A 72,089-nucleotide genomic window follows, 5' to 3' on the forward strand; every position below is an offset into this window, starting at 1 on the left:
AGTCATATGCCAAGGATGATGCAAAGTTAATTAAATTGTTCTTGCCTCTGTGTAGTAAAGGTGAATAGATATGCTAGAAAAGCAAGAGGTGTTCCTGAGTGAAATAACAAAAATTTATTGTTATACACCACTCTTCACTTAGGAAGATTAAAATGAATTAATACCAGGCTAAATCCGAAGCAAAAACTTATTTCCATGTACAGATTAGTTTATCATGCCTTATATACCTTTTAGATACTACAAGCTCTCAGATACAAACAAACAAACAAACAAAAAAAAAAAAGACAAAAACCCAAATACCTCAGAACAGAATAGAAAAAGGCTGGTCTAATCTTGCTATGAGCAGTTCTTATCTTTATAACAATCTGAAACAACATAGCAGATCTGCAGACTCTTAAAATGCTGTGTGTTTGACATCTGTTCTTCTCTTTCATTACCAAATCTTTTTAAGAATCTGGCCCATTTACTCTTTAACAAAAGCAAAGAAAAAAGGACTATAAATAAACTCTGTGACTTATTTCCCCTTTGTTGAGAGATGAAGATAGTTGACCTCCCAAGGATTCTATATAAATGCTGATTTTATCTAGCAGCAGGCCCTTGACCTTGGTGAGGTTGACAATTACACCGATCAAATGGGCAAAAACAGCTCACAGATGAAAAGGGATTTCGTCCGCCAGAGATCAATTTGTCATAAAAAATGAGACACCAAAGCCAAAATGAACTATGCTAAGGAAGTTCTGAATTCAAATGAAAAGGAGGTATAGAGCCAGAAATGAACAATTTGGATTAGTACAGTGAGGAACTCTCCTCTTCTGCTTGTCCAGTTATGTCTGAGAGTTCGTTATCCTGCTTCTTCAGCTTACCCTAGTTTTAATTATAAATAAAGTGATGTCATCAAGTGAAGATAATGTTAACAGTAATTGTATACACCCATGATTGATCTTATTTGGGAATCTAATCCATTTTTTTTTTTTACTTATATCGTTTGTTTATTTTACTTTGTGGAAACTCAGTGATTCTTTATATCTATATATCTATACTTACATTAACATTTTAAAGTATTCTTTTTCAGTATCTAGTTCCCAGTAAGCTATAGGATAATTATGCACTGTCTGTGCTGTTGATACCTAAGAAATATTTGTAAATTAAAAAATCACCTTGGAAACGTAGAGAAACAATTCTAGATATACTGTAGTGAAGCTTAGTTTCCATTGAATCCCATGTTTATGCAGTTTAAATGTTAGTTATGTTAGCCAGTGTCCACTTAAATTATTGTCTTCTACCAGCTAATACTGAATTTCTTTTAATTAAAGTGACTGAACGCTGATTATTAACAGAAGCAAAATTAATTTGCATTTTAACCCATCAAGATCATCAAGGCTTTGAGCAACCTGGTCTAGTAGAAGGTGTCTCTGTCCACGGTGGGAGGTGGTTGAATTAGATGATATTTAAGGTCCCTTCCAACCCAAACTGTTCTATGATTCTACAGTCCCTACATCTACCATAAAAGGGTAGGAGACAGTATTGTGGCATGACAAGCAGGGTAATTTCATCCTCTCTAAATCCACTCCTTGCTGACTATTGTATTTATCAAACATCTATACTCAGAGTTCAAAGAAGGAGTCATTACACAGTTTTACAAAAAAGCACAGTAAACAACACATACATAGTTGGAAAGCGATTAGGTTTGTGAGCACTGCGCTTATTGCTCCTTCTGCAGCCTTCTATCAAATGCAATTAGAGATTTAGTTATAGTATGCGCTTTTCTGACCAGATCTTCCAGCTTCAGGAAATTCATTTAACAGTACAGAAAGCTCTTTCGTACGCTACACACTGCAAACAGAAGTGGCAGCAAGCTGCCCACATCTGTGCATGGTTGTTGTGTTAAAATCAGAAAGGTTCAGTTCCAGACAAACTAGAAAATACTAATCCCCTCATATCTTATTGATATTTTAGTGGCCATAAAAACATCTGTCCTATTTTGTTAAATATCAGCATACACATTCTCTGGTGACACAGCTCACCCTGATTGTGTGTGTGAGAGAGAATTTGGTGACATAGGCGACAGCTTTTGATGAGTGACAGAGGAAAAATAAACTAAGGACTTTCATAAACAGACACAAACGTGGTTAAATATATGCTGAATTCAAAACACAGGTACTAAAATAAAGGGGAAGTGAAAATTATTGTAATTTCCCATATTTCATAAGGATCTTAAAGTCCAATCCAGTAAGAACACACTGGTTGAAAAATACTTTGAAATAGCAGGATAGGGATAAGAATACAATTCTTTTCTAAGCAGTATAATATTTTTCACCTAATTAACAATGGTATGTGGAATCACAGTGGAGTAAATATATACATGCACCCACTGGGCAAAGCTTCACTTGTGAAATCCTTGCTTTATCCAGATGTTTGCAGAGACAAGTTAACTGTCCTATATTGCTCCCACACACACTCTAAGAATTGAGTTGAAGCATGAGTCACTGATAGCAATTATAGCTGTTCTGACTTCAGTATCCTTCACTCATAAAGTCCATTGTGTCTGTGATTTGCAAACCTGTTTCTGTCTAACTTTTGGGGTGTATAAATCAGGCATAAGTGAGCTTTATGACTTAAATAAAGTCAAATTCCAGTTATATAAAGTCACAATCCAAAACAGTTCATAAATTTTGCTCAAATCACAGGCTTTCAATTTACAGTCTGAGTTTTTTCCATTCTTCATTCCCTAAACATCAGTAAATACATGACAGAGATCTTCAACCCTGAGAAACATTCTAGTACCCAAGATTCACTGGAGGTGTTGTAAAATGCATGCAAACAACAAAAATTATTGTCCATGCTCACATCAGATATCCCAAATGTTTCCACATAATATACTTCCACATTTCTTTCTTTTTCTTTTTTTTTTTTTTAAATCACGTCATTTTCAAAGTAAAATTTACATCAAAACTCAACACATTTACATCATTCCTTTTTGATCCAGCATTAAATGTCTGATATACATTAAGTAGAGTTTCAAGAAGAGCAGGTACTTTTCATTATCCATGGACAGTCTGAATCTATCACTAATTCATGAGTAATGAGCTCACCTGCTCATTACTGATCCAGAAGGCTACCTGATACAACTCCATCTAATATGGTAATATACATTGAAAATAGAACTGTACAGAAATCTTCCCAGATTTCTCTATGGGATTTTGCTTTTTGGTTTATAATAGTCTTATCTAATATGTAATGAGACTGATGTTCATCTGCCTTAGTAAAAGGCTGTTTGAAAGACTATAAACTTAATTTATTGAAAAGTTATTAGCACCACGATTAGTTTTTGCCATGCTTAGTGCTGCTATTTTTAATGCCACAAGTTCCATTTAAAACTAACAGAACAACATTTTCAGAAATTAGTATACATTTATCTAGTCTTTCTTCTCACAGTAAATCACACTGTAGGTCCCAGAATGCTGAGAGAGAGCACTTACATATGTGAGAGCGTTTATATGCGTGTGTGTCCTTGATTTTATTCAGTTCATTTACTTGGCAAAGGCTGCCAATTTCAAGACCTGGAAGTTGAAGTCTGCTTAAATAGAGAATGAATGCAGTGGGTACCACAGCGATTCAGGCACACCTCTCCAATCAGAGTCTCAGAGACTAACTAGAGGGATTGCTTTGTTAATTTAGATATTCCCTATTGACATTCCAGAGAATCTCTAAATATTCCTATTAGTCTGTTTAGCTTCTCCCAGTGGAAATGGTGAAAAAGTTTCACCAGCTGAAACTTTTATACTAGCTGTTACATAAGTGTTTTGGTGATAATTTAACTATAAGATATCTTCTTATTTGTCTGCCTTTCTTGACATTTTTATTCTTTCATACTACCCAAAATCCAACAGAAAAGCCTTTTTTTTAAAAAAAAATCATTTTCTGAACACTTCAAAGAAAGAAGTAATTTGCTTCACAAATAGATATATATTTTTTTTTAATTTTTTTTTTTTAATTCAGGGATGTATTTATTTCTGGAGTTTATTCAAAAAAAAAAAGGATGGAAATAATTTTATTTTTACAGGATGTTTTAATTTTAATTTAACTAATTTTACAGGATGGAACTAAGAACTAAGGCACAGACAGCCTAAGATCCAAACACCCAAAAAGTCTTGATGCTTAATTACTACAGTGGTATCACAGCTATTTGCTATGTTTCAGATACTGCACCCAGGTGAAATGCCCTCATCAATAACGTAGTTCCTGCATAGAAGGAACCACTAAAGTAGGAGACTGAAGTGGTGGTAATTTTGATAATGAACTGTGGTATGCTCTTCCCTAGTGCATTTCTGACTTCCATCACTTTCACATGATTTGATTGCCATAATTTGCAAGAACCTTCTCCCTTACTGCTACTGACATCTGGAATTTTGTTCTCTGCCCCAATCACTTCATCCATTTTACAAATTTCTTTGTGTAATCTCTCTGTTGCTTTTTCCCCACTCTGTTTCTCTTTTATTTTCTATCTTGTAGTTCTTATTTTATTTAATTCAGTACCTACACAGCAATTTCTACCTGTAAAAACATTATCACAAAGCACAGAGAAAGCAAATGTATTTTCAGCTTTTTCTCTGACTTCCACATGCATGTGTGCACAAAGCTGCATTCATTTACCTGTACTTGAAAACAAATCAACATCGGCAGAAAAACAAAACAACAAAACAAAACAAAACAAAAAAAAAAAAACACAAGAAAATAATAATAATAATAATAATAATAATAATAATAATAATAATAATAATAATAAAAACTAAGGAGGTTTCTGTACTCTGACCACAACTCTCACACATACGCTTTCTCACACTATTAAATACCTACATAAGTATCCACATGTACATATGGATTAAGCAGTCAAAATTAGAAAAAGAAAAAATAATCAACTGAAAACAAATAAGAAAACAATAATTTGATAATAAAAATAATATTAATTTTAAAACTTCTAGAATATTACCATCTACTAGAAAAAAAGGAAGGAAGAGAGAGAGAGAAATTAAACTAACTGTATGTCAAATTCTTCGTTTAAGTGCAAGTGCAATTTCAGTTTCATCTAAGTCAGCTAAGTCCAAAATATTTAATAGAATGTGAAAAAATTACCTGAAATTTATTCTTTTTCTTTGCAGCTAGTGTGAAATGAGTTGAAATGAGAAGTGAAGGCTGTTTTCAGTCACACACTGTTTAGAGTGTGAGCAGAGGGGTTGAACTGGATGATCTCTGGAGGTCCCTTCCAACCTCAACCATTTTGTGATTCTGTGATTCTGTAACTGCCTTATAGAGGCAGGGACTGTGCCTCAGGAGCACTAGACCCGTCATGCTAGGTATTGTACTCAGACCTTACTTGTTCCAAAATATATATCATCAAGCAACAACAGAAGTAGACATACAGACGAGTTCAAATACAATTCGAGGTTCATCAGCCTCAACAGTTTCAGTTTACATTTAGCCTAGTGACAATGACTATCAAATTTCTGGATACAGCTGTGAGGAGAGTTTGGAGTATTATCATACTGAAACGCAGCTTTGGGACTGTTATTTTGTGTCAGCCAGCCCATTTGTTATGACAGGTGATGCCATAGTTAGCAAGCCCATGCCTGTCAGAAAGTGACAAAATACCAGCTTCTGTCACACAATTTATATAGGTAGTGTTTGTCTGTGAAGCTGAGATAGAGAGCAGATCATGTGTAATGGTTTTCCAAACTGAAAAGGCCAACCAAAAGTTGTAAACTGAAAGGTCATTCCTGGTGGGACACAAAGACTGAGAGAAGGTCAGCCAGTTCTAATTAAAATATCTTCTTGTCTCCAAATTACCTGGGATTTTTGTGCTTCAATCAAATACTCAGAACTTGTTCCTACTTTGTGCAAAAGAAGAAGGACAAGGAATATTTATGTGGAAAATTGTATGACTGTGAACTGTTAGACTACCATGGATAAAAATCTATGAGATATGAACCTAGACATAGATCCAGGCATAAAAACTGATCATATAGCTAAGACAGAGGAGAAATTACATTCTAACCTGTAATAATAGCTTAGAAGATTTAACTAGATTTTCTGCAGTTTCTGCTTCTTTCCTTGAATATGTGGCACTAGCTACTGTCAGAGATAAGACAAGCTTGTGCAGCCAGTTCTTTTGTCATAGCTTATACAGAAATATAACAAATTAACAGATAGTCTTGAAAATCTTGGTCATCTTGCAAATGATAAGTCCCTAGACTTGCATTAATATATGATCGGCATCATTCCATGAAAGTCAATGGACCTTTTTTTTTTTCTGTTTGTTACAGTAATATCGCTCAATTAACTATAGAAATCATTAATCAAAAAGCAACACTGAACTCCGTGATGCTGGGCAGGATACAAATCGGACAAGAATTTGGATTTCTGGCCTCTTTCTCCTGCCTTCATTTGCTGCTGGTAGGAAATCTGTTGTTTCCTTTTGCCTCAAAGTTTTACTCAAGTATGTTAATATTAATTGCACTACAAAACAAAATTACATTCTGGTATATGACTATGAGCATGAGGACAAATTAAGAAATAATTAAGTGTTTAGAAGCTAAGCTATAAGTGACTGATGTATTTCTGGTAACACTCTAAACCTCCTCAACCCTTTTTCTTTCCCCCTCCCAATTTCTCAACAGTGAATTGAGAAGAAGAAAAAAAAAAAAAGAAAAAAAAGTATCCTCTACAGAGATGAATCAAACATCAGTATTAATACTGTTTTAAAGTGTTTTAAGTAAGTGTTTTAAGCTAAATAAACATGGTGGATTTGTTTGTTTGTTTTAATTTGGGATCTTTCACACAGTGAGGACATAGATAAGGAAATTAATTCCTCCTTCCCGTTGCTAGTAAGTAATGTTCTGGAAAATGAACACCGCAAGTTCTAGAAACAGTGAGTAAGTTCAATTTGAAAAGAACATGAAAAACAAACAAACAAAAAAACAAACAACATACTTAAACTCATGAAAGAAAACTTGTTTTCATCAGTCAAGAAGACAGCATTTCCCAGCTCCTTAAATAATAGAGTAGTAGAATAAGCTAAAGTTTTGAAATGCCCAAATATTTATAACTTTAGATTGTCTAACCATTATATTACACCAGATATCTGAAACAGCAGGGTAACACCTTCAGCCTATTCCATTCTATTTTTCTCTACAGATCTCCCACCTATAGGTGAGGAAAAGTCCTCATGCTTCCTTTAAAGCCTTCAGAGTAAATAGGTCAGTTGCTCATAATCAGATCATGCATGTGTCTGAGCCCTGACTCAGAACTAACTCTTGAGGCAGCACATTGTCGCTAGGCTGAAAGTGACTCAATCAAGCTGGTGCTGCTAAAAGAGCACTTGAAAAAAAAAATCACCAGGAAATTGCTATTGGATTGGGGTTTACATAAAGCAGTCTTGTAACTACAACAGTAGTTTTTAAGTGGTGTATAGTTGAAAGCCCCCAAGGTCAAGCCACAAATATCTGATAAAATATTGAGTTTTTAAATCCAATCTTCAGCTGGCAGAAAAAAAAAAAAAAAAAAAAAAAAAAGTATTTACAGTATGGCCATGAGACAGCCACTGGTCCTGATGAAGTGAGAAATAGCCACCAATCAAGATGTCACTTTCTCTGTGTCAGTTGTCTGCTCAGACCTCACTTGCTAGAAATCAAAGGAAGAGAGAAGTCATTTTATTGGTACCTCTATTCAAGAAATAATACAAGCCAGTCTCATCCAATATTTGTAGTGTTATTCTCAATCCATGACACCTCCAGACTGACATAATTTATAGTGTTAATAGTACAGCACTTACTATTGCTATTAATCTGCCCATAACGATGTCATGACATAATCAATACACACAGAAATTACACCAGTTACTCAGTCTTGTGATGTGAACTCTAAACAAGTTAAATATAGCTGCCTTTAGATTTTGATTCATACCCTTTTCATTTATTATTAGGTTTTGAGACAGTTTAAAACATTTTAAAAGTAATAGGACTCTGTTCTATAAAGTTCTCTGTGATTATATAGATGGACAGGAGAACATGCTCTAGAGAGTTGGTACCAATTTGTATCAACTGCAACAATGAAATGATGCAGAGATACATTACCTACCATATATTGCTGAAGCACTAATAATTATTCAAGCAGATTTACTGAGGTTTAAAGACCATGTAATAATAGTACCTGTATATTTTATATGCATCTGTTGTTACACCTCATTAAATGGGCTGGTAGATGATCCACTGCTATTTAATTAATATACAATGAATGTGGTATTAAATCTAACATGTAAATTAAAACTCAGCTTGAGTCACTTAAATTTGAAGTGAGCAGGAAAACTTCCTTGGACCTGTAGGGCTTTCTTTTACTTGGCTCCTTTCTGCTGTTCAACTGATGTTCAGCAGATTCTAGAGAGACAAAGGAGGAAAATTTTATGAAAGTAATTTCAGTACAGCAAATTAAAACCAGCCTTACCCCTGGCATTAAGTGCTGGGCACAAATTTGGCCAAATCCCAAACATCCAAATATTTCAGAGTGATCACGCTCATCATTCAAGCTCATCTCTAATTCAGAAAGTACCAACAAGATAAACATATAATCAAATGTGACAGAACTTTGGAAATAAAATATCCAAATGCATCTGTCTTAGTCATTATCATTTATTTTCCCAAGTGACTCAAACTTTAACCACAAGTATATAAATAAGATAAGATTAAAAACAAAAAACAGTCAGAGGGGCTTAGAACTGTTCAAAGGGCAAAGAACTGTTCAGCACTGAATGTTGAACCCATTATTCTTCATAACAATATATATTCTTTAATTATAACAAAATCAGAAGTAGTAATATTAAGGGATGCTATCACAAGTAAATCATTGTAAACAATGTAAGCAAAGTGACATGAATCATAAGGTCCACTCATCGTGGTTAAACATACTGAAAACTAGGGAATTAAATAAGAGAATGAATTACATTTCTTTTTAACCTTAGTTGGATCTATGTAAGTGTTGAACACACCCCAAAACACCTCTATACTAAATATCCTAAACTACATTCATAGGGATTAATTTGTGGAAAGATTGTGCATGAGCTGAGTGCTTTTACAGCATTTTAAAGAAGATTTCATAAGGTTACACAATAAAGTCCTTTAGCCTGTACTGTTTATCCATTTATCTCTGGTATTTTTTTCTGTGGAAAGGCAGATCTGCCATACACAGCCCCATAAAAAGCTATCGATGACAGTGATAATACAAGGTACTAGTTTTGATCCTTTCTTAGTAGTATTAACAATCCAGATTAATTTACTAGAATTCAGCAGTGGATCCTATCATTTCTACTTACTATTCCTAAGTAATAAGAATTTTTCAGTCAGAAAAACAACACCACAACTTTATTCAGCTTTAATAATTGTTAGTGAATGTAATAATATATATTAACAATAACTGAGGTATCAGAATACAAGTCTTCTATAAAGAGTGTAATTTGGATCCAAATACCCATGCCCTGAGTAGAGTGTATGTTGACAAGGCAAAAACTATTACATATATCTGGGGCAGTTCTGTGATACAAGCTGCAAAAGTCATAGCACTGTTAATCAGAAGTCTTGTGTCCTTGCACACTGAAATGTGATTACATCCTAGAAAGATAGTCATGGAAAGGGGAATCAGGAGGTGGGTTTTTTTGTTTGTTTGTTTGTTTGTTTGTTCATTTTGTATTGTTTTAATTTTGTAGTAGATATCAGCTTTTCTAAAACCATAAGTTGCTAAGCAAACCTTACACGTGTTTAGAAGGAAACAGCTGCTTTCCAGAGTTAAAATCTAACCATTAAATTCTATTCACTAGAGCTAAATATTACAATTCTAAAATCCATTACATGGAAGGAAAGGCTTGGAGCTGCAACAGGGAAGGTTCAGACTGGATATCAGGAAAAGGCTCTTCAGTGAGAGGGTGGCTGGGTACTGGAACAAGATCCACAGGGAAGTGGTCACGGCATCAAGCCTGCCAGAGTTCAAGAAGCATTTGGGCGATGCTCTCAGTCACATGGTCTGATTTTTTGTGTGGTCCTTTGGGGACCCAGGAGTTGGACTCAACAATCTTTGTAGGTTCCTCCAACTCAAATATTCTATGACTCTATGACATCTGAACTCGTTTCTCAAGCAAAAACAGTCTTTCAAAAATGTTTGTCTAAACTGCTTAATAGAAGCATCCACTTTTACAATGCAGCTTTTTCTTTCTTCTACTTCATTTTGGCTCTGACCTTAGTCGTCTTCATTACCTAAATAACTTGCAATTGTATCACAATTTGTTAGAAAATCATTTCCTTGAAACAAAACCACCCACAATTCTCTGTTTATGGAGCGTGGTAGCTGATGGTCTGTCTGCAACCCTGAATCTCAACGTCAAAAGAGACAGACAGTAGCTTTTTGGTGGAATCAATATCTTAAAACAACTAATGGCAATATTTTCTAGACAAAATAAAGTTTTTTCTAATATTTGAAAGACAATGATTATCATTATTTTACACAAGATGAAGTTGAGCCACAGAGGGCTTTATGATGAAAGTCACACAGCAAGTAAGACATAAAATGGGATCAAGATCCATATGCACTGTAAACATTGGATTGCGCTGCTTAACCCATTAGACAATTTTCAACTTTCCAATAAGCCCATATGAAACAATTCCAGTAAGCATCTTAATTAAAGTGCTTGGCACCAGAAACACTATCCACCAATAGAAGCAGCATCTGTCCTGTGTCATCACTGGTGGCTGCAGGCAGAGCTGAGAATTCTCTGCCTAGGTTCAGCATGGCCAGACATGAACCATACCCAGCTGGACACCATGCTAGATGCAGCAATGGATCAAACACTTATGCCTCTGCACATCAGTGGTAAAACAGGCTCCAATTGTCCCCTGTAGGAGATCCATCTGTCATTTCTGCATCAGTAATATTCAGCAAACTATTGTTTCTCTACTGACATTCTAGTTTACATTTGCTTCTGACAGTAACAGGGTATCATGTCATTAAACATATTACCACCACAGATCTAAAATACTGATAAAACTCTTTAGCTCATTCTATTGCTGATGTCAGCTTGCAAAATTTTCTTTGTTCACCTGTCCTTCAGACCATTTGCATCATTGTATTTCTGTCTTTGCTGCCACTCAACCATTCCACGTCTTCCTTTGTCACATGCTGTAATACCCTCATGTGCTTCGTCATTCCTCTACAACATATCTGCTTCATATGGAAATGATTCAAAATAAAAGTAGGAACTACTCGATAAAAAGTAAAATAAATAAAAAACTAAATAAATCTGTCAGCCATTCCCTTCCTAGAGGTATTTTCTAAGGTCTAACTCCAACACTGTATTAAGAGACACCAAACTTGAGAGATGACAACTGTCTGCAATTTCTTTGAAGTTTAGTCAGATTTGCTGTCAGAAGACAATGTTTACTAATTTGTTGAATTAAGTCAACTTTGCACATACGTTATCTCAAATTTAGTATGATTCAAGAAAGCTTGCTTTTACTTATAGAATCCTTTCTACTTCTTTCTAGTTGCTTAATCCAGTTATCTTCCTGAATAACAGAAATGGGAGATTCTCAATGTACTCCTGTACGCTTCAAAAGAAAGAGAGGAGGTAAAAATTAATTAATTAATCCGTTCAATTGTACATGAAGACTAGTTAACCCAACTGTAACAATTTTCCACCTTCTAGAATACTATGTTTTACCCAATCAATCCATTACTGAAATTGACTAAAATATAATAATAATTCTTAAGGCATCATGGAATATAAAAGTGTAACAGGCAGCAGTTCAAGAATAAGGAGACGGTAGTAATATGTTTCAAAAGTTCTTTTCGGAGCTGTTACCATTAGCCAACTTACAGTCAAAGTCATCACTCATCAGTTGATCTGTGGCTGCTGTCAGGATCCAAAGGATCAGCAGTATCAAATGTTTAGACATCTCAACACATAAATCAAAAATGGAATACATAAATCAGAACTTTAAGTACTTGCCTGCCTGGTGAGTTCAGTCCTTATATAAATAAGTAAACTAATTAATTAATTAATTAAAGAAAAAAAAAAGTAAAATCTCGAGGGGCAAAAACAGCGTAAGAAAGAATCATTATACAATCATAGCAGTATTGTGCGAGCCACCCTCAGTCTCTCTCTAAACCACATTTATGTCCCCTTTTCCAGTCCCTGTTCCCTGTATATGTGTGTATCCTTGCACACAGAACTGCTAATTTCCCAGTGCCCACAAGTATTAGCAGTCTCTGAAGGGCCACTAGGCTGGTTGATCATTGTTGAAGGACAGCATGTTTCATCCATACTCCTGACTTTCCTCACATGTCCCAAGTGTGTTTCTGCTGCACACAGGCAAAGGGAATCCCCATTTGCTGTTATACATTATTGTTTTTTCAGATGAGAGTGTCAAGAATTTGGAAAAAAGTCCTACAACCAATATTCCCAAATCATATAATGATATCTCCTTAGTTATTGCTATTTGTAATACTATTGAAAACTCATTAAAGTCCAGTTCTTCTATTAATATTTTCATTTCAGTGTGGCTAGATATTTCTAAAGTAATGAAATAGCATAGCCTATTGGTTTTGAATGATTAATTCTTCTGTCCTGAAGCATAAAAAAAAAACTGTTTTCCCAGAAAAAAAAAAAAAAAGATTATTTCCATTCCTCTTCTCCCTGTCAAACTGTTCTTCCTTCTCCCTCCCCCCTCCCTCTCCACACAAACTTCCCAATACTTATGCCAGCTACTATTAATTATTTTGCAATGTGCAGATCAAAATCACAATTGTCTCTTGACTTTCATTTTGTGTTAAAACAGAAAATGAAAAATATAGTGCACAAAAGTTAAAACAAGTGATTGAGATGCAGCTTGTAAAGTTGATGACAGATTATTTTTCAGAATGTAAATGAATTATTTAAATGTAAGTATCTAATTGTTTCATTGCCTTTCACTATCAGCAGTCATTAACTGCCTCTCAGAGTTAGAACAGAGCAGTCAAATCAGATTATGAGCATTTTTGGTATCTTTAATACTAACCTTCCACAGTATAAATGATACCCACTAGAAGAGTAGAAATCCAAATCTACATAATACCTCAAAGTAAACCATGTAAGTATCTTCCCAGGAGCTCCAGTTAGATTTACTTTTTTGTCTTTCAACACATTCACCTTATTATTTCTGTTCTTCTCTTTTACAAAATATTTCTTTTAACTATTTTAGCGATTTTTTTTCCTCCTTCTCCCATACTCAGACCTTCAACTCAGGGTTTCAAATCTTTGGCCTTGTGTAGTATAGAACTTATTAGTAAAAACATATAGACATTTTTTCTCTGTTTGAACACGCCTGTGCTGTCCCTAAATTAGAATAGCATTCTTAAAGGATAAGAGAGACTTAAGGACTTGAAACATCCGAAATTAAGAAAAGCCCTGCAGATTCTGCTTATTTCCTACCATAACAAGTTCACCTTTTGTCAACTTTATATATGAAATAAATGCAACTTTGAAGGCAGTCAGCAGTTTTAGCAGTATTTTACTTTTTTGTTGTTGTTGAGCCTAGTATATCTATTAGATTACCAAGATCTTGGGCCAGAAAATTAACTCACATGTTTATGCAATTGGGAAAAAATAATAAAAGGTTAACCATCTACGCTTAAACAAAGAAATTTATGCAAGCTCTTATTTCAGGAGTTACATTTTCCATTAAACAAGCAATTTCAAGACACTTACAAAAGTGCAATTCCATAAATTAATGGAAATACAGTAACAAAGAGCTGTATAAATTAAGTGTCCTGAGCCATAAAGGGAAATTAAAGGTTATAAATCCAGATCAAGTGTGAAACATAATAGTGATTTTTAAAGGTAGTTACGTATGGAATGGGACATATGTTTTGACTGACGACATTGCCATAAAGGGAATGTTGCGCTTGTCCATTACTGACACCAGAAGCAATATGTATCAGCAATGGATTGGAAAAATACCAAATACACAAAATAGATGTGTGAGCACTACTTGTTTTGCTATTGTTATAAATAGGCACTTATAATCAATCATTGATCTGCTTCTCAGAGAAGCTTGAGAAAAAAAAATGTTATTTTTATTTCCATGCTCAAATATGTAACAAAAGATTTCATGGTTAGGCTAACCTGTACATTTCAAATTATTTGCTCGTATTATCACAGATATAATTGTACACCTCATCTGATGGTTGCAGATCCTGTTGACAATTTTGAACATGGATGTTCACTTACTCAGATAAGCTTCCATATTTTGTGTGTACAGTTCAAAATAAAGGAACTTCAATGCTGAGTTGCTCTACCTTTATTGAAAAGCGATATGGTTGGCATCTAGAAGGTAGATACTGACACAGAGTTAAGGATTAATTGCTCCTTTCTGTGCACTGATATCTCCATTTGCAAAAGCGAGGGATGAGTTTCACCTTCGGAAGGAAATTTAAAAGCTATGGATGAGGAATTGTGTGGAAGTTCAATAAGAACAAAAAATAACATTCAGAATTGCCATTCACTAATGGCGACTTAATCCACAGAATGATAATATGTACATATGAGGTACGTGAGGACAATACGTTTACATTCTGCTTTTGGAATATTGATAAAATCATCAACACAATATGAAAGCTGCAGTTATTAGAGGACTCTTCCACCAGATTCTCTGGTAAAGAACAGTCAGTTCTGGAAATAAGTGGGGGAATTTTTCACTGAAATAAATAATTGCTTCTTCAGGGTTTTATTCAGCTTAACTTAAAAGGTTCAATGTTACTGAAAATCATTGCTACTACTGCAGAAATATAGGATATAATTGTCCAGAGACATGCTACGAGACCATCAATCCATCAATTTCATATGGATAACTGAATGATGGAACATGATTTTTACTCTCAGTCTTATTAGATGATCACCTCTGCTCACGCTGTACCTGCTTACTGGAAGAAAGTATGTGTTTTCTGAGTTGGGCAAATAGAGAGGAATTTCACTGACATTGCTTTAAGTTCATACTGTTCAAGGAAATAAAGTTTTTCATTTTCACTATTCTAAAAGTGACTTTTTCAGACAACTGTGTAAACAGACAATATTTTTTGTTTGCTTGTATTTTTGTCAAATTAGGAATTTCAGCTAGCTGGCTAAAGCCCAGAGAGATTTGCAGCTGTACGTACAGAGATGTGTTTATAAATGCTTGAATCTTTAAGGCTAGCAGTATTGTGGCATCAATAATTAAAGAACTGCAAAACATGCTTAGCATCATTAATTTTGTTCCAAAGTTTAACTTTATCTCTGTGATCCCCTTTTGTTTAGCCAAAGGTAAATGACCATTCTTTAAGTGGGAACGTTTCAATCAGTGTTCATTAGTTAATGAGAAGAAATCTATTTTCTTCTCATTTTTCTAAAAAACAGGATGATAAATGCACACTTAAACCTACAAAACACACAGCTTAAGATGCTAGTCAGGAGTAATTGAGTTCATAATTTTCACATTGTTTGAATTGGTTTCTCATGGACATTGTAAGGCTTTCAAGAGCACCCAGACCAATGACAGTCAGGAATTTCAGCCTTGTTCTAGCTTCAGTGATAAACGTTCTGTAATGATTTCAGTCTGTGTTTTCTGTTATGTGTAGGAACTGGTCTGTCTTCTAATCACTATGTGAAATTAAAATGAAATGAAATGAAAAGAAATGAAATGAAATGAAATGAAATGAAAATAAAATAAAATAAAATAAAATAAAATAAAATAAAATAAAATAAAATAAAGATTTGTTTAGTAGAGAACAGCAAGATAATTTCCAGGTGAAAGCAAAAGGAGACACATTGCCTAGATTAATGCACAACGAAGAGGGAGTAAAGATAAAAACAGAGAAAGGCAGGAGATAGCACCCCATCAACTTCACAGGTAGATCAACAGAATGACTACATTCAAGAATGCTGGCAAAGTACACTAGATGTGGTAATCACACCTCCTGCTGATATATTTTTTTTCATTTTTCCCAACTTGCTGTTTTATTGTATATCCTTAATAACATTATGTTTATTTTTTTTTATTTTAAACTCATAGCTTACAAGTGGGGAAACACAGCTCACCAAGAACACCTGCAATAAATAATCTGATTAGACTGGGTTCTGCAACATCTTGAGCCAATATAAATTTTCCATTATGTACTCTTAGAAATTAAAACCTGTTTTTTTACGGTCATACAGTGCTGGGAAGAAATTTTACATATGTAAAAGAGCATCAAAAGGTGCAGAACACAACGTGCTTGGATCCATAAAATAAGAGCTGATGATTGATAGTCACATTTTTCATTCATAATTACATTTCACATTTTTAAGATGTCATTAACAAAAAGAAAATTCATCCAAGTTATGTCTTTTTCATGATGTTTCTGGAAAGCAGCTGCAGGAGTAGGTCAATGTTTTCCTACAGAAGGACCTTCAAACAGAACTTCCATTTCAGGAGAGCAAAGCAGCCGAGACTTAACAAACTGTGCCTTACGGCAGCAAACCTGTACTGCCAAACATTTCCACCTTCGGATAAAACAAAAGTCGTGTTTTGATTCTATGCACAACTCAAACAACCATGTGGGCTCAACTACTTGGTGTCTGTTTGAACTGCTAAGGGGGCTGTTCTGAGTTCTCCTTACCTGAAGCAGGATAGCTGTATCAGTCTAAATTGAAAAAAGCTAATTAGGAAGAAAAGTGTGACTATAGGAATTCATTTGGGAAATGGATGCAAAGAAACACACCTTGAAAAATACTAATGTACTAACAGAGGCATACTTAAGTATCTATAGACTATGGAAGGCTTTGCTATTGAATCCATTCAGCTTCCCAACTGATTAAGTCTCCTTTAAATGTATCCTGTGCTTTCCAGTTCATTGACACCTCACACTTTTCATTTCCACTGCAGAAGATGTGGATGTTTTTCAGCAAATTGCAACAGGCTTTCTAAGTCATCCATTGTTTATGTAAAGCCTTTTGGTAATATAGATCCAACATGTCCAAGCACCATGAAACAATGACTTCAACATTACCTGCTCAGTGACAAATACAAATGTGTTGAGCAATACCTTCACCACTGTGTGGATATTAGAATTTATTTCCCCAAGGTAGAAATACTGGTACTGGTATGTATGCAGGAATTAATATCCATTCTTTATAAAAAGTTCCCCTAGATTGTTTTCTTCCACTTTAGCAATTCCCCAGAGACACACTTTGCTTTTCTTTCCAACAGTTTGAAATACATCAAAATAGAAATGATTGGGACACTGGGAAATGATGGGACATTCTTTTTCTTCATAGAAAAAAGAATGATTCATTAAAAATGAAACATTTTAAAAGCAGAAAAATGGTTTAAAAATAATCAGAAAGGGACTTCAGACATGACATAGAATTGTTTTCTCAGATGTGAGAGGTGACCTAACTTGAAGTCAAATACTATTACCCCTACCAACCACCACCATTACCATAAATTTAGGTGTCTTTATAAATAGATTTGCATTAGAGACTAATAATTAATTACCTAACATCTGAGACAACATTCTTAACACTTTACTGTAGAGTGAAAGACAGTTTGGACCAGTGAATGTTTGGTCTCTAAAAGTAAAGTTGTTTCCATAGCATACCTGTCTTCAGCCTAGACAAAGAATACTGCTGGAGAAGTTCCAGACTGAACCTCTTCCTTGGAGCCTGCAAAACAGGAATTTGAATTTTTTTATTTCTTTGGATTGTCCTGGGTAATGTTGTACTCAACAATCTTCTTTTGTTACTCTGTAATCCCTATTTGTTTTGTGTTTCTTTGGTTTGGGTTTTCAGACTATATTGTTTTGATTTTAGCTTCTTCCCCTCACCCCACCCCCTCCACCTCTACCCCCAAAGAAACATAAAAAAAAAAGAAAAAAAAAAATCTTTTTTTTCTGAGTGGAATGAAAATTACTTCCCTTATGTGAAAGGAAGATTTTATTTTCCAGTGATTATTCCAGTGATTAGGACAAAATGGAATGGCCTCAGTTTGCGTCAGGGGAGGTTTAGGTTGGAAATTAGGAGAAATTTCTTCTCAGAAAGGTATTGGAAATGGGTTTCCTATGGAGGTGGTGGTATTCCTGGGGGTGTTTAAGGAAAGGCTGGATGTGATACATGTGGGACATGGTTTAGTAGGTAATATTGGTGGTAGGGGGATGGTTGGACCAGATGATCTTGCAGTTCTTTTCCAACTTTAGTGTGTCGCATTAAGGGGTGTAGCCAATTAACCGTTACGGGTCCGGTCGGATTCAGGGTACTGAACTATCACAATCACAGATTCACCAATAAGGCATTAACCAATATGGGTCTGGTCAGATTCAGAGCACTGAACTACCATGGTCACGGATTCACCAGTAATGTATAACCGCCCTTACTCTAGTCACGTTCAATGAGAACTATCACGGCTAGGAACAATGCCGATAAGTGCAATTTATTACAGCAACAGGTACACAGGTTCTTTGGATTGCTAGCGACAGTTACTGTCTGCAAAAGCAAGCTAGCATGCATGAAATACACAGGTGCGGAGCCCGGAAATTAACGCGTTAAAAGGCACAAAGACTCTGTAGAGATTTCTAAGTTTCCGCGGAGACACACAGTATAACCAAGTGTTCAAATTTCACCCAAAGGCGTCCCAATGGGGGCGGAAGAGAGGCTCAGCCCATCGACTGATCCCAGGAGTCAGGAGGTCCTTGGGATGGTGTATTCCCTTGGGATGGTATCTCCCCTGACGGTGATATCTTCCCTGACATCCCCTCTCTCTTAGGCCAATTTATATTATTTTTTATCTTTTAGATGAAGCTTGAGAGACTATAGTCAAGCATATCTTAGTTACGATTGGTGAAAAGTTTTCCCACCTCTGTTTAAAGGAATAGGCTCCGAGAAATTCAGAGCACGTGCTCAGTGAGGGGCGGTCGCACTTTGGAGGCAGGTAGCTTTTGGATGGAGGTGTGTTTTGGTATTATAATGATATTATAATGAGCAAAAGTACACTAGAGTACGGCATTTGTCACAACATGACAGGTCGTTGGCTCAGGGTAGCAAAAAGTGCGGCTTATCGGTCTCGGTGTGCACAAGAACAATCGAGTCCCCACCTGGTCACAGAGCCTAGCCGTGGTGTCTCCACTCCACTCTACGCTCCGTACTGTTCCTTAGAGCCAGGACACCAGGTTCCCCCAGTGTGATAGCATCTAAGGTTGGAAGCCTAGGGAAGGCCCAGGTAATGCAGCTACACCCTACCCTGAAAGCCTCTTCAATGCTGTACATTTTCTTTGAAATGTGAATGTTAGTTTTATTTTCCTAGTTACTTTAGGCAATTGCACCACATAGTGATTCTATGATTCTATGATTCTTGAGTCTTGAGATCTTGAGATGCACCTTTTTGCACTTTTAATACATTCAATGTCTTTTTAGCTTTTTTTTTTTTTTTTTTTTAAACAGGAAGCTTAACTAATAAGAACACCCTTTATAAACATTAGTGACAGTGACCAATATGGAACTCTTGTCTTTGTACTAAATTTACTACGTCTAGTTCCGACATGTTTTAGCCTGCTAAGGGTTAGTCGATTTTCAGAAATGTATGCAGTTTTGCCAGCACCAACCCCACCATTTTCAGGCCACAATGTGGTTTTGTTTGCTGAATTCCTTTTCATAAAACTTGTCCATACTCAAAAATGCAGATTAATCACCAGAAAGGATTTGATTGGGAGAGAGGGTTATTATGTTTCTTGGAAAACCTGTATGAGACAATGCCTTATCAGACCTATTAATGTGCCTGTTCCTTATTTTGTGGACACATGATCATAATGCATTGAGTCCCTAACTTGATACAACCAAGAGCTGAAATTCAAAGGAAAACACCTAATCTCTTAGGAGTGTACTTTTGTTTTGGAAATACAAACTCAAAACTTATTACATTTTTCTTTTTTTTCCCACTGTCCCCCATATAAAGACTAGGACAATATGTAATATTGTAATTCTGTTTCTGGATTGTTGGATTCATGTACAAAAGAAATGTATGTTGAGTTTAGCATAATGACATTTTCAGGTCACATGAGAAGCCCCAGGGGGACCTCCATACCAGGATGATATTTGGCGATGCGTCAGACTTCCCCGCATTCTGGTGTATACATGAAGGCAATCTGGGCAGTACCTTAAAGAACAGCCACAGACTGCTTTGGGCAGTGCCACGTTTGGACACCAGGTCTGTATGATGCACAATGTGCCTGGCTAGAGATGACTCATCATGACCTGAAATTGTCATTACTCCATGCAGACTACAAATATGACTTGTTCCCCAGAGGATAACCTCTTTTTGAATGGACAGCTCATGGTCACTACCTGAAAAAAAAAGAATGACTGGGGGGGAAATGGGATGCAGAACAATGGTAAACCATTGACGCCAACCTAGGACAAGATCACTATGGAACAGTGAAGACAACTGTAAGAGCAATTAAAGGCCCATGTGTTTAGAAAATAAATAAATATATATATATATATATATAGTTAATAACTCAACTGTTAGAAGAGTCCACAGACTAAGCAGATGGCACACAGGCACAAGAGAGCATCTTGATAACATTACAGCTAAACAACCACCAAACAACAAAGGAAGGCTGAGCTATAAATTTTTCACAGGACAAAGTAAGGTCACACACTGATATGGATATAGATTAATGTTGGTAAAAATACAGGCAAAATCCTTTGTTGCAAAAAGTCAAGGAGGTCTGAAAATCATTCTTAATAGTAGGTGAGGGTTCGCAACATTTTACCTACTGCTCTACACCTAGTGGTCTCTTCTTTTAAAGACTACTGAACTCATTCACAGGAGGAATATGAAAACAAAATCCACCTTCTGAGAATTTTTTATTTTCTTGATAAAGCCTCATTGTCTAACCCTTATTTGGATTAGTGAGACACAAGGTCTGTCCGTTGAACTCTGCTTGGAAACAAATATCTCTCACAGTCAAGCCAAGTGAGAGCATGTGATGGAACATGCTATTCTTTTAGTTTTAATAAACCTTAAATTTTATTTAACCCACTTAATGTTATTTTACAGCAGTTCCAAATTGGCAATGATTTATTTAAATGCCAGGCTTGCTTTTTTTCTCTGGATATAGCAGTTGTCAGGATCATAGCCAGCTTTAAACATTATTTAAGTGAAGAATCTATGTTGTTTTTTGGTCTTTCATTTGAAAGTCTCATACAATGGTTTTACCCAGTTATGACTTTTCATTACTACAGAAGACATCCCAAGCTCTCTAATAATGAATTCAAGGAAAGGGAGAAAGTATGAGTGTGAGATATCTTGTAAAAGATGGGCAAAATAAAGTAACAGTTTTTCCTTCAGCCACTATCCCACATTGTAAGTTCGGCTAAATTTAATTTGGGTTACTGACATGGTAATTTGCATTGTTACCCATCATGCTTTTCTGCTTTTTATAAGGCATTTCCTTTTGAAATTGACATGACCTACATACATGTATCATTTTGTCCCTGTGGCTAGCATTTGGTTGAAGTAATAGATTCACTGTGAAATTCCTGTAATTATTATTTCATTCTTTTCTAGCTGATTATAGAAGCACTTTCAGGGTCTTTTTTTAAGTATGTCATTGACTCTATTCGTTTTGATGATATCTCAAGACTGCTTATCTATAATGACTTATAAATTGGCAACTTAAACCATACTTCCTTTATTCCTTGTTATATATCTTTAATGTCCAGTTAACTCTAATGGGTGAAAACAGAGCAGCTAAAGCAGAGACACTTGAAGAAGATAAAAGAACTGGGACAATACTGATTGGTCTAGATGCATGACCTACAGGATAAACTCATACTGCACATAGATTAGCAATGAAACATAATTTAAAATGAGATCTTCTAGGAAAGGGTATAAAAATGTTTCAGAAAAAAAAAAAAAACTTTTCGATTTTTCACCAGCTAGATGGAGTCTATTTCCTCATGTGAGATATTTTGTCTCTAAAATATCAGAGACAATGTTAGAGATACAAATAAGTGCTGAGGAAAGCACTTACTGTCTGAATTTGAAAGCTCCATGTGTGCTTAAACATTTAGCAAGGTTGGACTATTTGGAATTTACCAAAGTGCCCTTCAGACAATGAGTTTTTTGATGATATTCCATACTGCATATCTTAAGAGGCTGTGGGCAACAAGAAGTTGTTCATGAAGAAAAATATCTCAGAATGACTATAAGTCAACTCCATGCTTACTATTTCAAAGTGAATATACAATTCCAATTAGACCACGACAGATTATTTTGCTGGTTTGGTTGGTTGATTGGTTGGTTCATTATGGTTTTTGTTTTATTTTTGTTATTAACCAAAAATATTGATGCACCAAAATAAAACTTTGGAGAAAAACTTTTGAAAATAAGTTTTGCAGAAAAGCCCCTTAGATCCAGCAAAATTTTGAGAGCATGAATAATGACTCACTTATGACTAGGACATGTACCCAATTTACACTAGAGAAAAAGAAAGTTTTGAAATTTTGGAAAGCTTTTCAGGACAGCAAAACATCTTCTGAACAGTTTTGTTTCCCAGTATTCATTTTTTCTTATGTGCTTAATGGCATTAAGAATAAAAACCCTTTCCTGTGAATATACATGATGCAGAGATGACTATACTATATATTAGAGGCAGAACCCTTGGAACAGGTCTATACCATTCAGTCACAGTTTAAGCATCTAAGAGATGCTAGTCTTGAACATCTCTCGTGGAAAAGGCGAAAAGCTTTACTTATGTATACACGAGGGCTGTCCATTAAGGCTTAGAGGTACAGTTTTGTGGAATTCATAATCTGAATGTGAGCTAGCTGTTTGAATTCTCTGGGGGAGAAAATAAATAAATAAAATTAAAATTAAAATTAAAATTAAAAGTAGATAAAACTTGTCCAGGACAGAAATTATGCATCTAGTTTACTATGGAATAATTCCTATTCTGAAAGTGCCTGTTTGTCTTCATTGTCTATAAAGTGAGTATAAAAGTTTGTTCAAATGTAGACACATATATTCTGTAAGATAAACTATAAATTTTTCATTTACTCTTGAAAAGAAAGAACCAAAACTGATTGGTCAAGGAAAGAAGTCTTGACAAGGCCAATATGTTAGAGAACAACTGTGCATGTGGAGAAAGAAGCTCATATTAAGATTAGCTCATCAGTAACGTATGTTCTTGTGATAAACATATCAACATGTATACATATCAGCAGGTAGTGAGAAGAACGCTACCCCTGCTCCTGAGATATCACTTTGGACCCAATTCAATTTTGCAATCCAATTCTTCTGTGAAAAATATTTCTCTATTTGTAGAATTACACCCCTAAAGTCAGTCACTTACACCTGCATAACTAAGAAAAGAAAATAAAGTCTGGATATTATATATGCACAAGTCTGGCACAAAGACTATATACCTCAAAAATAATGTAAAGGATTATTGTCTTCATATTGTTCTTGTATTGATAATCAAAACAATTGTTACACATTTTGAACTGCTTGACTGAAATGCAATAAGATTCACAACTTAGACTCACCATGTTTTGCAGAATGGAAAGATTTGTTTATCTGGTGTTCTCCATTATATTTCATTCCACCAAAATGTTGATGTAGAACAGAAAACAAAATTAAAATAAAGGGAGTGTAATAAAAGAATGCATGTGATGGAACAGCCCCATGATGTACAGACTGGATCCTGACTGGTGAGGTAGAGACTCCATAGAAAAGGACTTAGGGTCCTGGTGCACAACAGGCTCAACATGAGTCATTGACATACTACTGGAGTGATTATGTCTCGTGCACAAGGACTATTTCAGTGGCAAACAGTGAAAGGATGAGAGGAAATATTTGCATGTTGCAGCATGGGATATTCTAAGTGGACACCAGGAAGGGGAATTTTTGCTATAAGTGTGATCAAACACACTCCAGCCTCTTAATGAGTTTGTGGAATCTCAGTTTTTGGAGTAGACTTGCCTGCACAATGCTCTGAGCAATCCAACAAAACTTCATAGATAGCCTTACTTATAACAGGAGGTTGAATTAGATGACCTCTTGTACGTTATTCCCACACAGTATTTTTTATAATTCTATAACATCAGATTTGAACTCTAATCCCTAAAAAAGTTACAGATAAAATAATTATATATGTAATAACAATGTGACAATTGCTGCAGAAATAATTAAAATAATTATTACAAATATGGACCCACTTAGCAAAACACAAAACTGCCTGCTGCAAATTATCAAACCTAATGTACTTAACTGTAAAAACAAATAAATACAAATTTAGAATCGATCACATATTTCTCTTGCCCATATCCTCTCTCCTTTTCCCTCAGTATGTAGCATAATTCAATTCAGTTACTTTTGACAGCAACCTTTAAGGTGGTGATTCTTTAGAGGAATTAACTTTGAGAAAATAATTTCATTCTCCAGATATCTTGGCTTCAGGCATTTGTCATCATTTAGAAAAGTAGTTGAAATGTTACCAGAGGATGGGAACCATAAGAGGGTGAATGAATGCTAAATTTGCTCTGAGTCTGTGCTTTTCCCATCATATTGGGAACTGTAGATCTTTTTTAGTCTCCACAGCCATATTCAACATTTATCCATTAATATAGGAACAACTCAATTAGTGGCTCTGTAGGTATCAGAGCATAACCCTACTATCCACAATTTAATAGCTACCATACATCATCAAGATTTAATTCCCAGGTTGAATAGGATGTAAGTGGCAGTAGCCCATAGATACATTTTTAAAAATCTTGAAATTTTTGTGGCTTATTACTCTTCCCCAAGCTCACTTGTATTGTGACTGCAATTTTTCCTACATTTCACACCCGGCATCCTGCAGATTAATGCTGCTGACTGTTCTGTGGTTACATTATCTGATTTCTTGATATATTATTAACATGAACAGGAATTATTTGCCAGCTAGAATTTGTTTGCATTATCAGAGATTCATTGTCCCAGAAAAGTAATGGTTTGAGACTTGGAATGCCCTGTTTTGTGTTCTCAGTGATTTTCCACAGTATTATTTGCTGTTTGGTTCTATGTTCATTTCAGAAAAAGTTGCTGGCAACTACTTACTGAAGTTCAGGATCAGTAATGTGACCTCTTGTATCCAGGGGAACTCTCTTACTCTTATTTATTTATTTTAATTTAGTTCAAGGTGAAAAATAGACTATGCACCATTATGTAGTAGAAATGCAAGAATTTCTATATTTGTTCAGAAGCATAGCCCAACAACTGTAATCTTGATTATCCTGATTTAGGCTGGATGTCAATCATAATGATCAGCTCACGTGCAACTGAGTGATTTGGGAATGGGAGAATTAAGCCACACATCCAAACTGAGGTCTATTCAATGTATCATATACACGTTTGGCCTCAGCAGGGAGGAAAAACAATAGTTTTAAACTCTGAGACTGCTTGCTTTTTCAGAAACCTTGAAGAGGGCTAAAATTCTTTGAGGTAGATGTTGAAACATTAATAAGGAAGTGCAGATGAATTGTATAACCTCTAACAGATTCTATAAACTCATTCTGACATTAAAAAAATAAATAATAAGTAATAAAAAATATATATAAAATGGGATGGGAAACTTGTTGAGGAAAAAGGAAAGACACCAATAGACTAAATCTTTATGAAAGCCACAGCCCTCAGTACAGCTTCAGCATGCAAGGCAGGACGAGGCAGGATGAGGTGCAGCAAGGTGAGGCGAGGCAAGGAGAGGCAAGGCAAGGCAACACAATGAAAGAAAGGAAAAGCAAGGGTCAAGGCAAGGCAAAGGAAAGAAAAGGCAAGGAAAAGCAAGAAAGGCAAGGCACGGCACCCCCTCAGGATATGTACATAAAGGACACATGCAATATTTCTCCTATTCTACTGCTCTTGACACAAACAATATTAAAATTTTAACTCAAGTGCTGTAGTTAGTCCGGGACTTTGAATTTCAAAAAAAAAATATAAAATAAATAAATAAACGAAAAGAAGAATCTACTGGATTCTATGATTTTATGTGTGTTCCCTTCTCATGGTTACCATAGGAATCAGGAAAAGTCCAAACACAATTACATTTGAAGAATGATTGAACAAACTGAATAAAAAGAGGAAGATTGAAATAAAATATATGTGTTTAAAAGTTAAAAGGTTGACATAAAAGTAAATGCATAATATTTCTTTTTCAAAATAGAAAGAAGAAAAGTATCTGGGAAAATAGGTACTATCCATTCTCTGGAAGAATCCTGGGACAGTAACAATACAGATACTTAAGCATTAGACAGTTGCCATACAAGCTAAAAATAAAACATTGTTGGAGGCTTTTAATAAAAAGTAGCTCACTGGAATGGCTTAAATGTGGCTGAAACACTATTACTGTCCAGTCCAGAAATGAGCTTTCACTGTGAGATTTGGAACAGATACAGATTCTGATTTCTCCATCAAATTCCTTTGGCTAGACTATAACAATAAGGTTGGTTGGTTTATTTATTTTCTTTCTTTCTTTTCCATTACTTTTTCCCCCTCTTATTTTTTCTTTCTGCTTCTGCACTGAAAACTTTGGTTTTGGAAACATTAGGAAGTGGACAGCCAGTGTTCTATAAATAAAATTAATATTAGTATTATTAGTAACAAGATTTATTATTATTTTTTTTTTTAACCACAGGGCTTTTAAAAATTTCCTGCTAATACCCATAACCACATCAAGCACAGTTCATTTACTGGCAAATAATATCCTGGAGGTAGAAAAAGCAAAAAAGCAGAAATTTGAAAGATACAGAAAGGCTGTTATGTAAGACCCACTTGGAAACAAAAGGTAGGATCATGAAAGCCACCTTGTATCTTCACACTACCTGAGCTGCTTCAAATCCCACCAATTACACTTCTCAGAAATGCAACTTCCCAGCTGTGTGACTCCCCATATTACACCTGAACAAATGCCACCTAAAAGACAAAAAATGTCTGTCTACAAGTTATCTTTTGTGCATTTAATGGAGAACCTTTTTCTGTTGGTTTGTTCCTTATCTCTGTTGTTTTCCAAGACCTCAGGAAAACAGAAAGCTGCATTTGTCAAAATTTATTTTAGAGAAGAGTCATCTGTATTATCCCACTGGTATTTTGCCAGCTCTTAGAAAGCCTCATCATGGCTGCAACTTGGATGCCAAAGGAAGAATGACTTCTTCAGGGTAACAGTGTTTCAGATCTTGGCATTATTACATTTTGCTTTGTGTACTCCAACTTATTCTACCACCACATTCATTGGTTCTCACCTAATGGAACAATTTTTAGGACTCCATCAGTTTCATTCCTGAAAATTCACAACTCTTTGTCCATCTTCTCATGGGAATCTTCACATACAAAAAAATCTGTAAGAAGAACAGACGATGAGAGGAAGCATACTGAAAACTTTTAGCTCTTCTAGAAGTTTTTAAGGCCTGTGGGAAATGGGCATGAGCAGAAAACAGCTGTAAATATTGATGTGGGAAATTACTGCTTGATCATTGGAATATGTGGAACAAATATAACACTTCCACATACCGCTTGACCTGTTGCCTGTGCTCAGTTTGTGTACAACAAGACTCATTGTACTGAACATGCACAGTGAATCCAGTTGTGTGACAGAAGTTGGTGGTATAAGGAAGAACACAGAAAGAATAGATTATGCTTGAACATCTAGTTAAATTGGATGCCATCATCACAATCATTAAAAAAATATTAAATGGATGCTTTGCTATACAAAGTCCCTAATTCTGTGGAAAATATTTACATGCATAATCTTTTAACACTATCCTTTCCTATTTCTTGTGTTGTTGATTCAGAAGTTCACAGACACCCCATCCATTCATGACTATATTTCTCAATAGTCTCAATTTCTCAAACCATAAATAATGAATACTAACAAATGCCCTTACAAGAGAGAAACTTATGCTACGATGCTATTGACATCTGAAACATTATTGTACAAATATCAAATTTTATATCTGAAGTAGGGAAGCAAAATTGGGACTGTATCTCATACGATACTCATCAGTAGCATGGCTCCAATTCTTTAACTCAGTACAGCATGTGGAATCTTTTTTCTGTACATAATTTTCTGTTCCCTATTGGAACAAGGATACATATGTCCACATCTCATATTTCAGACTCTTTTCTACTTCAACATTCATTACTCTAATATTTCCAGCTGGTTTGATTAGTTACCTACTAAAAGTTTCCTACTAAAAGAATCAAGTAATTAGTGTTGTTGATTGGCACAAAGTAAGTTGCAAATTCTGCAATACCGTTTTCTACATATTGACATTTCATGTGACAATCATATTTTTCTCCTTTGTATTATTTACTTTGAGTTGTAGCATATATTCTGGAAAATAATTTGTAGCCAGTTAGATCACAAAATCACACAATCACAAAATGCTTGAGGTTGGAAGGGATGTCTGGAGGTCATCTTTTCTAAACACCCTACTTAAGCAGGGACACCTAGAGTAGGTTGCCCAGGGCCATGTCCAGATGGCTTTTGGATATCTCCAAGGAGAGAGACTCCACACCCCCTCTGAGCAATCTTTGCTAGGGCTCAGTCACCCACATTTTAATCAAAAATAATTACATTAATTGCTTTGCACATTTTAAAAATCAGAAATTTTATAAACAAGAAGCCTAAGTAGCAAATTACCTTTATTCTCTAGTGTTAGCCAATGTTTCTGTATGCAGAAATCCCTCTCTGCACAACATTATCCACAGCTTTCATTCTTAGTGTCCTTTCATTATGTCTAAGGTTTCTGTTCACCAGAAAAGTCTGTGAAATGGTATATTACTGTTAGATGTGCAATGAATATCCGATGCTTGGAAATAGTGTTTTTTTAAATACTTAGTAAGTATTTAATAGTGTTACCAAATGGGTTCCAAAATACATCTTAAAAGAATTTCTCTGAATGGTGTGAGTTATCACAGGACACCTAAAGTACGCAAATTAAGGACTGAAAAATCAGAGAAGTGTATGCATACCTGCAAGGCAACAGAAAACACAGCAAATGCAAAGCAAGAAGTCAGTCATTAAATCTTAGTCCCATTGAAGTGAATTGCAAAACTGCAATTAATTTTTTGGGGGTACCAGGCTTGTGCTGCAAGCACAGATGGAAAAAAAAATGTGATTTCCAGATCCCCAAAGCCATTTGTGTAGGTGATGCCATTTGTGCACAATGCCAACTCATTTTTCCATATTAAAACTAATGATCCATAATTGTTTCTGGAGTGGCAGACCATAATATGTGTTGTAGTGAGCAAATCTGAAAATGACTGGTTCAGTTTCATGTCCAAACTTCTCATATAATACTTCTCTGGAAACCACAAGGCTAGAAACAGAAGTGTTAAAATGTTTTTCCTTGTTACGTATAATGCTTGAGTAGTTTATTTAGTGCCTCGAGGAGTTACTTATGACATGCAGCAGGATTTAAAAGCTCCTCCAGTTTCCAGGAGCAAAGTGTGTTCCCTTGATGTGTCCTATTCCCTTTCGAAGTAAAATCCCAACATTCATTATGCTTTCCTGATGCAAGATGGAGATCAAGAATGTGGATCAGAAACTATTGCACTTTCTGTCCAGGTTCCAGTGTGAATTCTTGAGAGATATTTTGAACCTGAAATATGACCACACAATTCAAATATACACGGAATCTGGTAAGATATTTTCCTTTGTGACTTTTTTTTCTTTTAGAAATTCTTTTTCCAAGACTGGTATATCAGAATTATCGTAGTATGTCTCAGAGAAATATCAAAAAGGGGGGGGGGGGGGGGGGGGGGGGGGGGGGGAGAGAAGCAAAATACATCCAAAATATGACTATTCCATTTTTACAAGAAATATACGTGTGCTTTAAGGCCAGAGGTTCTATTCCAAGCAGACAAGTTACTGCCTGGTTCAGTTTTCACCAGTACTATCTTATTTGGTATATCAACTGGAAAACCTTCCTTTGAGCTAAGAAATAACAATAATAACACTAATAATAATTCTAATAATATTGGTAGCAATTCAAATCATATTGGTGTCAATGATGATCTTCTGATCTATTTAAATGAGCTTGACTAGGGACTGTGGGCAGCTTAGAGAGGTAAAATACACATCTTTTACCTTCTTTAATTATACTACTTTTATACATGAAATACATATTTACTTTTGTGATTACTTATTCAAAATGCACAAATGTAATTTTCCTATGAGAAAAGGCCCACAGAGCACTAAACTGCTCAAGTACCTTTGTTCTCAGCTTCATAATTTTTCTGAATTCAGCGCACAGAAAACAAGCATTCATTGCATTTTAAGCAATAATTGCTACCAAATAATTTATGTCTTCAAAATGCTACAGATAGCGCAGAGACTACAGATACTTATAACCTAGTAAATTACAGCTAAACCTTGTGTGTGCCGAGTACCTTGCATAAGATAAATTGGATAATATCAGGCCACTCACATTATAAAGATCAAACGCAAGGAGAAAAGACATGAACTTTGCTTATGTATCAATGTATCCTCAACTCAGCAGTTGCTGATTATTTAACGGGCATGTAAACAGATGCACTTAATCCTGTTATGGGACCTATTCAGGGAGATAGAAAAAGAAAAAAAAAAGAAAAAAAAAATACCATCCACAGCAGAGAGAAAAATAAAGGGTATAACTTAAAAACTCCTGACCAGTCTCAGCTCCTTCTGACTTCAGTGATTACACAGCACCAGGCAGGCAAGTACATGGGCACGAAATATTATTCTGCCAATTTCCCCACCCTTTTTCTATAAAACATGTCTTGCTATAGTAACTCAGACCATGGAATGTCACCAATTCCCTTAATTAAAATAAAATACAAAGGACTTCCCATTGTTTTAGGTCCACATCCTTACTGTAGGCTTGCTTATAAAATGTGATTTCCACAATAGATTGAAATTTGTCAATTTGGCAATATTTGTGTTATTGCAAAGAATACATGGTCAATTTGAATTTATTTTTATCAAGTAATTTATAATTTTCTGTGGCGTAACGACCACACAGACACCAGGGTTCTTTTAGGATCAGCAATTGCTGGCCAAACCTGTCTTCATGACGTGATCAATATCCCTGTTCCTGTCTTGGTCCCTGTTCTGCTAGCCTGTCCCTATTCATTCCTTTCTTGGTTTTGTCTCTGTTCTGTTAGTCTGTCCTTGTTCCTGTTCTTCCTGTCCCTGTTTCGGCACCATTTGTGACGTAATGACCACACAGATAGTGTAATAGTTTATACGCAGCTGAAGTAAATAGTGTAGTCAGAGGTCATGGGGCTAGATTTTGAAAAGTCCTACATAAAGAAGAGATCTCAGAAAAGCAAATTTAAATAACATTAGTGTCAAGAAAAGGAATTCTGATTGCCATATTCTTTATCTGTTATCACTAGACAGATGAAAATCTATGATAGCAATTTTGCCTTTAAGGTCATTTTCTTTTTTCTTTTATTTCTTTTATTCATTTATTTATTTATTTTAACAGGCTCTATACTAATTTTCCTCACAGAATGACTAACAGAAATATGACCCTTGTGCATCTTTTGTAGTTAATTCATTAGGTCAACTCTAACCACTAAGTCCCTTGTCAGGTTATTTCTCTTAGTGATAAGGAGCAATTGACCTTAAAAGACCGAAGCCAGGTAGATGAGCCTATTCCACAAGGTCTCTTGGCTCCACCCGTGTTAAGTGAAATCTGCCAGGTGTGGATCATTTGACCTTTGCTATATAGGAAGCATGAGGACTTATGGGGCATTGCCTTCCTAGGGGGAGGTTGAGGCTCGGGTTATCTAGGGTGCTTTTCTACTGTGGTGAAATGGATTCAGCGTTCCCCAGTAGGCTGCTTTTTCTTCATGTTTTCTACTATCTCTGTGAAATAGTTTTAGTAACTCTATGAGCTAGCTACGTTGGTGGTGCCTTCTCAGTACAGTAAAATCCTGGTGGTACGACTTCACTATGAAGTAGTTTGGAAGTGACTCAAGTACAGATGCTGGCAGGTAAGTGTTCCTGGGTTCTACAGTTGTTTAATGGTGAGGAGTTTGAGTACTTCCTTCACCTTCTCTGTTTTTAGTGAAATTACTTACGTGGATTCTAAGCTCCCTTTCCAGCCCTTAAAAATAAAAATAAAAAAACTTAAAAAATAAAAATAAAAACACCTCAGAAGCTGAAGTGCTTACAGATAAACCTGACTTTGAAGAATGTTCTTAAGTATTTGTTAAGATTGAACAACAGACTGTGTGAAAAAGGTGCCTTAGTGTGAACTCAAATTATGCCTTGTGGTAAGTAGAAACAGATTTGGATAAATACTGGTGGTATTATTGTTACTTTCACTAAGTGGAAATTGTGAGAATGTGCTGTTCATAAAAGAAATGCTGTTTTCACAATATGCAAGTCAAAAAGCCTTTAGATTACCAGAAGTTATAGCTTCAAGGAGATAACTTTAAAGAAAGAAAATATTGTTGGATGCTTCCCCCTGACCTGTCCATAGATTTTCTTCCTGAAGAAAAAGCGTGAAAGGTGTAATTAATAGTTTCTGAGGTAGGGTCAGAGGAAGGTGTTTTTTCCCACTTGTTCACGCTGCCTTTCTTCACCTTCAGGAGTGTTATGGTAGCTTTCCAAAACTTTGACTATCCTTCGGATGTTCAGACCAGCATGTTCTTATTGTTATGTCTCCTGAATACACTTCAGGTTTTGTCTAAGGTTAAACAAATACTTCAGAGTGTCATCCAGAGATCTGTCCAGAGGTGAGATAGTTAGGAGTAGCAGGTAGAGTGGGAGGATATGGGCCGGCATCTAAAGCAGGGGCACCTCCACTGGAAAGACCATTAGGAACCCATAGTGGATGAATTGGCTAAACAATCCTGGCAGTACAAAGAAAGTCTTTCATTTTCCCTACAGGCCTGCATCTCAGCTGTGAAGAAACTTTTGGAAGAGGTCCACCAACGTAGAGAACTTATCTTCCTCCCCACCTGTACAAACCAGTGTCTGAGGTATCAGGCCTTAGCGTCCTTCTGTGCAAGGAAGACAAGAGAGTGGATACACAACTCATGCCACACTGTGGTTTTACCAATGTGACTATGGAGAGGACATAAGGAAAAAAGACGGAAAATCTACGTCAACATTAGAGGCACGGGTACGTGAGTCCCAAATAAAAAAATAAAATGGGGGAAAAAGGGGTTCTGGGAGAAACCTGCTGCTCCAAATGGCAGTGGACAGTCTTCAGTCCCCAGAATTTTTTCGCTAGGAACATGGTTCGACAGAGCAGTTGAATGTTTCTTTTGCTTTGAGGATGCTGAAATGGTCCCTGGCTTGAAAAGAACCAGTTCCCAGCCTGTCTTTAACAATAGTTGCTTAGGGCTAAAATCTGAGTTTCCTTTCTGTTACGTGAACGTCCAGAGAGACTCATCCTCCCTTCTCTATTGACTTTGGTGCTGCCTAGTCTTTAGATTGTCAGTACTCAGTCGCATACCCCAGACTCCTGTATTTTGAGAGGGATTGCACTCCCCTTACATAATACGGGAATCCCATTTTTCTGTCTCAAGGGTGAATGGTGTAAGGCACTTATAAATCATTGCAGATTGTGGTTGTTGTCAATTGCCATGTAAATTAAGGCCATGAAAGTACCTTCTACCGTTTCATCTTCCCTTTCATTTGTTGTCTGGTTACTACTCAATATTACATATTTGGTGAAATGTCCTGAAAAAACATTACTGTTTAGTTTTAACAACTTTTGTTCTTTCTTTCTCTAGGTCTGCCAGTAGCTGACAAGGTAGAAAGATTTGCTTTTCTCTTTTCTTCTTGTGAAGTTAGAGGCAGTGCCGATTTAAACCGTGACTGAGGCTCTGGAATGGTGCAAGTCTATCTTACTACTTCAAATTCAGTGATGCAACCTGAGTTTACATTAATTAACTTTCCAGGATTCAACCAATTTTAAAGCTTTTGGACAATGACAACTACTTGAAAACACTCCTACAGGTTTATTTTCTTCATTTACATTTGTTTGCTATCTCCATCTCATTCGAAGCAGTCAGGACTGGTTTGCTTCTCTCTTCTCTGGAAATCTGCACTATGAACCACTGTTAGAATCAGGATTCTGATCTAAGAGTATGATGAGAAATGTTGCACTCCAATTTGGAAATTGGGGAGGAAAATGTTCACGTATCTGTAAGAATTGTGCTCAAACAGCTGATTACAGTTTTTCTTACACCTTAACAGATGCTTACACCTTTTAACTTTAAATCTGAGAAGCAACAGGTAGTTTCTATGTTTCCCTTGGGGATAGTGTACTCTTCTGTGTTTTGCTCCTGTACAAACAGCTCAAAATTTTAAAGTCATGTTGTCAGTCATACAACCAAACAACCTTGCATGGCATTACATGTTCCCCCCCAAGATAGATCAAGCCCTGAATGCAAGACCAGACAAGTAAATAATGCCAATGTGTAAAACTAACTTGTAAATACATTAGTTTTGGCAAGTTTTTTGGCACTTTGTGGGGCTTAACTGTACTTCAGTGAGAAGAATGTCTTCTGGTGTGAACTGAAATTATACCTCTATGCCACAGTCTTTTTTTTGGGGGGGGGGGGGGGGGGGCAAAATTCCTTGTGGACACCTGAAGGAGTTGCAAAATAATAATAAAATTTTGGTGAAGGAGAAGTGTGGGAGTGTGGCCATGGGTCTCAACAAGTCTCATGGTTGGTGATAACATCGGACTCTTAAGGATGAGGCCATCAGGAAGATAGAGTTTAGAGGGAACAAAGAAGGGTGATTCAGAGATGCCCTGTTATCTCGGGTTGCTTGTTTTCCAGCCATTAAGGCATGGAAGTTGCTGGGTGTTTGCTGTTGCCTGGCAAACTTTTTGACCAATGGATAGTTAATGGAAAAGTACTGCTGTGGGGTGGTGGATGGAAGAAGGGAGCCTGTCCTGAATATGGGATGCAACATGAAATAATTTCATTATGTCATCAATAAAGTAGCAGCAGTTACTGATCCTAAAAGAACCCTGGTGTCTGTGTGGTCATTACGCCACAATTTTCTGTCATGATAAATTGGACGCTGGGTATTCCAGCAGTCTCCTTTAAAAAACAATAAAGTAAGTCTTTGAAAATAACAAACTTAAGGGAACTACCACATTCAACAGCAAAATTCTACTGATAATCACACTCTTGTATAGTATTATCCTGAAACAAGAAGGCAATCTGTAGAAGACAGTTCAAACTTGAAGGCTGATTCAAGCTTTTTTTTTTTTTTTGGTCTGTTTATTTCCACAGTGACTAGTTTAGTCTCACATAAAGCTCCTACATCAGACTTCTGTTAGCCTACTGCAGTGTAAATTTGTGGCACTTCCACTGCCATCCCGCTGTATTGTGTTTACGTGCCAAGGTTTTGGTAGAGAGGGCTTCAGGGGTGGCCTCTATGAGAAGAATGTAGAAGCTGCCCCATGTTAGATAAGGGCCAGTTTCAGCTGGCTCCAAAGGGGCCTGCCACTGGCCAGAGTTGAGCCAATAAGAGATGATGTTTGTGCCTCTGGGAGAGCAGATTTAAGAAATGGAAAAAAAAAAAAATGCTGTGCAACAGCAGCTGGGATAGTGAGGAGTGAAAAACAGCCCTGCAGACCCCAAGGTTAATGCAGAAAGAGGGCAGGAGGTGCTCCAGGCATGGAGCAAAAGTTCCACTGTGGCCTATGGAGAGGCCCATCATGGAGCAGGCTATCCCCCTGCAGCCCATGGGTCCCACGGCAGAGCAGATCTCCACGCTGCAGTCTGTGGAGGAGCCCCCGCTGGAGCAGGTAGATGTGGCCTGGAGGAGGCTGCGGCCCATGGAGAGCCCCCGCAGGAGCAGGCCCCAGGACAGAGCTGCAGCCCATGGAGAGGAGCCCACACAGGAGCAGGGTTCCGTGGGGAGCTGCCACCCGTGGGGGACCTGTGCTGGAGCAGTTTGCTCCTGGGGGATGGACCCTGTGGTACGGAGCCATGTGGGAGCAGTTCTTGAAGAGCTACTGCCTGTGGTAAGCCCACGCAGATGAAGCGTTAGGGACTGACCACAGCCCCCATTCCACATTCCCCTGCACTGCTTGGGGGGAGGAGGTAGAAAAGGGTGGATGGGGAGGAAGGTGTTTTTAGTTTGCCTTTAGTTTTTCATTGCTCTGGCTTGTTAGTAATAGGTAATAAATTATATTAATTTCCCTATACTGAGACTGTTTGCCTCTGACGATAGATGTTGAGTGATTTCCCTGGCCTTATGTCAACCTTTCAGCCCTTATCATTGTATTTTCTCTCTCTTTCCCTTTGAGGAGGGGGAGTGAGTGCGGTTGTGGTGGGGTTCAGCTGCCCAGCAAGATAAAACCACCACACCCACCTTTGTATATCTTGACATTTTTTGCAGCCACTCGCCAAGGCGATTGGCTCCAGGGCAGATGCATGCTGCAGCACAGCCGGGGGTTGGCATTTTTTTCTGGCATCGAGGCCACGTGAGGCAGCTGAGGGAACCACCAGGACCCAGCAGCCCTTGAGAGGGAGGCTGACCTGCAGGCGGAGCCAGCAGCGGCACTGGCGGGCCATTTAAAGATGACATGCAGTGCTACAGGCTTGCGGCAGAGTGGCTGGAAAGCTGTGCAGAGGAAAAGGATCTGGGGGTGTTGGTTGATGCTCACCTGAACATGAACTGGCAGTGTGCCCAGGTGGCCAAGAAGGCCAATGGCATCCTGGCTTGTGTCAGGAATAGTGTAGCCAGCAGGAACAGGGAGGTGATCATACCGCTGTACTCAGCTTCGGTGAGGCCGAGCTGAGTACCTCGAGTACTGTGTTCAGTTTTTTGGGCTCCTCACTACAAGAAAGACATTGAGGCCCTGGAGCATGTCCAGAGAAGGGCTACAAAGCTGGTGAGGGTTCTGGAACACAAGTCTTATGAACAGTGGCTGAGGGACCTGGGGTTGTATAGTCTGGAGAAGAGGAGGCTCAGGGGAGACCTTATTGCTTTCTACGACTACCTGAAAGGAAGGTGTGGGGAGCCAGGGGTTGTCCTCTTCTCTCAGATAGCTAACTATAGGACTAGAGGAAATGGCCTCAAGTTGCACCAGGGGAGGTTCAGGTTGGAAATTCAAAGAAATTTCTTCTCAGAAAGAGTAGTTAGGCATTGAAATGGGTTGTCCAGGGAGGTGGTGGAGTAACCGTCCCAGGGGGCATTTAAGGAAAGGTTGGATGTGGTGCTTAGGGACATGGTTTAGTGGGTAATTGTTGTGGTTTAACCCAGCCAGCAGCTAAGCACCACACAGCCATTCGCTCACCCTCCCCCCTCCCTCTCTGGGATGGGGAAGAGAATCAGGAAAATGAAGCCTGTGGGTTGAAATAGAGACAGTTTATTAGGACAGAAAAGAAAGGAAAATAATAATAATAATGATAATAGTACTACTACTAATAACGTGTACGAAACAAATGATGCATAATGCAATTGCTCACCACCAGCTGACTGATACCCAGCCTATCCCCGAGCAGCCGGTCCCCCCACCCCAGCCAGCCACCCCATATAATTGCTCACCATGACGGTGTGGAATGGAATGGAATGGAATGGAATACCCCTTTGGCCAATTTGGATCAGCTGTCCTGGGTCTGTCCCCTCCCAGCTCCTGCTGCACCCCTAGCCTGCCCGCTGGCAGGACAGTGTGAGAAGCTGAAAAGTCCTTGGCTTAGTGTAAGCACTGCTCTGCATCAATTAAAACATCAGTGGGTTATCACCATTATTCCCATCCAAAATCCAAAACACATCACCATACTAGCTACCAGGAGGAAAATTAACTCTATTCTAGCTGAAACCAGGACAGTAATATTGGTGGATGGGGGACAGTTGGATCAGATTATCTTGGAGGTCTTTTCCAACCTTAATGATTCTATGATTCTATGTATACATAGAATTACTCTTTGCATTATATGAAATCAAGCATTCAAAATTTTTGAATGAAGAAAAATGGTTGGATTGCACATTATACAGAATGTTAATTTTAAGGAATTAGTCCCAGCAATGTACAACTGGTAGTCGTGGAAACTTAGTCTATCACAGGAGAAAGCAAATTGCTTTTCTGTGCCCTGATAATTCATGGTTTCCTTGGACTTTTCAAAGTGCTGCCTGAACTAAGGAAATTTTAATTTGAGGTAATTGTATAGTGCTTCTAGAGATGGTTTATTTTATTTCTGACTTAGTACTGTATAGATGCAAACTGTAAGAAAGGATTCTGTGCCACTGAGCAAATATGTTCAATTTAATGCTAAGTGTAGACATTACATCTTTTTCCTCTCAGAAGCAGGGCTTATGTAGTACAAAATGTCCTTGTATGGATCTGTATACCATGGCTAAATTTTTCCTCTTTACTGTTTGTCTGTATTGATGTTGCTGACCCCTCATCTACATTCACTTAGAACTTCAATAAGGCAAACTTGCAGCATTTATGAAACTAAATAAACATAAGTTAAACCTCAAATCTACTTTACAATAACCACTGCTCTTAGCTCTGATGGGAATGTGTTTCTCTGAATCCTATTTTACCAGGGAATGTGATAAGAAGCTAAATATCTATTTTGATTGCTTTACTCTGTCAAGTCCATTCATCATTTCGTTCTTTAATTACTACCCTTGTAAATAGTACATTGTGCTCTGGCCAGGAGCCAGGTTACTTTGCTCAATCAGCAGGTTGCCAATATGACACTGGTATCTTTCCCTATACAGAGAAGAAGCTATTCAGTTAATTTAACCAATTCCATTTTAACAGTCACACTTTTATGACTGGAATTTACTAGCTACTCAGAGCATTTTTTTTTTCCTTAGCTTTGTCCAGAAAAACAATACAATATTATGGCCCATCTTCAGGACTAGAAGATAGAAATGTATGGAAAGTTTGGGGTAATACTGTGACTCAGCGTCCAATGTGTTCATACAGTTGCTGTGGATATAGAATAGAGATGGTTGAGATGACCAAGGAATTTCTTGTACAATAATATAGCATTTATATCACCCGAACCACAAGTCTTTCACAGAGTTGCTAGTTATTTTTTGACATTTATTTTGCCCAAGTGTCTAATGTAACTCCCTGCTTATGTCAACAGCTGCTCCAAAATCCAAATCCATAACAGTAAGATAAACTAGGTATTTGTAGTGGAATGGGTGGGAGTTTCTGTCTTCATATTGTTAAATACATATATATGTATACATACATACAAAAAAAAAAATCTATCTCGGTGAACTCCAAGGAAGCTGCTTTCAACTAATTATGATTAGCTGTAAATCTTGCTTTTGCATGTCTAACAGCAGGTATAAGAAATTTAGATCATGTCTTTACGTTTCAGATCCATCTCACACATTGATGGTCTCTGACAAAGTCTATTGCTTTTTTATCAAAATAGTGCCTTAAGCATATAAATGAACAGAATTGTAAAATAATTGATCAATTTACTTCAGAATTACTCAAAGCAGAAGGCACAACAGTAAAAAGCGTGTAATATGCAAGCCTATTAAAAATAATTCAATGTCTACTTGTATAGCTTTTTTAATAAAACTTTTTGTAAAATAAATTTTAGCAAGATGGTATCTAAACCAGTTCTTGATACAAAACCAAAACAAAAAAAACAAAATGCTCATGAAATTAGTTCTTGTCAAAGAGACAAATAGATCAGTTTTTTAAAGAATGTGACAGGAGAACAAATGGGAAAGAGAACTTCTGAATTTTGACATAAAGACACATGAATACTTAGGATGCAGCCTCTCTGAGCTTTCCCTAGAGGAAAATGGCATTCAAATTTTCAAAGGTTTCTGACATTACATTTACATGGTTAAAATAAATAAATAAATAAATAAATAAAACTTGCAGAATAAGCAGATGTGACTGATGTCTGAACTGAATGGAAACACAGCACCTCAAATTTCTTTCATGTAATTTGTTTGGGACTATTCTACATAACTCTGGATATCTGTAGTGTGGATATCCACACCCCAGTTCCATTTCAGGATTCTGTTATAGTCAGTGGGTAGAAGCATGCACTTTAAGGCATTCTAGGCACTTTAATAATCATCATCATCATCATCATCATCATCATCATCATCATCATCTCTATAGAGGTAACCAAAACCGCTAAAATCAGACACCTACACATAAAGGGCAAAACGTAAAGGGTATCCACTCTTCCAAAATGACAAGGGCTTTTTAACCTGACAAAATTTATAATAAACTGTACTGTCCAGTGATGGTCTAAACTTTCAAATGTCTATGAAATGCTTTCTGCTAGTACCTGCAGAGTATTTAATTCTCAGTCACTATCACCACCTACACTCTCGGATTTCCTCCTGAACCTGGACTCAGTCTGCAAATGAGGCTGTCTCCCAGCTGTAAACTCATGAGATTTCAGTAATTTTTATTTCTGGTAGGTTATTATGGGAATGGATATGCCAATGCAAATGGCTCTTCAAATCTGCTTATAGTCCTATCCATAAACCAGGTGGGTTATTCTCAATGCAAGTTAATTTGTTTTGGGAGGAAGAAGGATGGAAGGGTGAGTCATGGCAGTGGAATAAGATAGGGTTTTATATGTTTATAGATTTCTGATTTTATGGTCCATTTCATCAGTCCAAGTTAAAGCAACAGGAGTTAAAGCAACAAAAGGGCTGCTCAAAATTCTACTTAAATGTGGCATCTAAAAAACTATTTTACAATAAAAGGCTGGGTGGCAGAACCAACTAAATCAGTAGGGTCTCTCATGTCTTTCTGATGTCTGATCTCTCATCAAGATGAGAACATCCATACAGGGTTTGGCTCTGCCATTTTAAGGCAGCAAAGTCTTTTTTTTTTTTTTTTTTTTTTTTTCCAGGGGAATAATCAGCTAACAAATAAAGGACAGAATAAAAAAGACCCGAAAGAGATGAAAGGTCAGACTTCACACAAGAATCTTTTACTATAAGCATGGAAACTGAAGTGAAAATGAGCAGCTATAAAAAGTGTATCCCAACCTTTCTAATTTTTGTTTTGGGCAAAAGTTGAGGTACTGCAGTGCTTCAAAATAAAAAGGACCTAACAAATTGACATTCTGGAGATCAAATTGAATGAAGAGCTTGGTGGGAACTGAAAAAATCTGTACAATGGATGTAATCAGAAGTTAAACTGAAAATGGAGTGTCAGTAATGGAACCAGACTTTACACACACAGATACAACTAACTATTACCGTTTGTCAGTGATGGAAACTTACACTAATTTCATTAAGGGAGTCATTACAAATAACATCTAACAAATCTTTTGATGGTTGACTTGTACATTCAATTGGTAGATGATTCAAGATAACATGTGCAGCAGACAGACCAAACAAAATTAATCAAGGGAGATATTAAGACAAAATAAGTTCAGTTAGAAAGAAGTGCTTCTATAGATTTTATATTAACTATCTTGAAAGTGTACCACAAGATTGTTACAAATCTTATCATGATCTAATTTCTATTTATGTAGGTTAACAGAACTTAGCTGTAGTACAAATACACTGGAGTAGAAATGAACTTCCTATATATCTATACTGTGCTCTACAAAACTAAGGTATCTAGCCATTAAATAAAGATGTATATATTTTGAGTGGTCTTCTCTATAGAGAATTATTATTTTTATTTATCATTTTATAGGAATAAACAAACACACCAAAGCAACACGAGTTTGTTTCACCTAAAATTCACTCACAATACTTAACGATCCCATTTAACACTACTATATTTCTGATCATATTTCTGCAGTTTTATCCATCTCTCTTATTTCTTTCTCATAAGAAAAAATGTTCCTTGTAGCTGCAGTAGAGAACCAAACCTGAACAAGAGCAAGAAAGTCCTTAACATTTCCAAAGAACATGATCTTGGGAGAATGGACTACTCAGCCAAAATGTCAAGATTATTCTCTGTCTTTCAAAAAAATATATTCTACATAAGTCAATTTGTCACAACATCTCACAAATTCTGCTCTGCTTCCACAGACATCATGGATTCTTGCTGGTTCTGTAGCAATGTCAAGTCAGAAATTCAGTGCTGCTGATCCAGTAGTACATCACAGGGAAGTCAGATACACACCTTCACCATCGCAAGGGCGGCTTGATCCTGCTCTGCATATTCACTTACATAAGTTGCAACATTTGTAAAAAAGGAGTCAAAACCGGAGACTTCTAACTACTCCTCTATCTAACCCTCTCCTGGTTTTGGCTGGGATAGAGTTAATTTTCTTCCTAGTAGCTGATACGATGCTGTGTTCTGGATTAAGGATGAGAATAATGGTGATAACACACCAAAGTTTTAGTTGTTGCAGAGCAGTTCTTGCCCTAAGTCAAGGACTTGGTGACTTTCTTCTGTCTTTACAATTGCCTAGCAGCAATTTAATATTCTTCAAAAGAAATTCCTGCTGGTAAATCTATTTACTGAATTCATCTTTAGTATACAAATAATAATAATAATAATAATAATAATAATAATAATAATAATGATTATCAATAATCTCATGCTAAAGTTCTGGGAATTTATCTAAAGAAAATTTATTAACAATGGAAATAAATTCAAAAGAGTTATTGGATTATTACTCAGCTCTAGCTGAGATATACCCAGGACGTGGGTTTTGAAAAGCCAAACACATCAAGCCATGCTTTGCTGCTAATAGTAACAATTACATCACGCATCTCCTTTCAAGCATCAGGCTTCTTTAATATACTAAGCAACAGATTTTATTCCAGGGTGAAATACTCAACCTATTAGTATTGCTTTAGATATACAGCTGCAATAGCAACTCAGGCATGAATTTTATTAAGTCTGTTGTATTTTCTGTCACTTCCTGGAGCTGTAGATTTATACCCAATCTTTGTATTCAGACCCACTTAAAAATGAAATATCATTTTAAAAACACATTATTCCTGAAATATGCAATTAATATATGAACCAACATACACTGATCTGGCAAGGATAGAAATGTTCTAAAAATCACTCAACAGCTCAAAGTAAATGTTAAATAGAGAGTCTGTCCTTATTGATTATGTCCCTGAGCTGGTTTGCTTTCAAAAATATTTAATACCTTACATATTATCAAAGCACAGAGAAATGCTTTCCTGATTTATAATCTTTGCAATCATTTTAATTAAAATGGTGTTTTTCTTTTCATTTAATTATTCAAACATAAAGTGGGTGCTGCTTGTGAATGCGCTTGGAAAGTGAGGAGGTGTTTGGCTAAAATGTAGTTTGATACTTCAGTGTGAACTAACTGATTGGCCAAAAAAAAAAAAAAAAAAAACAGAGATAATCAATCAGAGAAAATCAGAGCAGATAATAAAGGATTTGTAAAAAAAAAAAAAAAAAAAAAAAAGAGAGAAACTAATCAAAGAATAAGCAATATGTTTTCCTTTGGATAGACTAGAGTAACCCATGACATATTATTCATCTTAACTTTTAATGTAAGACAATATATTTTAACGTTTGGAAGTATTTAGAGATTAAAAAAAAATCAAAAAATGATCATAATTAAAACATAATTTAATCACAGTCTGAAGAATGACTACTGAATCTGGATCAAATTTGCAAAATTTTGCAGACCTCCCTCAAAAAAAAAAAAAAAAGTGAAACCCTTAAACATAACTAAACTCATGTTTACTTTTAAAATGTTCAGAACATGATGGTTCAATAATTAATTTTGAAATTATATTTGAAAATTGATTTGTCAGTTTAATTTAAAAGGACAGAATAACTGAAAGTTAAAATAAAGAAAACATTAAATTGTGAAACAAAGTTTGAGAGCTTTGTGAACACCGATATTTTTACGTTAAGCTAAAAAAAGGAAATATTTTCATATCTATTTATTTATTTATTTTTAAGCCATTGATTGCTCTATTAAAGTTTTGATCAAGCGATGATTGGCAAAAACTGTGAAAACCAGATTCTACTCTCTTGCCTGGAATTTCACTTGCCAGACTTACAAAACAGGATACATAGTGTGATGTTTCTCTGGAAAAAACAAAAAAAAGAAACGAAAGAAAAGGAAAAAGATAAAGAAAAAGAAAAAAGAAAAGGGAATAAAAAAAAAAAAATGAAAAAGAGAAAAAGAAAAAAAAGAAAAAAAGAAAAAGAAAAGAAAAAAAAAAAAACGAGAAAAAAAAAGAAAAAAGAAAAAGAGAAAAAAGAAAAAGAAAAAGAAAAAAGAAGAAAAGAAAAAGAAAAGAAAAGGAAAACGGAGAAAAGAAGAAAAGGGAAGAAACGAAAAGAAAGAAAAGAAAAGAGAAAAGAAAAGGAGAAAAGAAAAGAAAAGAAAGAAAGGAAAGGAAAAGAAAGAAAAAGAACAGAATAAGAAAAAGAAAGAAAGAAAGAATGAGATTTATTTTGAACATCAAGTAATCTATAAAAGCTGAACAGAGAGATGAGCAGCTACATACTTTCATGTCCCCTGAGGAGCAGGGTACAAATCAACAATGCAAATGACATAGGATGAAGGGACAGTCTGAAAAAAAATATAAAAGAAACCTCGAAGAATGTAGCCGAACTTTGTATACTATCACAATGTGCTGAAAGACCATTCTTACTCTTGCTCTCTTACATGGCTATAAATCTGACAGAAATCCACTGCCTGTCCTGTGTTTTGTTTGCTTGTTTTGTTTTGTTTTGTTTTGTTTTGTTTTGGTGTGGCTATATAACAGACAATTTCAACAGATAGACCAAGATCAATATAAGAGACTCTTAATGCCCTTCCTGTCCTTATACCAAAGAAACCCAATACTAGGAAAGGAACTTCTGGCTCTCTCAGAGCCCTGTCCAGCAGATTTCTATAAGGGCCCAGTACAGTCTTCCCACACAGCTTTCTACACAACAATAGCATGAGTAGGTGCAGAAACCTACAAATGTTTCTACCTTTTACAAAGGCTTTCTACCTAAAAGTCTTTAAGTGTGAACCATTTCAGTCCAAAAATGGGGCTCAAAGGTACAAATGCTGACCTGAACTCTATCTCAGCTGCAGTGCCATTTGACTTTCAGGGCAAACTCATGGCATTTATTCCGTCTGCCTGTGAAAGACAGTGTGAGAAAGGAATAATTGAAATATATAGGAATCCTAACATTAGAGAGATTTATTTTATCTGAACACAGAAGAAAACAGTTTGATTATTTTAGATATCAAAATTTGGAGGTATTAAGATATATTTCAAACGTATACAGTTATGATATGGTCTTTGGTTTCAAACAAAATAGCATAACTCAGCACCATTTCATCTAACAACTTCTAAAGGAAAGAATGCTCCTTCTTTTAGATTTAGATGTTCAAATTAACACTATTTAAACTAATATAAGTGCCCTTCATTAAATTGTTTTTGTATGGAGAAAAGTGTTATATAGCACACCAGAGCTGACAAATTTGCAGAGAAGTTTATCACAAGAGCATGATGTTCACATAGAAATATCCTGTTTTCTTCTTCTTAAGTTTTACTTTTCAGCTGATCCTCTTGTGATTTCTAAAAAGCATCAAGTACCCAACAATTCCCACAGATAGATAATGCTGAATGTGCAGCACTTGTGCAAATCAGGCTATTCATGTGGGTCTCTAAAAATAAAATGTTACATGGTAGAAGTGTTTTGGCTTTGTTTTTTTAGGAGGGGGAAGTTATTTGACGTTTTAGTTTCTAAAAGTTCATAGCAAAATGTCTTTAAGGTAGAAATAGCCCAAAAGCTGATGACAAAGGTCACTCACAAGATTAACAGAAATGTGTCAATTTTGAATAATTTTCTTGGGGGGAAAAGATACGTGATAAATTGCAGACATCATGCAGAAAAATTCCATGTTAATGTTTTTAAGAAAAGAACTTTCTAACATTCATAGCGGTATGATGCTTTCAGTTTTATTATACCTTTTTAAACATCAATATCAACATTAATTGCTTCTGCTTTACTAAAATAAAACATTTGTAATTATCTGAAATTTTAAATACTTTTATTTCAAAGGAAACATCAGAGTGTTTGTTTTCTTTTCACTGCATAGGAAGAAGAAAACAAGTAAGTTCAAGATGTTTCCACACAAAGAGGAAATCTGCTTCCCTCCCAGATTTGTTATGACTATATAAATTTTAAAATCAAAATTAAATAATATACATATGCAAACACAATGTAGAAGACAGAACCCTGTGTTTTGACAGCACTTTGCAAAAATGTATACGTCTTTTTTTAATTCAAAGGGCAGAATCTGAATATTCTTGTTTATCTTTTCATATGCAATTTGTCATTGGCTCTCATTAACATAGACACACATTCAAAATTTATTAATTAAATAGAAAACTTTGTGTCTAATTAAACACTTCAAATTTTTTGTACTGTAAAAATATCATTCAGAACTGTGAAACGTGGAATGGAGGCAGCTCACAGGACTGTCTTATCTTGAACATAATTATACTTCATGTATTTCAGTTCTGGAACACCTTTTCTTGAATGAAATACCAGTGTAACCTTTTTTTTTTTTTTTTTTTTTTTAAGTTGGGGACTAAGAACAGCCTTTAGTTGTGCTCACTCTAGTGGAACTACTCATAAAGACCCATATAAATACCTTAATCAATAAATATCTTAACACCAGCTCCAAAACTTAGTTCATGTCTCAATTGGAATTATAGATGGGTACATCAGAATTCATGTATGGAATTAATTCAGATTTTTACGCTAATGTTCATGCATTAATTAATTAGAGGACAAATAGAGGTTACTGGTAAAACTGTCACTATAGGCCAACCAACAGGTCTTAAACTAATTCTATACCTAGGATTGCTGCCTAGAAAGACTGTTTTCTGTTGCGTATTTTAACCTTTGGATCTGTCAATCTACCTTATACTTCACCCACCTTGTGATTCAGCAGATGTTATCAGAGAGGAGTTCTAGCTGAAAAAATGTATAAAAAAATAAGCAAAATTCAAAAAAGATGCTTTTTTTTTTTTTTTTTTTTTCAGTTCTCATTGGATGTAATGGTAGTTCCATCACCTACATTGTCATTAGCCTTGGAGGTGTTATATTTGATGCAAGGATAAAAGAATCTTCTCCTACAAAGAGAGGCTGAGGAGTTGGAGTTGTCCAGCCTGGAGAAAAGAAGGCTCCAGGGAGACCTTATAGAAGCCTTCTAGTGGTTAAAGGGGCCTACATGAAAGCTGGGGCTTCCCACACCATTTGTCAGGGAGTATAGTGATAGGACAAGGGTTAATGGCTTTAAACTAAAAGAGGGTAAGTTTAAATTAGATATTAGGAAGAAATTATTTACTCTGAGCTTGGTGAGGCACTGGAACAGGTTGCCTAGAGAAGCTGTGGATGCCCCATCCCTGGATGTGTTCAAAGCCAGGTTGGACGGGGCTTTGAGCAACCCAATCTAAAGGGAAGTCGATCCTCAGTCAGCTGATCATCTAGTGGGAGGTGTCCATGACCATGGCAGGGGGGATGGAATTAGATGATCTTTAAGGTCTCTTCCAAACCAAACCAGTCTATGATTCTATTAATCTGCAAGAAAAGTCGAGCAAGCCCCTATGTGTGTAGAATTTTGCACTTCCCCCAGCTCATGTACTTCTGCTCACCTCACTTGGCAGGTTGCACAGTGCATGTCAGGGCCCTGGAGGCACCAATTTACTTTGATGTCCCAGCCATTCCCCCTGCTTCCACCACCACACCTGTCCCAGGCCTCCATTTCAGCATGGGTCTGGCCTGAGCTGTAACATGGGACAATGTGGGGTCACCATTAGTGCCAAATTAAAAACTAAGGTGAGTAGGTGTAAATTTTTAACCAGTGGATTTTGTTTATTTCACCTTCAGTTTTCAGTTGCTGTTAATTACTTATGTGATTAATTGTGCCCTTGCTATTCACTGGGAATTTTGTGAAACATTCAAAAAAATGTTCCCAGGTCATGTTAAATGCTTGCAAAGGATTTAGAATCATGTCAAATAAGAAGCTTCTTGTATTTTTTTCTCTCATTATTAATACTAAGTACAAAATGTCACATCACACCTCCCAAGATTTTTTTCCTCATGGAACAAGTATTACATCCCATTAGAAAAGCACCTCTACTCAGAATGTCAAAATGGACATTTTAGATGTTTTCTAGCTGCCAAGATAAAGATGTCCTCATAAGTATGGGCAAATGTCTGGGAATTACATTTGGCAAAGAGATGCTGTAATAGAAATACAAGCATAATTGAGACATTTAAGCTGCCCCAGTGCAAGAAAATCTCTCTGTACATCTGTGCTTCCTGGAACCTTAAACACTAGGGACTTCATTTGCTTAATACCATGCTTCTGCCAGTAATGATGTCTAAGAATTACACTGTTAATCTTTCCAATGTCAATTTCACAGAGAGTGGTCATCACCACTCTATTACATTTCTCCAGGTAAATTCATTTTGCAGGAAAATCCTGCATTGAGTAGACATTACTGTGAACAGAAACTGCACATAGCTAATAAACTCTTCCAGGGCAAGTGCCATAGCATCTCCCCTACAGGTGTGTTGCTCTGTCACACAAGCATATATGAATGAACCAAAGGACCTGAGTGATAACTGTTCACAGAATGGATGTGGTTGAGTGGGACCTCTGAAGGTCATCTTGTCCAATCACTTTGCTCAGGCTTGTACACCTATATCCGCTTGCCCATGACCGTGTCCAGACAACATCTGAATATCTCCAAGGGAGACTCCACAATATCTCTGGGCAGTCTGTTCCAGTGGTCAGCCACTCACAAAGTGTTTCCTGATGTTTAGATGGAACCTCCTGTGCTTCAGGTTGTGCCCATATTGACAGGTATATCTAAAACAGAAAGTTGCTCAAGGCACTGGGGAAAGTCACAGACAATTCCACCACTGGAAGCAAGCCAGTTTTGACAACGGTCAAAATTATCAGGAAAACCACTTACACAAAAACTATAAATCCTGCAGTGATAGCATACTAGCCGGTCTGAAGAAGAACTCTACATTTTTGCAGCAATAAAACAGGCACTTTGCCTTCTGGCTAACTACTGGAGTCCAACAGCACGAGATTCCTATATGATGTGCGTTTTGCCATCAGCAGTAGAAGTGCTGTCCTGCCTCAGTTAAGACTCAGTGATCTTGGTCTGCAGACCTAATGGTGCAAATCATTTGGGTACATGCCTGACTTCAGATACGTTGAACTTAGCAGAATCACTCATTCACCTAAAATCCCTTAGGGACAAATGATAACTAACTGGCATTATTGTTATTTTCTTCATAAATACTAAAGTGACTGGGATTTTTATTTTTACTTAAATTTTATTGGGGAGGGGCATGGGCTCTTTGGTTGGTTGGTTGGTTATTGCTGTTTTTTTTTAAAATGTAGATATTAATTTCCATTTTTCTGGCTAGATTCCAACTTGTTTTACTAAAATTTCCCCTGTGATATCCTTGCATACAATACTTCCATTCATTTTTGCACTAAATTGTGGTATACTGCTGTGTCCCGCTAAAACACTATTATTTTTCTACCCACAGACAATATATTTCTGGTGCAGGGTGGGATCAGAAACACCACAATGGGTTTGCTTTGTCAGATAATAAGGCTTTCTACGTAAGCATGTATATGCGTCATCAGTTGTCATTATAACCCATTTTAAAGCATTCAGTATTTTCTAAATTTAGTTTGCCTTTTAAAAATATTATAAGTGATTAAATTTATATATATCTCACATAAATGTGACTGAGATCACCCAGCATAAGTGTGCCAGTTTATTTTCTGTCTTCTATTTCAGTGACATCTTATAACAAAGCTCTCTTTTGTTTTATAGGAAAGCTTTTGAGAAAAAGAAAATGGAAATGCGTGGAAGAAATTAACTGCCTGTCACTAACCTAGCAACCAACAGGGTCTAACTACATAGTTCCAACATGAGCACTTAGCCTGACAATATCTGTTTCCTGTCAGTCATATAAATAAACTGAAATTTTCTTGCACTTTTATTTTCACAGATACCTTTTTATTAATGCTACTAAGCATTCTTCTGCTTGGGGTCCAAAAGACAGAATGGTGCAGGGAGACATGATAACTCCATCTCACATGAACCAGTTGGCAGCAACCTCAGTCCCAGCTGCTATGGAAAAGAGTATAGATGGATAGCTCATGAGGTCATATGTTGCATTTTCTTGGTTAAAGTAATGAATGAATGCCCAGATACAGGCCATTACTTGAGTATTTTTTAGCTTCGTCTACCCCAAATTATACTGTTTATTGTAAGATACAGTTTCTGTCAGCGCTGCTCATTCTGAATATCTTCCACTTTCCTCACTAGAGGAGCTAACATCCATGAGGATTTCAGCTTTGTCTCCATTGAAATTGAAATAAGCCAGACCTTACATGGACCCTAAGCAAGATGCTCTGTTAAACTTTGGGAAACAAATTAAAAATGCTGTATAGGCACACATGTACCTGCATCACTGTATTTGTCACCATCAAATAAGTGCGAAAACTGATCGTAAATTATTTAGCAGTTTCATGTAAAGGGAATATTATCAGAATGCAAATACTGAATTAGTATAGACTCTAATAGGCAAGTGAAGCTACTCAGCACCAAAATAAACTAAGCTCATAATTCCTGTGTTAGAATCAGTGAGAATGTGGCTAGATATCTGAAGTTTCTTCTTCACAGACATTCTTGCTGTGATTCAGCTTTTTTATAAACCATCTTTCCTGGCTGAAAACACTCAGGGCTAGACAGTAAAGTAAATAGTTATTTTCTACTGAGAATTGCCATATTTGCTTGTCACAAGGAAGGAAGTAGCTGAAGCAATTCATTGCTCCGAGGATGTGCAAATGCAACCAGCTTTTTCTACCAGGATCTTTTGTGTTTTGGAGAACATGTGACTTCATCACCATGCTTCAGGGCACTACTTACAAGACCTGCATGAAGTGATGATCTTCAATCCTCTACCTAAATAGTTTCATTGTCATGCAACAGGAAGAGAAATGTAAATTATTAGCTAATGACACTCTATTTATTTATTATTATTTAAAACTTACTCCTTTTATTGGTGTTTTGTGTGTGTGTGTGTGTGTGTGTTTGGTGGTTGTTTTTTTTTTTTTTGTAATCTGTAAGAAAATGCAAAAAAAATATTTTTGAGGTGGCTCAAAAAAATGAGAAGTGGTTGATAAAGACAATACATAGAGTGATTCTGATTTCACCTGTACAGACAACTGTACAGACAGCGTATACTTTGATGAAGCAAATGTAAGGTAATATGGGAATTAAGATCATGAGCCAGGCACACAGGACAGAGAACTCTATCCTCAGAAGCAATGAGCAAAATATTCTCAAATCTTGGTAGTTAATGCTGTGATGAAGTAAGATAAAGGTTTCTTTACCTGAAAAGCAGGAAGGCCAAAAATTAAATGAAAGGTAACTGATTACATAACACACATGTAAAATCTGTTGAGTTTTCTCCTTTTCTTCAATCCTCCACCAAAAGTATTTTGACTATTTGTCATAGCTTCCCTTCCAGATTATATGAAAATCCTTTATATGTATTAGGGATATTTCATATAAGAGAGACAGGAACATAAAATAAATAAATAAATAATACACCTTAAAATTAAAGATAACGCTAGTGATTTTATTTCTGAAATGAAAGACTAAAACTTTAGTCAATAATTAGGAAAATAATGTTGAAAAGAGTGGTTTTTTTTTTTTCAACCTAATATACAAATGTAAAAAGATCCAAAAGGTGGAATTTATAACTAGATAAAAGCAGATAAGACATTAGATATACATATAGGAAGAAGAAAAAGCATTGCACTAAGTGTATTTTATAACTAATCCTGGATATTTCTTTAAAAAGAAAAATAGCTGTAGCTCAACTCCAACTATTACATTTGTAGCACGTAACAACCTGCTCATTAGGTGCACAGCTTAAATTTCAAACTGACCAATTTATGAGTCTAGTCATCTCCTTTAATATTTGCAGTTCTCTTGTATTGGATTTCTCCCTTGACTCTGAAATGTCTCCAATTTTCCAAGCTATTTATTAAAATTAATATCAATGATCTGGATGAATTCTTAGGAAATGTCTTTCTGTTGTTAACAGAGGTGCAATTATTTTAAACTATCTAATCTCATATAGTTATCAATCCTGTGGCCCTGTTTTTGCACTACTTTTTGCAAAGAATTCATGATCACTGTCATCAGTAATGAAGATATTGTGTCTCTATTCTGTTTGCATTCAAGATGGACACACACTATTAATTTTCATAGTATTGTGGATACTCCACATCTTTCTGATAAATTAAAAATAATTTTATTCCTATAGGATATACATTACATTCTCTCACTAATTCCCACAACAACTGCTCTATTGTAATGAATAGTGATAATTATTATTTTTTAATTATTACAAATACAGTGATGATACCAAGAAAAAAAATATTATTGAGCATACGTATATTTTTTTATTATGGCAAGATGAAAGATACTTGAAGCATCTCGTAGAAAAGGATATGGATTGTTAATTCTCAGCTGAATGGATATCTACTGCAAGACAAGATCAAGCAGTTAGGTGCTAATAAAGTTTACTGTCGTGCCCCTTTTAAAATTTTTAGGGAGTAAACATGAAAGCATTTGAGCAGAAACCAATGACTCATCTAGTGATTTTCACTTTGAACAGATCAACAATTCAAATCAAATGTCATCATTCCAGCTACAGCAACAGAAAAACTTAAAGCAGAACAGGTCATGAGTTATGCAGTAACAAAAGATCACAGAGGTATTCTCTGACAGCACAATTAACATTAAGAAATTATATTTGGGACATAATAAAATACATTCATCTACAATACATTCATCTCAGTGAAATCTGTTCAATGAACAGGGAATGACTCTGGTTCCAGTTACACATCAAAATGCAGTGCTTTTAGATTACCGAACAACTTTATTCCATAGAACTTTAATGTAAGTGAACCTAACATGTTCATGAATACAAAAAGAAAAACAAACAAAAAAAATGTATTTTCCATTATGTTACTGCCATTAGCTATGGTGAGATTCAGCCCAGAAGAATTCATTATTAATATTTGGGAATACATTTTTGTGCTGTTAGTTTGATTTGGCTTTGGAATTCTGTTTTCTGCTTGGTTTTATCCTTGGTTCTGTGCACTTAATCAGCATTGCTCTAGCATTTGGGTAAGATGTTAGAAAAGCTGGGAACTCGGACATTATTTGTCCCAAGTGCAAGTACATTGTCCTTTCAAAGTACACATGCACAATTAACTCTACTTATTACCCTGGTTCTGTACAAATAGAGTACAGTACTCTCAGCTGTGGATCACAGAATCACAGAATGGCCAAGGTTGGAAGGGACCTACGAAGATCATCTAGTCTAACCCCCCTGCCGAGTAGGATCACACACAGCACATTGTGCAGGATGGCATCCAGGTGGGTTTTGAATATCTCCAGAGGAGACTCCACAACCTCTCTGGCCAACCTATTCCAGAGCTCTGTCACCCTCACAGGAAAGAAGTGACCTCTCATATTCAGCTGGAACATTTTAAATATTTGAGAAAACAATAATATCAAAAATACATGGCAAAGGAACAGTGATAGTTAACATTAATAATAAATTTCAAGAAAAGTCGTTTGTGTTTGTTTTGTTGTTGTTGTTGTTTTCTTTTCCTTGTGTGAATATATGGGATTGTAAAAGTGTATTAGTGTTATTGTGGGCAATTATATACATACCATTACCTGAACATGTACATGCTTAGATTGAGAAAATTACATGTATCAAAAAAGTATTTGATTCTCACTGTTTGGATCATCTTATGTAACTTCTTAGCAAGGGGCTGGCACCTATCAGATCTTTCTCAATGACTGTATTGTTCTCAAGATCAGTATTGCCTTAGAGTCCAGCCTCTAAAATTGTTCAGTCTACTAACCTTTTACATTTGTTTCTTAGCTGAGATTTATTAGCATGGTTTTCTTTACCATCTTTGGTCCACTCTGTCAAGAAAAATTCTTATTCCTCATTTGTATTTGGGTTTATTATTTTCAATATTTCAGTATGTTTTAATCAAAGTATTCGATTACTTCAATCTACTAGCTCCTAAATATGAAGCAGAAGATAATGAATGGAAGGAGTTGGAGAACTCAGTTTCCAAAGTCTGACTCACTGTGAGATCATTATTTCAGGCAGTCAGATTAAAAGCCATCCACTCTCTACATAGTACTGTGAAAATTAGCAAGGTAACAGGTCACTGAAAAATACCTTACATATGTGTCTCTATCGGGTTTATAAGGCTAACTGTAATTCTGGTCTCAGCAGCAGGATTAAGACTACAGTACTTACCAGAAAAATGGCATTTAATTTCCTAAGAGCTGTAATTTCAGAAACACAAATGTCTTTGATTATTAGACATCCTTAGGTTAGGTAAGCAAAGGTGTGAAGGATCTAAACTGCGGATTTAAGCAGCTAGATAAATTAATCTTAGAATCATAGAATCATAGAATATCCCATGTTGGAAGGGATCCATAAGGATCATCAAGTCCAACTCCTGGCACCGCACAGGTCTGCCCAAAAGTTTAGACCATGTGACTAAGTGCACAGTCCAATCTCTTCTTAAATTCAGACAGGCTTGGTGCAGTGACTACTTCACTGGGGAGCCTGTTCCAGTGCGCAACCACCCTTTCGGTGAAGAACCTCTTCCTGATGTCCAGCCTAAACTTCCCCTGCCTCAGCTTGACACCGTTCCCACGGGTCCTGTCACTGGTGATTACGGAGAATAGGTCACCTGCCTCTCCACTCCCCCTCGCGAGGAAGTTGTAGACCGCGATGAGGTCCCCCCTCAGCCTCCTCTCTCCAGGCTGAACAGGCCAAGTGACCTCAGCCGCTCCTCATATGTCTTCCCCTCTAGGCCCTTCACCATCTTCGTCGCCCTCCTCTGGACACTCTCCAACAGTTTAATGTCTTTTCTGTACTGTGGTGCCCAGAACTGCACACAGTACTCAAGGTGAGGCCGCACCAGCGCAGAGTAGAGCGGGACAATCATTTCCCTCGACCGACTAGCAATGCTGTGCTTGATGCATCCCAGGATACAGTTGGCCCTCCTGGCTGCCAGGGCACACTGCTGGCTCATATTCAACTTGCTGTCAACCACAACCCCCAGATCCCTCTCTGCGGGGCTGCTTTCCAGCGTCTCATCGCCCAGTCTGTATGTATAGCCAGGGTTGCCCCGTCCCAGGTGCAGGACCCGGCACTTGCTTTTGTTAAACTTCATGTGGTTGGTGATCGCCCAGCTCTCCAATCTGTCCAGATCTCTCTGCAAGGCCTTTCCACCCTCATCCGAGTCCACAACTCCTCCAAGTTTGGTGTCATCGGCAAATTTGCTCAAAACACCTTCTAGTCCTACATCCAAATCATTTATAAAAACATTGAAGAGGACTGGCCCTAAAATGGAGCCTTGAGGGACTCCACTAGTGACCATCCACCAGCCAGATGTGGCCCCATTTACCACAACCCTTTGAGCCCTGCCCGTCAGCCAATTGCTCACCCATCGCATGATGTTTTTGTTTAGCTGTATGCTGGACATTTTGTCCAGTGGGATCCTATGGGAAACCGTGTCTAAAGCTTTGCCGAAGTCCAAAAAGATCACATCAGCTGGTTTCCCTTGATCGACTAGATGGGTGATCTTATCATAAAAAGAAATCAAATTTGTTAGGCAGGACCTACCCCTCATGAACCCATGTTGGCTGGGAACAATGACTGCATTGTCCCCCAGGTGCGCTTCGATAACTTCAAGGATCATCTTCTCCATAATTTTACCAGGCATTGATGTGAGACTGACAGGCCTGTAATTGCTAGGATCTTCTTTCTTACCCTTCTTGAAAATTGGCACAACATTTGCAAGCTTCCAGTCCAATGAGACCTCTCCAGATTCCCAAGATCATTGAAAAATAATTGAGAGAGGTCCCATGATGACGTCAGCCAGCTCTTTAAGCACCCTGGGATGAATCCCATCCGGACCCACGGACTTGTATGGATCCAGGTCGAGCAGCAAATCCCGCACACGTTCAGGGTCGGTTGGGAGTTTGTCATTCCCACCATCATGGTCCTCCAGCTCAGGGTACCCTGGGTCCCGAAGCCCATCATCAGTGTTGAAGACAGAGGCAAAGAAGGCGTTAAACGTCTCTGCTTTGCCTATATCATTGTCTGTGAGGAGACCCTCCCCATCTAGTAGCGGACCTATGTTTTCTTTGGTTCTCCTTTTTCTGTTCACATACCTAAAAAAAACTTTTTTATTGTCTCCCACAGACATGGCCAGCTTCAACTCTAGTTGGGCTTTGGCCACACAAATTTTCTCACTACAAACACAAACAGCATCCCTGTATTCGTTCCTCATCGCCTGACCCTCCTTCCAGCAGTCGTACACTTTCTTTTTTTGCCTAAGCTCCAGTAGAAGTTCCCTGGTCCGCCAGGCCGGCCTTCTGCCCCGCCTGCCTGACTTCTGATATTTTGGAATCGCCTGATCTTGTGCTTTTAGGAGGCAGTGCTTAAAGATTGACCAGCACTGATGGACGCCAATGCCTTCAAAAGCAGTTTCCCAGGAGACCTTGCTGACTAGTTCCCTGAGCAGCCTGAAGTCTGCTTTCCCCATATCCAGGGCTGAAGTTTTGCTGACAGTTTTCCTTCTGTCACCATAAATTCTAAACTCAACCACTTCATGGTCACTATGACTGAGACAGCTGCCAATTGCCATGTCTCCCACAAGACCCTCTCTGTTCTCCAACAACAGATCTAGGAGGGCACCTTTCCTAGTTGGCTCTCTTAGCACCTGCACCAAGAAGTTATCATCTAGGTGCTTTATGAACCTCCTGGACTTGCTCGTGTCAGCTGTGTGGTGATCCCAGTTGACGTCTGGCAAGTTGAAATCCCCCATTAGGACAAGGGGAGTTGATCTCGAGGCATCTCTTAGTTCCGCAAAGAATAATTCATCGGCGTTGTCGTCCTGGCCAGGTGGTCTGTAATAGACTCCCACAACGACATCCCCTTTATTTGTTTGTCCCTTAATCCTTACCCAGAGGCTCTCAACTTTGCCATCGCCAACTTGAAGTTCCACACAGTCCAGCCCATGCTTCACATACATAGCCACCCCGCCACCTTGCCTACCCTGCCTATCACTCTTGAAGAGCCTGTAACCATGTATTGCAACACACCAGCCACAGGATTCATCCCACCAGGTTTCGCTCATGCCGATGATGTCGTAGCTGCGGGACTGGGCCAAGACTTCTAGCTCATCCATTTTATTCCTCATACTGCATGCGTTTGTGTAGGAGCACTTCAAATGCGCCTCCCTACACGCAGCACTTTGTGTAGCCGATCGAAGGGCCTCACTAGCACATAGTCCCTCTAATTCTAGCACACCATCCCTTAGCTCATCACTGGCGTAATCTTGTTTACTTCTGGTGGAATCAATCTCTGTCTCTCTGTACCTCTTTGAAATTTTAGAATTTTAATTCCAAGGGATGTTGCAATGGCAACTTCCTGGAAGACAAAGGTACTCTCACATGTTCTTTTTAGTATAGTTAATTGACTAATTGAAGGATAAGTATCTTTTGTCATTTGTATTTCCACAAATTTCCCAGTTCCCTAAAATTTTCAGTACTTTGTTCTCAGTGTCTATCCCTAAAACAAACTGAATCCATTAAAGACACACACACACAAGCCTGCCCTATTCTCACTGCAGTCTTGAATAGATGTGGCTTCTAAAAGATTGTTATTGCAGTTAAAAGGATTATAAATTTCATACGTTCTGATTATGGACTTGTATTTCTTTTTATTGATCCTTTAGGGGAGACTAATTCAATAACCTAGATGAGGATGTATCCACATTTGTTTGGAAAATTTGTTCAGAGTTATGAAAATGACATTGTGAAATGGCCTGACTGGTCCTTTGCCAACATGCTTCCCATCAGGATGTAAGAAGTAGCATAAGAGAGACCTCAGAATTGTTGCGCAAGGACAAAATAGCAGGTAAACATGTTGTATGGTTTTGCCTTTAAAAGCCTGTCAATATACAGTTGTTTGTTTGTTTGTTTGTTTGTTTTCTTTTTTTTCTAATGTTATCATACATTATAAGGTTAACTTTTCAGGACATTAATTTAAAGGGGATATCAGCATCCAAGACTACTGAGTCTGTAGTTTGTTTTCTTGCAGGTTGTTATATTGAGTTTAATGCAATACAGCATGTGAGAGGATACATTGTCAGAATATGAAAAACTTCTGGAACCAAATAACTCTGTGAGAGTGTGCTCCGTTCAGATCTGGCTTTTGTTCCCTGCTTTGCCGTTTGAGCTCTGTCCTACCTTTGGCACATCCCTTAATGCTAAGCCAGAAATTACACAGCTGTTTAAATCCAAAACCAATATTCTCAAAGCCCTCAGCCAGGGCTCACTGTAATGTTGAAATTTCCAAAGATACCTCAAGATGTCCTCTGGACAGGCCTAGCATCACATCAGTTCTGTCCCAATTGAGCAGCTACAGCCTATACATCCCCCTTCTCCAAACAAATATAATACAACTAGCTCCCTTGAAAAGCAATCTGAAGCAACAGCAGGAAAGATCGAGACACTACTTTTTCTCTCCAGCGTAAGTTGGTCTGGATGACATGAGTTTGGAAAAAGGCAAAAAAGGGTAATGAATCAAGTATTTGTATGAGCGATCTACCAATAAATTTACCGCACAAGAAGAAACTAAGCAACTCTCTCCTCTGACTGTGCCTGCCCACTGTTTCTTACTGGAAAGACTTAGGAACTTGGTAAGGAGATGAAGCTGTCAATCCTATTCACAGAGCACTGGACTACAAAGTCCACTGTAAACTACAAAGCACATAGGCCAGTTTCATACTTTCTTCCTGGATTATCTCGCCTACTAAAACAAACAGAAGAACACCCTCTAATTGTGAATTCATGTATGTGGCAAATAAAGTAATTTAAAGCATTCATCTTTCTTAGCAATAATTATTACAGAAACTGGAAGTTTTGTTTCAATTAAATGAACTTATCCTAGAGTACCCATAACTCACAGCCTCATGAGGTAATGCATTTCAGCTGTTCTCATTAATTAGTCCCACCAGGCACAAGTTGCTCTCACTAAGCCCTGCACTGTCTCTACTGCTCAGTGGGAACATTACACCTTTCTTAGTTGACTGCCGGTTGGAGACATTTAGAGTTTAAATCACTAAGATAAAACATTGCATTCTTCAGTTCCACCAAACAACCTTAATATGGACTAGCTCTGAAGCCAAATCAAACTTTTGTGTTGTGAGTGGAAGCTTTTCATAAAGCTATTCAAAAACATTTCCCTCCCTCGTCTCTTCTCCCAAAGTATTTGTTTCTAACCATTTTTTTTTTTTTTCCGTTTTGTTAAAGGTAACACAATAGAGCCAAAAAAGAAATTAAGGGGTCTAGGGAAGCTTTAGGAAGAACTGGGAAATTTACATGAAAAAGTTAACTGTATAAATCCTAGCTGCAACTCAGTACTCATCTTGTTTCTAACTTTCATGTTCTAAAAGTCACTTTTGTGACTCCAAGGTCACAAATCTTTACGGACCCCCAAAATGTCCCATTTTAAAGAACTAATAAGCTCCTTACCTAATTCACATTGAAATCATTTCAGAATCACAGAATGGATGAGGTTGGAAGGGGCCTCTGAAGGTCATCTAGTCCAACCTCAGTGCTGAGCAGGATGACACACAGCACACTGTGCAGGATGGCATCCAGCTAGGTTTTGATATCTCCAGAGGAGACTCCACAACCTCTCTGGCCAACCTGTTTCAGTGCTCTGTTACCCTCACAGGAAAGAAATGCCCTCTCATATTCAGACGGACCCTCCTGTGCTACAGTTTGTGCCTGTTGCCTCTCATCCTGTCACTTTTCACAGCTGAAGAAAGACTGGCTCCATCCTCTTGACACACTCCCCTCAGATATTTATACACACTGGCAAGTTCTCCCCTCAGACTTCTCTTTTCCAGGCTAAACAGGCCCAGCTCTCTCAGCCTGTCCTCATACAATAGGTGCTCCCAGTCCCCTAATCGTCTTAGTACCCTCCTCTGGGGGGCTCTACATCCCTCTTGCACTGGGGAGCCCAGAACTGGACACAATACTCCAGGTGAGGCCTCACCAGGCCCAGTAGAGGGGTAGGCCTTGCCTCTCTTGACCTGCTGGCAACACTCTTCTGAATGCATCCCAGGATACCGTTGGCCTTGGCCACACAGTCACATTGCTGACTCATGGTCAGCCTGCTGTCCACCAGGACTCCCAGGTCCCTCTCTGCAGAGCTGCTCTCCAGCAGGTCAGCCTCCAGCCTGTACTGGTGCTTGGGGTTATTCCTCACTAGGTTCAGGACCCTGCACTTGCATTTATTGAACTTCATGAGGTTCCTCTCTGCCCAACCCTGCAGCCTGTTGAGGTCCCTCTGAATGGCAGCATGGCCCCCTGAGGTATCAGTCACTCCCAGCTTTGTGTCGTCAGCAAACTTGCTGAGGGTGTACTCCATTTCATTGTCCAGCTCACGATGAATAAGTTGAACAACACTGGACCCAGTACTGACCTCTCGGGGACACCGCTAGCTACAGGCCTCCAACTAGACTGCACCACTGAGCACAGTCCTCTGAGCTCTGCCATCCAGCTAATTATCAATCCACTTCACTGTCCACTCATCTAGGCCGTACTTCCTGAGCTTGTTTATGACGATGTTATGGGAGACAGTGTCAAAAGCCTTGCTGAAGTCAAGGTAGAGCACATTCACTGTTCTCCCCTTCCATTTAGGACTTGGAAGTCTTGCCTTTGGATTTCATAAGGGCCTGGAGCTGATCCCACAAAAGTCTGGATGTTTTTCTAAGGATGCTTAGCATGCACATAAGGCTGAAGTGCCTTGACAGTTTGTTGTGAATTGAGAAGTTTTTCAGAGATGGTTCTGTTTTAAACCAGTAGCAATGATACTTCCTTTTCTATAAACTAGATTAGAGCTAGTGTTTGCACCTGAGAGGGAGATTTATTCCCGTCTTTCTAAATTGAGCTGAGTGGTTCTAAACTTGCAATTCTTACTTCACATGTACTCACATATATATATTTTTTTTCAGTGGAGCATTTCCAGAATTAATGAGTATTTTGAATTGGAATTTTAAGACTTATTAAATTCTAAGGTCATTAGGTTATGCATATTTTTCCAGATTCCTTTAAAGCCCTTCGCCACAGTAGCAAGATGAAATGCAAAGCAATTCTGTTTCCTTGAACTTCTGATTTAGCAACATTCCTATCTACCCCTGCCCTTTTAAGTATATTACATTCCCATTCCATTACCATATATATACATATATATATATATATTTAGGAATAAAAATATTTTTCCTTTATCTTTATATTCTTAATCCAATGTCCTCTTTCAGAATTTTCTAAGAATTACAGCATTTATTGATACATACATATAATATTGTGGGTATACATTAGATAAGAATTAAGATTATAAAGACCAATGCAGAGGAATTTCCTAGATGCTGTCCAGAGACATTTTATCTGCCTACCTAGCTCTGGTGTTGTTTAGTTACAATGGCACAGCAGTTCAGCAATTATATTCTGGGAGAAATATGTTCTATGTCTGCTGCAGGAAGGTTTTGGTTTGACTCTAGCTGCTTTTCCTAGCTGTCAGCCAGCTTCTCTGCTTTTTCCCTTGCATGGATGCAGCAAATCCTTACAAATCTAATTAAATATGAGTTGGTCACAGCTGTCAGACCTGTAAAAAGACAGATAAGGGTGTACATTTGAAATCTGGTGGCTTAAGTGTAAGTGCACCTAGTGCTTGGACTAAATGAGATACCACAGGTAACACTATTTACAGGTTCCATCTTCTTTCCAGACTTGAATGAGATCTAACTATTTCACAGTGATATGAGACTGTGTATGTCTGTTGGTATTTCTAATGCTAAGAACCATTCCATTCCTCAAAACTTTATTTGGAGCAACAAAACCTTCACTGTGTCAAAAATATTGGTGTGGGTATCTACAAGATGTATCTTTCACAGTGTATTTTCTTAGCATCATTATATCAAACTGATCAACAGGACAGGATGTATCACCAAAGGCTCGATATTGTATTTACACAGTTAATGGAGTAGAAATGGGCAAAGCATGGAGGTCATAAACAAACAAACAATTGATTTGCCCACTCTCATTAATAAAACTGTGCCCCCCTTCAAAGCTAATGAAAACCCTAAACATTTGTATCCTTTTTAAAATATGTTTTAAAATTCCCTAAGCCCTTACACATTTCAAAAAGCTTTGCCCTTAGACTAAATAAAAGCAATATATTTTATAGGGTTTTCCACAACAGCCATCAGGAGATTAAAAAATAAAATAATAATAAAAATAAAAAATTACTCTCTCATCTATAATTTGTATTACAATGTTATAGGTATGTATTACAGTAAATTCATAAACGAATAGATACCAGGATGCAAGTCCCTTGATGCCCACAAATTATTCCAGTAACTGCTAATGAAAGCTGTTTCCTCTACCCAGAGATAAAAAAACAAAACACTCTCTTGGTTCTGACAGATCTTTGTCTTCTGTAAACCATGAGATATTTACATGCCCAAACAGGTTCAGGCTTCACTAGACAGCTGATCGTAGCACTTCTTAAACATGGCAGGCAAACAGTTTGTTGATAAAACCAGTTAGTTCGGAGATACTGGGCAATTTCAAAATACACATATGATTACCCAGTGCTTTATAACATTTGCAATAAGCAATCACAGAGTGATTTAGCTATATTTTTAATACCTCTATACACATTATGAGGTCCCATATAATTTAATTTTTCTGAATGGATAATTTGTAATTTGAATACAACACATTGTCTTTTTGTTCTTTATAAAAGTAATGCAATCAAACCAAATCACCATCTACAAGGAGTGATATTGATAATAATATTAGGTCTGTGGTTTTTTTATTACAATTATTGCATTCAAGCTGAGGTCAAGAGGTTAAGTCTCAATGTGTTCCACAATTGTTCACAATTTCAGCCTATTGACTGAGCTATAGATCAAGGCAGCAGTTTCTCTCTGGCTAAAAAGAAGAGAGTCTTACTTATGTCCTCATCATTGATTAATCCCAAGTGAAATTAATGTTCAATAGCTGCATTGTTCCAGTACATGTACATTTTGACCTCTCTGTTAAAATAAACATGTATTTCAATGCCATTATCAATATCACTTACTTGAAGAATCTTCTTGGGGATAAGGACTGTCTCTATTCGCTAACAAATGATTATTTTTTTTATCTTTACCAAAGTAGTTTTTGTGCCTCTGTAAGTACAGCTTTATTATTTATTTAGCAGTTCCCATCAGTACACAAGGAGAAAGAAATGCCACTTCTACATACGAATAAGTAAGAAAAATAATAATGATGTTTGTGTGGTAGTAGAAATTTAAGTATTAATGCATACACAATCTAGAAGAAGGTAGAAAATTCTTTAGCATCTCCAAGTCTCAAATTAAATGAAGTAGGTGACCTTCAGCATGCTGAATGACACCAACATTTGGAATTAGTATTGCTCTTCAGCAGCTGGACCCATCACTTCCTCTAGGGTTTGATGAAAACAGGTGAAATCTCTCACAGACAGGACTGCAATGCTAATATCTCATGGTGCCAATAAGAGACTGTCCTTGGCTGGGACTATGTATGTGCAATGAGTTTAGAAGTTATCTAAAGACATATGAAAGGATCTAAAGACATATGATCAGGATTTCAAAAAGTGACTTTAGACACAGAGCTCATGATGTCTGAGAAGACAAGGCAGCCAGTATTGTACCATTTATGATGAGAAGAAATTTGTTCTTAATCACAGATTGGACCAGTCTTCCAGAAAGTACATCATACAGAGCAGAATGTAATGAAAGCTGTGGCAATGTAAACTAGGCTCCATCCATTTCTAAAATGATTATTCCAGCTAAGAAGAAACCTGTCTCCCTGTCTGTTCAGCTAGCCCAATATTGCAAGCACAGGTGGCACCTGGAACAGAAGCTAGGTAAAATGTAGTGATGAATCTGTTTCCTCCTGAAGCTCTGGACTAAGCTTACCAGCACACTTCGCATCTCTCCCTAATTGCCATTGCTTCCTCCACAAGCTTGGAAGCAGTCGCCTTGGGTGGGAATGAGAAGAGCAGGATCTGCAAAGCTCTTAGCCCTCCAGTTAGAGCAGGATGATGAAACATATTTCCAAGCTAGCACAAATGCAGGTCCATTACTGCAGGCATGAGTTTTGCTGTCCTTCTGTCTTGTAGGAACAGGGCAAAAGCAAATACAAACACCTTCAGAAAACAGTTGAAACAAGTGTTACCTCTAACTTTCCGCCTGGATTTGTTTCTAGGGGTTCAGTCATAAAGGTTCGTTATCACCAAGATATTTTCCTTTTGTGAACTATACATGCTTTATAAATCTATTACTCCTGAAACACTACCACAATCTTAGGAGGCAATTGTGATTGTTCCCATACTACAGATGGAAAATGATGCATAGCTACTGTAATTGACTTTGCCCAGGTCAGGAAATGATTTAGTGGCAGAGCTCAAAATAGCAAATTCCAAGTCCTCTGTTGTAACCACTAATCTCCATTTCCTCTGTTCTGCTATTGCCTCTGGGAGAAAAGAAGATTTGAGGATGTAGGGAAAGGATACATATGAATTTTATAGTCAATACGGATGAAATCAGGTAAAATTCTTTACTCACAGTGCTCTATATGGGTTAGAAAACTTGCCGTGCTTCTCTAGCTGTAATCATCATCTAACATTTATTTCTGGCAATATCTTCTATCACCTTTCTACTGACAAAGCCTTTATTTCTTATTATTACATTACTTATAATGTATGTTGCCATCCCACCCAGCATGCTTCTTAATTAGTTACAAGTTGTAATATGTTTCTGGTAGCAGAGACAAAGAACTCTCCTGCTACCAGCAGGAGATTAGCAATCTCCTTCATTAGCAATTGTAAAGAATATTCTATTATTATTAATTACATTTTTATTACTGTTGTTATTATTATTTAACAGCATGCTACATGCATCAGCAAGTTTGAGATGGAAGGACTAATGTTTTCATAGCCTGAGTTGTGAGATAAGAGCATTTCAATGACGGGTGAACATCCCTGTACTTAATACTATCTATTCAGATACATGGATGTACTCTCCACAGAGCTCTCTGAGCACTTAACAACTGCATACTCTGTGAAGAGCACTTTATCACATACCAATAGCTCCTTTTATTTCCAGGAAGATTCTCTCACACCCAGACACACCCCTCTTTTTTATGTATTAATATTTTTGTTTGTTTGTTCCATTTGCAATCCACTTATTCGTAGAACCATAGAATCGTAGAATTCTTTGCTCTTTGACAAATTCCAACAAAGACATGAGTTCGCACTTTTCCATATTTTGTCACCCATGGGTGCTGCAGAAGAGGAGGATGGACTTCAAAAGAGCTTGTGGTGGAAAGATCAAGTTGTCTCCTATTGTTACTACACACCATTGTCACTGAGGGCAGAGTTGCAAAGGCTTTCTTTCTTTGACAGAATAACAACTTGTAGTAGCTACCCACAGAGTCTGTATGCAATTGTAATTCACTCTCAGGGCTGATCATAGCCAGTTCTGAACTGAGGACTGTCATCAAAAAAGTCCTGTGGAGAGAATTGCAACCTTGTATGTGTAGCTAGAGGCCACCCGTTATTTCAGTGTCAAAGGTTTCCTAGAGCTCTGCTTCAGCTGCGAAATTCCTTTACACTCCTCAACAAAGATAGAACAAGGCATATTTGTTTAATATTATGACACTAGATCCTACAAATTTTCATCACAATTAGGCCCCATTTCATAAATCCCTCTACTGAACCCTAAAGCAATAGGGTCTATCAGAAGTAAGAGGGATATTTACAGAGCTGGATACAGATATAACTAGGGTCCTCTGCCTGTAGTTTGCATGTTGGACACAACACTTCTGATCTAGAAACTCTGTACACCCACCCACAGCAATAGAGATATTTATTTTTATATTTATATCTACTACAGAAACATATGGAGTTTCTATGTACTATAGAAACATATGGAGTATACAGAAACATATTACAAAATGTTACAATTTAATAAAATAGGTTTGAGAACACAATACAAATTTAATTGATGAAGATGGAAATCATGATGTTTAACAGACACCGAAGATCCTTAAATAGCTATTAATGGGAGCTAGTTTATGATGATGGTGATTATGGTTCCAACAGTTGTGGTTGCAATGATTAGAATCTCTTTTCAAAGTGTGGGATCTGAGATAAAGATCGCAAGCAGACACCCAGCAGAAGCAGTAGGAACAGTGTGATAGAAACAGCTGTAAGAGAAACAAAACACTGTGGATACATGAGCTATATTGGATAACCATCTAATCCCAGAGCAACTGTCTTTGGAAAGGATTGTTCATTTGTTTATTTACAAGGTTTTGATTTGATCATCTATCTTTGGTTGATTTCATGGGAATAAGCACGAGAGCAAATCCTGTGATAGAGAATACAATTATTTTCAATGCAGAAATCTGTATTCAGCTTATTAAGTTTTACTATATACAAAGCACTTTGGAAAAGGCAGTTTGGAATTTTTGCAATAACAGCAAAGTCACGTCCAATCAGTCTCATTATTCCTCTTTGTTGAGGGTAACCCATGCAAAGTAAAGGGTCAGTCTAGCACCCACAAGCCCCTTAGTGAGAATCTAGGCATAAGAGTTATCAAGAGACTTCAGGAAAATTCTCCAAGAGATATTAGATTTGCAAAGCTTACCCACAGAAACAACATTCACCAGTATTTTAAAGAAGTGAACATGCTCTGCTACTGAAAAAATTCTGTCACTGCTGAAAGAAGTGAGAAGCTAAGAGGGAAAGAAAAGGTAGGACAACTTCTTTTATTAGCACTGGGGGCCCAAGACAACTTAGAGTGTTTGTGGACAACCACTATCAAAACTTGTAGAGATGGAAAACCTTTCTTCCTAAAGAGTTCAGCATAGTCCAGATCTGTTTGACCGCTTTAAGGAGGCCTCATATATGCAAGCAGAGCTAAGGGACAATGACCAGAATCTTGGGGTAGGATGGTGGACAAGCACCTCACCAGCTTCTGTGGGAGCACCTGTCACATCATGCAATCTTCAGCAACACCTCCAGTTTGTCAACAGTCTGGTCTCAGGTAAGACAACAGTAAGTCTCTCCTCGATTTCCCCATCACCTGCAAAAAGGGAATGGTAACACCTGCTTACCACATACTGTGTATTTGCTTCTCTTTAGGATTTCATTAATCAGTTAATGGCTACAAAGCATACAGGAGATGTTAACGAATATTCACAGCAATTCAGAGGTGTAAATTGGTGTTTTCTAATAGAATTTTCTCACTGTGCAACACTTTGCTTACTGAAGTCTATCACCTGATGCTATTACAGCTGATAATTGAGTCAGTCTCACCAGGAGTGCTTGAGTGTTTTGGACAGGCTTCCTTGGGAGTCTTTTCATGCTGATATGTTATTTCGAATGTTGCTGGTGAAGCATTTTTTAATCTTCGTATTTCCTAGGTAGTCAAATCATTCAGCAAAGTCTCTTTTGAGCTCAAAGGAGACACTAGCCTAGGCTTCAGATTTTCTGTTTTTAAGTTTTCGAGATGCTAGAAACCTAAATCAAGACTATACTTTGTCACATACATAATTTCCTGCTCCTCGGACCTTATGAGATGATAGATGCAATTTATTTTGTTATTAAATCCTTCTGTATTTTGTGATGCATGCATTAGAACATGGCTATTCCCTCTTCCTGCTACAAGGCCAACCAAAATGGTTATTGAATCATTCTAACTTTCTCTGTTATGCAAGAAAAAAAAAACGTGTAATTAATCCTTACAAGTAGCAGCAGAGTCGTCAGGGGAAACTGAGTGAGCTCTTTTTAGAATTACGCTGCACTCTTCTAGAAAAATTGTCTTGAGTATCTAAAAATTTTGTGCTACAGAAGGTATTTGAACCTCAGTCTGATTGCAGGTTCAGAGGCTTTTTTTATTACTTCATTTTTGTTACATGTACATTTAGAAAATATCTCCTAGATTAGGAATCCAGAGTTCATGAGTATTTTGAATGTTTATATGGTAAACCATCAAGTTTTTGCCAAGACTCTATAGATAGAGAGTCTCATTAATGAAGAGAAGTAACTCATAGAATCATTAAGGTTGGAAAAGACTTCCAAGGTCATCTGGTCCAACTGTCCTCCAACCACCAATATTACCCACTAAACCATGTCTCTAAGCACCACATCCAACATTTCCTTAAACACCCCAGGGACAGTGACTCCACCACCTCCCTGGGCAACCCTAACCACTCTTTCTGAGAAGACATTTCTCCTAATTTCCAACCTGAACCTCCCCTGGTGCAATTTGACGGCATTCCCTCTAGTCCTATCACTAGTTTTCTGCGAGAAGAGGCCGACTCCAGCTCCCCCCAACTTCCTTTTCAAAAGCTGTAAAGAGCAATAAGGTTTCCCCTGAGCCTCCTCTTCTTCAGACTAAAAGCACAAGTTGAAAAGGGTTTTAAAAACTTAAATTTGTGAAGTCATGTTCTTATAATGCAGACTATTTTGTTCTACTGCAACCTGAAGGTGCTACTGCTCTCACGTGAAACTCACCTTCTTGTCAGCTGAATTGACGCTTTTTTTTTTTTTTTAAGAGACCTCATTGTAAATCAGAGAGAGGCTGGCTCTCTCTTGAAAAGAAAATGAAACAGTTTTCTGTAAGTCAGAGGACTTTCCCTCTCTAGTTCATTACATTGCCCTTCAGACTGTTGTTTTGGTACATGTAGGATGCCCAGAATTAATAGACAATGCTGCTGGAGAATACTTTGTCATACTGAGCTATGGTCTAAATCTTCTTGGGAATACAGTTTAAAAAAACTTGCCTAAGACATCCCACAGCATCTTTACAGGCTCCAAGACATGGAACTAATTCTTACTGATTCAAATGTCAGACATTATTCTAATTATTGATCTAGCTTTCCTCTGCATAAAACCATTTATAATAATATCACCAATTATCACAATTTGATTCTAAATGCCATGTTATTAGTGGAATAAATTTCTATCTTATATCCCCAAGATATATTTCCAGTCCTCACTTTTGCGTAGAAGTAATAATTAATAAATAATAATAATAATAATAATAATAATAATAAAACAGCTTGGAAATGAAAAAAGCAGAATACACTTAGAAAGAGCCCAAATATGTATGCAGCCACTATGGTCTGAAGAAGTTGAAATTTGGAGAGATAGGTGTTGCCTATGGTTTATAACAGATATATTCAAAATCTTGGAACATTTCAGTGTTTGCAATATTATGCTAGAGCCATTGAAGCTCATATTGGTTGGCAACAGCTCAGAACTTCACATAAGCTCAAAGCACTGCTTTTTAGACCTTCTGCAATTATGCCTTCTGCAGCTCTGCAGCACCCAGGGTCAATTCTAACCTTGATTTCACCCTTGTCTTCTCTCCCTATCCTGCAATAAAATATTTCATCCTATTCACAAAAGGTGTTCTCTTTTCTTTTTTTTTTTCTTTCTTTCTATATACAATGAATTATATGTGTCCTTCTGGCAGTAAAAATCCCTTTCCTCCAGCCATGTGACTGTGGCCATTAAAAATCATATGTTCCTGAGAAGATAATGTACTTACATTGTTTTAGCATGAAAATATCAATTGTACCTCAGGTACGTAATACAATCTGCTCTATAGTTTGAAGCCAAAAGACCTTGTTTTCAGGTATTCAGTTCCCATTACACTGATTACCTTCTGCCTCTTTTGTTGTTTCCGTTGATTGTCCTCATCTGTCTAAATTACAAGTGTGGCTATAAAGTTCCTAGGAAGTCCTATCTGGATCCCAGCACAGAATTTATTAACATACACTAAAAAGACTGCTCTGAGAAAAATCTGATGATACAGGTATGGATTGAAATAGTACTGCATGAACACCGTTCAACATGCTCAGTTTTCTAAACCACTCTAAATTTAAGAGTCCCAATGCTTTGATTTAAAGAGTTGTCTGTAACTGGGGATACAAGTTTAACCAAAGGAGCTTTAGTTATTGTGCTGGGTCTGGCTGGAAAGGAGTTAATTATATTCTTAGCTCCCTACTCAGCAAGTAGGCTAGGAGTGGGAAAGAACCTGGAAGAGGATATAGCTTGGACATCTGACCTAAAGAGATATTCCATACCATATAATGTCATGCTCAGCAATAAAAATTGAGGCAGAAAAGTGGGTACATGGCAGGTAGCCACTGCTCGGAGACTGACAGGGCATCAGTCTGCTTGTGAGAATTGGTAAGTGATTGTCTTTGGATCACTTTTTTTCCCTCCTCTTTCCTTCACTTATTAAACTGTCTTTATCTTGCCCCATGAGTTGGTTTTACTTTTACTGTTCTCTCCTGTATGTAGAGCTTAGCTGCTTGCCAGGGTCAACCCACCAAAGTTATATTTGAGAGGCCAGGAAAATAACAAGGAATTAAAGCCCTTTTCAATCTCCACAAAAATATCAAATTATTTTGTCCATATCCAGCATTGTTCATAAATGTCCATATTATCTCCCTGTAGTGTCCATTGCTAAAATTACATTTAACACAGCTCTGAAAACTAATTCTCTAAGACTGTATATCCCCACACAATGCAGATAAAGTAAAGCAAATATTCATTTGAAAACAGAGAAAAAAATCCTCATGATATTCTATGTTAATCCTCGGTTTTTAAACTATTCAGTCACAATACTGAAGGTTGAAGGGTGCCATCACCCTTCAACCCTCCAGCTCACCCCATCCTCTTGTTGCCCAGATCCTCATAGGAAGTTTGTGCTCATCTGAGGAACTCTACCACGAATGAGTCTTCTCTGGTGGGCTAAAATCTGTTACTAGATTTTCTTGTCTTCCTTTATTTTACATGCTGTGACTGATCTAATTCAGCAGTATTCAGAGTTTCACACAGAATGAACAGCTTTTTATCCCTAAGATATCCCTTTTTATCCCTAAGATCTGCTCTTTAATGTGGCTTTGGAAATCATTTACAACTCAGACGGTTAGTTTAATATTTCAGCTGTCTATTCAGTTACGCCTGTAGGACTCACTGAGGCATCAAATATCTCTAGGAAGAATCCAGAAGTGGTGAAGTGAGTCAGCAAGAGATAAACAGGTCTATAACCTTAAAGTCTTCTTTGTCTTCTTTTACAAAAATAAATAAATAAATAAATAGATCCTCCTAGCATCACAAGGACTTATATATATATATATATATATATTTCTTCCATGAATGGGATAATCCACAGTTATTAGTTACAAGAAACAGATTTAACATTCAAACCTCTCTTATCTCATAGACTTCCACACCGGGGTTTGAAGATGAACAGTTAAAGGGCTACCCACCATCAACATCTAAATTAAAACAATGCAAGTTTTATTACTAAACACTTATTTGCATAATATGCTAATCCATAGTTATATAATTATCTTTCCTAACAGCATATACCACTGTTTTGTACAGCATAATCAGCCTCAGATTCTGATTTAATGGGAATAATAATAATTATAGATAAGCAAAACTGGAAACGTGGCTCATACATGCAAGTATGTACAAAGTTGGACTGAACAATAATTGAGTTCTGAGAGTTTGCTTATTTGCAGGCTTGTCTAAAAAACTTCTCAAATTCTGTCTAATAACCACAAGACTTATTTAGACCTGCTGCTCCACCATCAGCACATCACTCTTCTTTGACTTATAGCATCCCCTCACTCAGCACTGCATTCTGACATGCAGGATAAAATACAAAAACAATTATTCATGTGGCTCTCTGTAAATCTTCATATAAGCTAGAAGTTAACAGATAACAGGGCATTAGAGTGTTGTGCCCTACGAGAACACAGAATCAGGTTTTACA

The sequence above is a fragment of the Cygnus olor genome, chromosome 5, assembly GCF_009769625.2.
Source record: "Cygnus olor isolate bCygOlo1 chromosome 5, bCygOlo1.pri.v2, whole genome shotgun sequence".
Taxonomy (NCBI): Eukaryota; Metazoa; Chordata; class Aves; order Anseriformes; family Anatidae; genus Cygnus; species Cygnus olor.